At 38.6% G+C, this 51,842-nt stretch overlaps 1 protein-coding gene across 1 annotated transcript; it reads left to right on the top strand.

Annotated features, from left to right (window-relative positions):
• Positions 1–10,341: 10,341 nt before the first annotated feature.
• Positions 10,342–50,741, top strand: LOC149069244 (potassium channel subfamily K member 18-like). Its single transcript, XM_089250843.1, has 3 exons — positions 10,342–11,430; positions 47,168–47,383; positions 48,346–50,741. Exons 1-3 carry the CDS (start codon positions 11,016–11,018, stop codon positions 48,897–48,899), a joined length of 1,185 nt encoding a protein of 394 aa, XP_089106969.1. The 5' UTR covers positions 10,342–11,015; the 3' UTR covers positions 48,900–50,741.
• Positions 50,742–51,842: the final 1,101 nt, after the last annotated feature.

The raw sequence follows: 51,842 nt of genomic DNA, 5'->3' as shown, positions 1-51,842 counted from the left end.
GACGCTCAATAAATTTACGTGGTCGAAATATCAAGAACCATAACTTTATTTCCAGCGGAATGTTCCTACCAAGAATCGTTACCAGAACAGTTTGTAAAGGAATTCTTTCTTTTATAAATCTTCGAATACCGATGACCTGTAACCCCTCCGATTGCAGTTCTTCCGCAATTTCCACTACTGCAATATCACACGGAATATTTAGCAAAAATTTGGAGGTAATCGAATCCTTCAAAAGGACCGATTTAACGGGAATGTTCAAAATCATATCTATTTTTTTTATCTCTTTCGCAGTGTGAATATTTTCCGTAGAGATTAACAGCTCACTTGAGCGTGTGAATCGAATCTCCGAGATGTGTTTAGGAACAGAGATTTTTGAGCAGATATCCTTTTTCAGGCACAAAGGCCTGGATCTGGGAATAATTTCTGCACCCGAAAACTTGAAAGTTAGCAAAATGCGAGGGGACTCACCAAAACCGTCCAAGATGTCTTCATCAGATAATAAAGTATTCCAATTATGACTTGTAGACGAGACTTTGTCTGCACTGCCCGCTGGCTGTGTATCTATTTCAACAGCCATAGCTGCACATTTGAAGGAGTCAAACTAGACCCCGGAAACGGGCAGAGCCCTAACCAAGAGCCTTGATCCTTCACTTCAGGAAATTAAATAAAATTACTCCTACGAATATAATAAATAAAGAAAACTGTACTTAAAGAGGGAAACACTAGTAAAAAATTAAATAAAGGGTAAGGCACAAACGCAGAGCGAGAGGGGCGTAACACCAACCACGCAGCGCGTACATCACCACGAGTTTTCAAACTCGTAAAAAGATTATGAAATTTGTTTACTGGTTAAATGTAATGTACTGTTTGATATGGAATGTTGGCTTTGTGACTCGTGAGTGTTTACAGCCTTCAAAAAAATATTGGAAAAAAACAAAAATAAGCATATTTGTTATTTATTAATTTTATGTTCGTATTTTTTGCCATAAAACATCAATTGGTGTTCAAAAGTAGATGTTTATTTAGTTTTCTTCATGCGCATGAAAAAATAAGAAAAAAAAATGCTCGATTCTATCTCAGATTTGCCATATTTTGAAATAAAATTGCGGGACAAATGAAGATACTTGGAGATATTTTGGTGTTGGTCTCAAAATATAGATGGCAGTACCAACGTGAGCATCAGAAAATTTGATAAAATTAACTTTAAGTTTACGTAAGGTTACCAGACGTCTTCCTTTAGGGGGGACATGATGTCACATTTCAAGCGTCCTTCTCTTAGAGGAGATGGTCATGGGCGGAATTCGGGGGCCGTGCATCGCCCCCCAAGAGTCAAACGTGGAGTCGACTGATCTAATGTATATATTCATGGCCCCCACAAGGGGTGGGCTGACAAGGCTCCAGCCCTGGGGCCCGTGAGGATTTTAATAATTTTTTTGTTTTTTCACGCTATAAATTCATCATAAAGGGGGCCCCGTTAAAGATCCCAGCCTAGGGGCCCTGCTTCAGGATGTGGGGGCCATGTATATATGTACAGATGAATTGACATCATCATCATCGTGCCCTCCCCCAGCAATAATGACCTTGTCCGCCCCCGGACTTCCAAGTATCCGCCTATGGAGATGGTCCTCCTACGTTTCGCAAAATTTTCCCTTTTGTCCTCCTTTTCAGAGATTTCCGGAAATTATTCCCTTTTTTATTCTCCTGTGGATTTTTTTTTTCACTCTGAAACACACGTCTTCATTAATATGAGAGGTTTTTTTTTCACATGTTTACAAGCTTTGACCAATCTCCGTCAAAATCCCCATACTAGAAGATCGAATCCAAGTACTTCCAAGCAGGGCAGGTACAATTTATTCTAATCATGGCACAGCTTGCCCCAAAGTAATATACAGGGTGCTTCAAAAAGAATCACCCGATTTGAAATACGCATATTTCGAAAAATATTGAACATAGACACTTAAAATTAATTTTAGATTATATGGTTAATCATGAAGTTTTTTTACAAACCAAATTAAAGGTGCTCAACATGCACGGCATATGTCTATAGACATATACTTTGACTACCTTATATATACGGTAGTCAAATTCGTCCCAAATTTTTGCGAGCATGTTTGCATCCACTGCTTCCACGACTGCTGTTATGTGCATCTTCAGTTCGGCTAATGTAGCTGGAAGGGGAAGCGCATAAACGTAGTCTTTTATAAACCCCCACAAGAAGAAATCGTACAGTCTGAGGTCCGGTGATCTTGGAGGCCAATGATGTTTAACTGAATCGTCAGGTCCCGTACGGCCGATCCATCGTTTAGGAATGCGATTGTTCGAAAATTCTCGAACGTCGAAGTTCCAGTGAAGTGGTGCCCCGTCCTGCTGGAAAATGAAGTCATCCGAATCGATTTCTAACTGTGGGAAAAGCCAATCTTGACAAACACTGAAGTAGCGGCCGAAGGAAGAGCGTTAGCGCTACCTGTCGGCAACAGCCAATTCCGGGCCCTAGGCACGCACCCTGTTTACGTATGCAAGAAACAGGCCCTGCTACTACAACTACTACTTAATAATACATGCACCTCGTATACATTTCTCTGTGGAATTTCTAACGGATCAATACATATCGGAATGTGTGTTCTGAGTGTATGCGCGGTGCTCGTATTTGTGTTGGCAGATATGCGTGTTTCGTGTTCTACTGATGCTGCCATCTGGCTTCTTGACCACCTACACCAGAGTCTCGAAAGTTCGCGATTCCGGATAATTCGAAGGGTGCTGGAATTTAAATTTTTTTCTTCTAAAACCTCCTTTTTTTCCTGTATTTTGCCTAAAACGTGCTTTATTTTATTTTGTTTGGCTCTTCCAAAGAATGCGAGTAATTTCAGTTTTATGGGGTCTTGATGGTCCACCCCCCCCAAAGATCTTGAAGTGTTGCCATGAAAGATGGCAACACTATAACAAGCGTTACACAGAAACAAACTCCACGTTAGCTTAATAACACAACAAACACGCACAACTTCCAGCATTGCTTAGGTATTCGTCGACCACGTGCTTTTATCTCTTCATTGATACAGAGCGGCGAGCCATGATCTGGTTGAGGTGCCATTCTTAGGTGCAGATGGAGATGGCATTGGAAAAAGTTTGAGAACCATCGCCATAACTCACATCTACCTTTAAACTGTTAGTGAGGGAGGGAAAGGAATCTTAGCTAGCATTATCGGTGGGCCCTTTACCTGGCTCGCCACAAGGGTGAGGCTGACAGGGCATCAGCATGATGGTAGAGACGATTTTTATAATTTTTTGTTTTTTCACACTATCAATTGACCATGGAATGACCCGTGAAGAAAATCTGGCGTGGGGGGGCCCCACCAAAGATCTCAGGTCCTGCTGCCGGATGTGGGAGCTATGTCCTTTTGATCAGGTCATTCAACGGGGTTTTTCATACTGATTTTCTGCATATTCATAGGGTAGAACAATGGTGAGTAAACTTTTTGAAGCGTGACCCCTTTTTGACCAAAAAATTTATCGAGGACCCCTACATAGGCTGGCCATATGTCCCGGGTTTCCGAGGCATCTCAATTTTTTGCCAGTAAACGTGCTTTCCCGAAAGCCCTTTTCGGAACGCGTGTTTTGATTTTGATTAGACGATATTGACTTCCAAAGATATTGATTTTTTTTTCAATATCATATAAATATTTACTTTGTTTTTTGATGTACTTGTATTCCTTATGAAAGATTGAAGTGTAGCGAGGTTTATCAGCCACCTCGTTGGGCATTTTGCCTGTTGTGGCGTTGTATTTGTCTTTGTATTTGTATTTGTATGGTCCTTGATTTTCGTGTACAGGGTGATTAAGAAAGAAGCATCCGATTTCAAAATAATTCTACACTTGAAATCAACCATTAACAAAAATTGTTCGTAACACATTTCCCCCCGTATATTCACATGTTACTTATCATTCTATGTATATATGTATATAAAGTGTTTTTAATTTTTAAGAAATATGCAATGTTGAAATCGGGTGATTCTCTCTAAGTCATTCTGTAAAGGTACCAACTTGATATCGTCTGCCGCATGCCAGAAGCACGAATGTACAAATTTTCCTTTTATCAGCTGTTTGGATACCTTGTTTTGCTATCTAAGTTGTGCCTGAAACGCGAATGCAACACACGTGTATTTCAATGCATTGTTGAACTACGTGCCATTTCACTTCCATCGCGCGTTGTTGCAGGATATACTGCTCACACAGTCGCGTTTCAGCATCGATTTTTCTTAATTCTTGATGGTATTAAATAACTACTGTTGGGCCGAAGCCTAGTAACTTTAAAACCCGCCGCGGAATTTATTTTTCTGATGATTTTAATTTCGTATTTTCCTGACTTTTTTTCTTTAAATTCGGTAATACGAATTTACCTTCATTCAATTCCGTGTAGTTTTTTTTTTCAATTTGTATAACGTGCATTTTGGATTATTTCACTTGTATGTGCCTCAATGGCGCCAAGAAGGGTGCTTACACTGCTTTTTGATCCCATACGGCACGTTGTAGGTGAAATGTTGGAGGCTGGAAGATATTGGAATGGTGGTCGAGGAGAACAACTAGGAGACATTCCTAGAGCCATTTAGTAAGGGCTTGTCTTCTGACGCACCGGAGCAACACTGTCTGTAGCAGAAAGCCTCAGCGCGAAGCTCGTGACGTTGGGTACTCCTCTCTCCCCCTCCCCCCAGAAAGGGAAAGAGGCTTCAGAGAACAACAACTAAAGTCATTTACATTCTACATGCATTAGAATGTAAAATATAAAATAATATTTGATATGTGTGTATGTTTATCTGATTGCAGGACACGTCTGAGGACGATGACTCTGACTGTTGGCCCTCTCCGATTCCTGGTCTTACTTTAGGGATAACTTTGGATCACCAGACAAAGACTCGCTATCGATATGGTCATCAGCAAGGAGAAGCCCTTTCATTACTCAGTGCGTTTGATAAGACCTTGGGTGACATGAAACAATTGCCGGCTCGTTTGGACTCCGAAATGCCCGGCATATCCGTGAACCAGAACAATCGTAAGTCGAAGCTCGATACTCTCCAAGCAGTGATGGCCAAGCCAAGTGCGAAGTTACCAAGTGTACCTGATGTCAATGTATATTTAAAGCGATTTAAAGCGGAGAGCCAAAACTAGGGCTCAGTCAGCGTTAGAAACAATGCTGGTGAGTGGTCAAATTTCGATTTACAGTAAAACTTCAATTAATTTTATTTCAATGAATTATATTGGTCTTCGTGCAGTTCGGGTAGATTACTCTTCCGTACTGGAGACTTTCTTTCAAACCAAACACAATTGAAGTCTATCACCATCTATGGGCGATTTTTTACCTAGTGAGTTGTGCCGGAAGTGTAACTGTGTGTGTACCTAACAGTCTGAGTGCGTATGTAATGTTGTGTTTGATTTTTCAGTGCGTCATGACAAAAGCAAAATCATATCTATGATTATATAGCTGTCAGAATTTTACTACGTTCCTCTTTACATCTTATTTGCATATTCTCATGCACCTATGTTAGCGACTGGATGAAACGTTTTATACTCTAAAAGGCTATGCCCTATTGAAACACACGTTACAAAACATTTTAGGAAAATAACTTGCAAAGAGTAACATGGGTAGACTGAACACTCAAACGATATTTCTCACGTTCTTTTTTTTTGCAAGTAAATTGCGCATTCGTGATTCCGGCATGACGGAGCCGATATTTTTGATTATTTTACAAGTAAAATTTTTTAAAATTACATTGTCTGATACATGGTAAATAACTCAGCTGAATCAAGGCATTCTTTAGTCTTGACATATTTTTGAATAAAAATGAATTTATTTGGAAATTTTTATTTTGGAGAATCTCTCGCGACCCCGCTAGCGAGACCCACGGTTTGCGCACCACTGGTGTAAAAAATTAAAAGAAAAAATTCGGTTCGTTTTCCCGGCCTGCCTGCCCAATGCCCTGTCAGTCTCTACCTTATAGGGGGAAATGCCCTAAACATGGCAGAGATTTTATATGTAGTCACATATTTATACACATTAAAATATCCAGGGACTTCGGAAGTGTTTCGAACCTGTGGGTGCTCGTCTTTAGATTCATGTACTACTTATTTACCACACACTAACTACGTTCATATCACTATACAGCAATTTACTATCGATAGAGCTGGGTCGGAATGAAATCACCATCTATCGGCGGTCACCTCAGGTTCGTCGGGAAAGAACTTGTTATTTATGTTCTTTCCCAGGATGAACCCACGAGCGTCCTCCGTCTGATTGAGGTACGTCAACACCACCTATAGAACAAGGCCTCCGCGCGAAGCTCGTGACGTCACTGACGAAGGCCATTTCACCTATTGCCATTGGATATAGCAGGCCGACGCATGAGATACTTTACTTTTTTTGCAGTATATCCAATGGCAATAGGAGAAATGACCTTCTTTATTGACGTCACAAGCTTCGTGCAGAGGCCTTGTTTTATAGGTGGTGTTGGGTACGTTGGCTGAGGTCGATCCCTTCCACCTCTCCCATTCATATTCGCTCGTCTTGTATACTTGTTTCGTCTATCCCCTTTCGTTCATCATCTCTATATGTATCCAAACCACTACATCTTCTTTCATTCCACAGCGCGCGCTCTCCCTAAAATTAACTAAATAAACTTTACTTAAAGTTTATTAAGTTATTATTTTATTTGTTGTCTTACGGATATCTGGCTACCGTCTCTGGGAAATGTGCGGAAGATGGGTTCACTGTAAGTTCGTCCGACGAGATATTAGCCGGAGGACGTCGTCGATGAAAGCCCAAGGCCGTCTTGTGGGGCAGAGGCCCCAGGAGCATCGTCTTCGGATGGTCGCCCCTGGTGGATTGCTTCAGCAACGATGGCCGATGTTGGATGCAGATGGAGAGAGGTGGCCACGGGAAAGTCATCATGAGAGGTGGTTGCCCAGGAGCATCGTCTTCTATGATCTGGCAGGGTAGCTATGATCTGGCTCTTTGCTGACTTTTGATGACAAGGGGGAGGGGGTTTGGATGATGCTTACGTCATCAAACCGCCCTTTATGAAGATATGAAATATTCTTAATGGCATCTTACTCGGTGCGCAAAAACGAGAAAAATCTTTCGCTAGTATGTAGGCACCTGAACTAACATTTCCCCCATTGATAAGTGCCCTACAGAGCCACTTTAGTGATCTCTAAATGTTTCGCGGATCCAAGTGATCTGGCAATGTGTCCGGGCCGCTTAAGTGCTCTGGAACTGTGCCACTCATCACTCAAGTGATCCGTGATTACTCCGCAGATCACTCAAGTCAACTGGAACTGTGTCACTTAAGCGATCTAGAACCGCACTGGGATGGGGGAGGGGGGTGCGGGCGCTTAAGTGCTGTAAAACTATGCCACATGTCACTCAAGGGATCTCTAAATGTTCACGGATCGCTTAAGTGTTCTGGAACTGTGTCTCCGGTTATTTAAGTAATCTGAAAATGTGCCCCAAGGGCCGCTAAAATGTTCTCGAATTGTACCACGATCTGTGAAAATGTGTCGCTTATTTCATTTTTACAAAATTATGTTTGAGGAAAGAGAGAGAGGGCAGGAGATTAATCAGATAACCTCCAGGGCCATATTTTGTCCGCGGGCCAAGGGCCTTTATGCGATTTACCATATATGACTTAGAAGGTGGGTCGCAATGAATTTCTTAAAGATGAATTTTTTTTGAGTTCATAGCCTTCAAATAACATTGAAATTAACAGAAACTGATTATAATAACACATAAAGGTATTTTCTTCCGAAATTTCAATTAAAAAAAAATATTCTTTTGCATTAAAAAAATATTTTTTTGATCGTCGGGGGGGGGGGGGTGGTGGCACTAGCCCCTATGCCTCCCCCGTGTACGTCTCTGATCCCAACAATATGCGTTAGGATTCAGAGGGGCAGAGCTTATGACGAAATTTTGCTGACAGGGGGTTAAGGGGCCACAGTTTTGCTGACAAGGGGGGGGGTGTCAAAAATGGCTAAAAGTTTGCTGAAGTAATACTTGAACGGCCCCTAATTGGAATTTTCAAATGCGGGTTTCACCAAAATATCTGTCAAAAAAAGAAGATTCAACACAAGAACGACGGATGAGGTCATTTTGACCGCAGAGGTTACTTTGTCATGCGATTACACCTCAGGTTGTTGAAATTTCGTGACTTTTCTCATCTTGTTAAGGAGTTTGAACTCCTTGGGTATAATATTTTACGCTTCTCAATTTATTGATAAAACTAAGTTCTACCCAGAACGACGGTAATGGTGTTTTTGACTGCTATAGAGATTGTGCATTGTGTTATGTATACAAAACTTCCTAGAGTTCAAATTTTACAACCGAGGACATAAATATTGGGAAAACAGGTTTTATCATGGTGTTTGCTGATTGACAGCATAAATTCTGTACCTTTCAAAGCTGCGCGTTTGAAAAAGATCGTTGGCATACATTATTCGATCGATATGGCATATCTATGGTTTTACTGCTTCTATTGCATTGGTGTATCAAAAGTTAACCATTCTTCGTGGGACGTAAAAAAACGTTCACACATGACACAAAGAGCTTCTTCATTTTTCACGACATTGTCATTTTTTCCTGCTCTGCTCACCAATAATACTCTTTCGGGCTAATGTATTCTTTTGATTGAAAATCGCAGGTTTATTCATCAACTGATTAGAACATCAAACTTGACGGACAATTGTTGCTATGTAAGAAATGTTTAGTTATTCAGTACATGGGCAAATAATCAGGCAAAAATGAGCTAAAATTCTTGTTATCCACTGATTTTGAAACCGTGTCAGATCCCATACAGTAGGGAAGCAGAGAAAACTTACGGCTTTTGAGTATTAGGCTCATAGGAAGTGAAATCATGGACAAGGCAAATAATTATAACTCTGAAATGCAGCTCTATGCTCTATTATGCTGCCGTACATGTTTTCAAACAAATAAATTGCCAGTGTTTGCACAACGCTAGCGGCATTAAAAAGCTAACATATATACGTATACTCTATAATGTTCGGGATTTCATGGCGATTCACTATTTTTTTCCGGTCTCCAAATTTCCCACACACACAATCGTATTATAGTTTATACCTTGTCAGTGGACTGCCAAGAAAATGAAACCATGAATTGCAAGAGCTCAAAGAATCACGATCAAAACCCATTTTACGTCAACAAAACACAATATTAGTATTTGTGATAACAAACCATTTTGTCCAAATTTTCAAAATAAAATTGGTACGTGAACAAGGTGATCGACGTAAAAATAAGTCGAAGAGACTTAACAGATCACTGTTTCCCAAAGTGGGCAATATCACTCTCTGGGAAGGAGGGGGCGATGGAATAGTTCGGGGGGGGGGGGAGCGGTAGAAGCTTTTGGGGTTAATATAGGATCCTATGAGTAGGGACTTGAGTTGGGGGATGAAAAGGAAAAGAAACTGAAGAATGGGAGTGATGTAACAAAGAGTTTTGAAAACTGTAATAAATGATGTTGTTTTAAGAAGTTTTTCGTAAAGAAAAATAATTTTGTATTCAATTTTTCCTATTACGGTCGTTCTAGGTAGTTCGAAATTTCCGTCATTCTAGTGTTAAAAGAACTTCAAAATCAACGTCACTTCAATGTTTCAAAGGCCGGGATTACACTATAAAAGTTTGATAAAAGTCCTTTTATAAATCTTGAAAAAAAAACCAGCCAATGAGAGCCTATTAATTATATTTGCTCGATTTGAATCAATAAATACAACAGCATATATTTTATAGCTTTTTTTAGCTCTTAACACTTTTTTTCCTCAAATATTTAAAAATAAATTATTTTTTAAATTCATTATTTTTTTCGATAAATTACTTTTATTGAAATAGCTTTTATATTTTAATGAATTATTTATTTCCGTGAATTATTTCATCATAAATATTTCAATCGAAAAAAGAGCAATAATTTTTACATTTTTTTTCTTCGTTCTATATATTATATAATGCTTGGTAACATTTTTTCCATAAACTCTCATAACTTAATTTAAAAAATATTCACGTTCATGTCAATAATAAAAAAGTTGTTAATTTTTTATTTTTTGGTAAAAACCGCTAATTATAAAAAATGATCATATTTGGGAATTTTCACAGATCTTTGGCGACATTTTTTATCGGTCGCCATTCTTACGTAAGTGAAACTAGGTTTCGTTTCCAAATAGGAGCCAAAAAAGTGGACCAGTATGACGCCAAAAACAAAAATTCTTCAGCACAGACATCCTCAGTTTTTGGGAGAAATTCGAAGGCGCCTCTTCATCTCCTTTCGATCTTAACAGAAAGATAGAAAAGTAACAACACGTGGGTAATAAAATGCATCTGTTTCGGTAGGAAATGTATTTAGAAGAAAATGACATTTCCATGCTAAGTAGTTCTGGATTCGAATGCCTTCATAAAGAACTCTCAATCGCTCCGCTAAAAACTTTGCTAAGCTCTTGATAAACCCTCTGGGAGGAAGCGAGAGAAAAAAAAATACCGGGGGATGTTGGTGGTTTGATGAGTCTCTTCTTGGCCAAAATCCAATCACGTGCTGTATACTTTAAAAGAAAATAATTTAGGTTCTTCCCTAGTTTCTCGCATCAGCTTTGATCCAAAACTCGTTGATTTTTCTAGTGCGTGCGTGCTGTGTGCGATGATCACAACAGCCTGTGTGTGGTTTCGGGAGCGGCACCGATGCACTTGGTGCGTGTCAAAGCTATTCTAAGGGACTTTGTGTGGTGAGCAGTGCTCAGAAAAAAAAAATATATATATTTACACCTATTTAGTAGGGCGGCATCGATTGTTTTAGCGTAGTCATCCGGCCGCTAGGCTCGATCGATATCTTTGGCTGAAAATTAAAGTAAATTGAAAAAGACTAACTAATTTTGGTTTGAGTCATGCGGCCCGAATATCTGTGGAAACAATAGTGATGCCGCAGATGAAGTAGAGAAATCCATAGAAGATTCGAGATAGACACACACGCGGCAGGCATGGCTGACTCACGGGGCACGTCGAAACTGGCCAAGTGCAAGTACTACTGCAGGATTTTCCTGACTCACCTGTTCTCACACGTCGGACTCTGTGGTCTGGTGGTGGGTTACGCTATCGTGGGTGCCATAACGTTCGAGTCCCTGGAAGCACCGAACGAACTGACTCAGAGATCGACGATACAGGGCTATCGCAATAAGTGCTTGAAAGATCTCTGGAACATCACGGATACCCTGAACGTGCTTTACGAAGAGAACTGGACGCTGCTGGTCGGGGCGAGACTCAAACAGTTCGAGCAGGACGTCGTCAATGCCGTCAAGAACGAGGGTTACGACGGGAAGGAGACCGAAGACACCGACCTGCAGTGGTCTTTTTCTGGAGCGCTGCTGTACTGCATAACCGTCATAACCACGATTGGTAAGTAGGAAAACAAATAAAAATGATTTAAAAACAATATGATGTTTCATGTATTTTGAGCATATTTTCCGAAATTCTAATTACGTGATTGTTATAGTAAATCAGCTATTAGTACTCACTTAGCTTACAAGGGATTTTTGATGCAATTTTTTCATAAAAACAGACAATAGATCCAGGGCCGCCCTTACCAGACGTGGGGTCCGGTGTGTTTCACTCAACAGTTTCGGGTCACCAAAAATGTTTAGCACCCACCTTTCCCCTAGTTTTATATATTTTGTGGGGGGAGGGGAATAGGCACCTATTATTTCAGAATGCTGAGAAATATCCATAGAAAAAATGCTAAACGCAAAATTAAATGTAAAGTAACACAAAAATTTATGAAAATTCAGCATTGAAGGTAATTGTAAACTAATAAGAGAAACAAGTGAAGAAACTAATGAAAATTTTAAATTTGATCTAAAAGCAATAATTCCAGCACCAACGAAAATTCAAAATTAATAAAAGAAATAATTCCAGCACCAATGGAAATTCAGAATTAATGAAAAAATAATTTCGGGATTGATGAAAATTAAGAAAAAAAAATGAAAGAAATAATTCCATGATTTTTTGATGAAAGTTAAGAATTAATAATTCTGCCATTGTGTGATAAAAATCAAGAATGAATGAATCAAATAATTCCAGAATTGATGTAAGAAATAAATAGAGAATTGTCGAAAAGCCTCCAATAATTTACCGTGATTGCGAGTCCAAACAAAACTGGGCCCGGTGCAACCGCACCTGTCGGACACCGTTTAGGGAGGCTCTGAATAGATCCCGTTGATCATACCATGACATGAAATTTGAATTGAAACAAGTACTCTTCGTTTGCAATATACTTGTGTGCTTATCGTGTTTTTGTGTGTGTGTTCGGAGATTGATATATTTTTATTCTATAAAAAATGTTATTTGCCAGATGAAATCACCTTATTCCCGGTGGTTGCGCATTGCAATAATAACCAATTTCATTAATATTAACTGGGAATAACTTTCAAGTTCAAGAAAGAGAGAGAGAAAAAAAGATAATAGTAGTTTTTAATAGATGCTTATTATTATAAGTAATATGTAAGATTATTAAGTAATGTGTAAGATTTATGTTTTCAACACTTTCATTTACGCGCGCGCACACACATATATGTATATATCCTTCATTTAGTGAAAATAAGTAATGAATTATCATAAATACGTTAAATGATGCGATTTACATTGGTCATGAATATATCGAAAGAAATCAGCAAATCTTGATTAGCACCAAAATACACGTGAACTGACTGGCTGCTGATTCTAATTCAAATCGAAAGAAATTCGCTCGGAAAGAAGAAGTTATCGATTTCTTTTTTCGCGTAAACTTGAAATACAGGGTGCATAGCTAACAGCACGCACCGCAAATTACAGGCGGATCGTTGATCACAGAAGCATATTCCCGATTAGAAAAAGTATCCAAATAACGTGTGGACCTCAGACCAGTTATTCATATTGCAAGGGGTCATATAGCTATTAAAATACAAAAAACAATTTCTTATACTGGCACCATGTCTTCAAAAACTCAATTAGAAAGTTGTTACCCTGTCCCTAATGAGGCAAACAAAAGAAATCTCAAGTTTCAAGTGCGATATTTGTTGAGATATTTAAATTCAAAAATGTAGAAAAATTGAAGGGGGGATAAAAACCCCAGCATAAAGGGGGGGGGGAAAGAATATCCGTTAGCTTATGATGTTCAATCAATTTTCCTCTATTTTTAATTCAAATATCTCAGCGAATATTGCACTTAAAAATGTAAAATTTCTTTTGTTGGCCTCAGGATAGGCAGGGCAAAAACTTTCTGATTAGGTTTTTGAACAAAGGGTGTTCGTATCAAAGTTATTTTTTTTTCATTTTTTAATAATTATTATATATTATAACTATCTATCCGAGATCGGCACATTATTTGGATACTTTTCCTAACTGGAAGTATGCCTCTATGATTAACGTTTCGCCAGTATTTTGTGGTTCGAGGAGTTAGCTGTGCACATTGTACATAAAATAGCAGGCTTATGTCTATTGTTCTACCACTTTCGTCCTCCCCCCCCCCCCCGAATTGCCAGTTGTCTCCATCTGAAATGAATTTCTGGTTACGGCCCTTTCTTTCTTTCAAATCGAGCACAACGCCGGTATATCGACGTGGGCAATTTACTACCGATTCAATTGCGAACTGAATTTGTGTCTGACAGTCTGAGTGCGTATATAGTGTTGCGTGTGAATTTTTTAGTCGTGCCATCTATGTTATAAATTCTGAGTGAAATGTGATGTTTGAATAATTTTACTGTTACAGATAGAGGACTGTTGCTCTCTGCGGCGAGATTTCCCAAGGGGGAGATCGTCTCGCATTCGCGCCTTGACATTCTGGAACCACAGAAAACCAACTTCAGCCCTGTGGCGGCAGTGGAGTTGGAGTCGGGGTGTTCGCAATACGAGTACGTCACTCTGGCCACTCTACCTGCTGGCTACGGCCCTGCTCTATTATAACTATGTATATAAATACGCGCGTATAATTACCGTCCAGTATAAACAATATGTTGTTGTGTCCGACCAAAAATCCCTCAAAACTAATTCCACGAGATACTCTAGTACAGCGGTTCTCAACCTTTTTTGACTCGCGGAGCCCCCTTTTGATAAAAAAATTTCTATGGCGGAGCCCTGTAGGCCATTTTTGATTCGTTCATCAAAGTTACCGATACATTTTTGTTATTTAAAAATATTTGTAATTATTTTTCAAATTTACTGGGGTTTTTTTTTGTTCTCCTGGAGCGGCCGCGGAGCCCCTGGAGAGTGCACACGCCGCGGATCACCGCTTGACAGTCACTGCTCTAGTACATAGTTTCCCAACCTTTTTTTGTCCCATCTGCCCCTTCTTCAGAAATTTTTTTTTCTCCCATCACCCCACCCACAACGCAATCTAACCCATAGGATCCTATGATATACCCGTAGCTTTTACCGCCCCCCTGGAACATTCCATCGCCCCCCCCCTTTCCAGGGAGCGTTAACGCCCACGTTGGCAATCACTGCTCTAGTATGTTGTATCAAATCCGCTTTACTGACCACACATCACACCATCTCACTTCCATTTGTTTCGCTCCCAGCAAAATATCTTTGATGAAGAATAACTGGCTGAGAAGTGATGCTCTCTCTCAAAAAAAGTCACATATTTCGTGATCATATTTTGTCCCCAAACCGAATAAATTCTTAAAAACTGGAATTTTGAAATGTCCCTCAAAATAACTCAAAGGAAAATAAAATAAATATTCCTACTTTCATATTTTGAACGATGGAAATGAGTCTCAAATTTTCGTTCGTTCCCACGAAAAAATTTATAAAAACAAACGCTTGGAACTTTCGGGAAGACAACAATTCGTTAAGTGTGTGTACCTAACAGTCTGAGTGCGGTACACACACACTTACACTTCCGGCACAACTCCCTAGGTAGTAAATTGCCTATGGCGATAGACCTGAGTTGTGCTCGGTTTGAGAAAAAAAAAAAGCCTTCAAATAACGTTGAAATTAACAGAAATTGATTATAATAACATATAAAAGTATTTCCTTCCGAAATTTCAAATTTACAAAAAAATATATTATTTTTTGCATTAAAAAATAAATTTTTTAAAACGAGCCCCCCTATGCCCCCCACCCCGTGTACGTCTCTGATCCCACCAATATGCGTTAGAATTCAGAGATGCAGAGCTGATGACTGAATTTTGTTGACGGGGGTGGGGGAGAGGGAGGGCGTCAAAAATGGCTAAAAATTTGCTTACGTAATACTTGAACGTTATTTGAAGGCTTTGAACTCAAAATTTATATCTTTAATAAATTCATTGCGACCCCACCCTCTAAGCCATATAATGATAAATCGCGTAAAGGCCCTTGGCCTGCGAACCAAATATGGCCCTAGGGGTTGTCTGATGCGGCCTGCCCTCCTCAAACCTAATTTTGTAAAAATGAACTGAGCGGCAAATTTACAGATCGCATAAGCGTCCCGTGGTACAATTCCAGAGCATTTAAACGGCCCGTGGCACAATTCCAGAGCATTTAAGCGGCCCGTGGCACAATTCCAGAGCATTTAAGCGGCCCGTAGAACAATTCCAGAGCATTTAAGCGGTCCGTGGCACATTTTCAGATCACTTAAATAACCCGGGACACAGTTCCAGAACACTTAAGAGATCCGTGACACATTCAGAGATCCCTTGAGTGACATGTGACGTAGTTTTAGAGTACTTAAGTGGCCCCCAGTGTGGTTCTACATCCCTCAAGTTACCCGCGGCACATTCTCAGATTATTTAAGTGATCCGCGGCATAATGGGGGGGAGAATGTTACTTCAAGTGCCCACAAACTATCGAAAGGTTTTTCTCGTTTTCGGCGCACCGAGTAAGATGCCATTAAAAATATTTAACATTTTCATAAACGGTGGTCGATGACGTAAGCATCTTTCATCTTTCAATCCCCTCCCCCCTTGTCATCAAAAGTAAGCAAATTGGAACCCCCCCCCCATCGATGATGACGTAATACTTGAACGGCCCCTTCGCGGGGAAAAATCGAACCGTTTCTTTAGGACTTGACTTTCTTGAATGGCTTTCGTTTCTGTTTCTGAATTCTTTTAAGTAATCTTCATCAATTCGTAAATTGACACGCAGCAATTCTTTTGTGTAGCTAATATTCTTAATACAACTTGAACTTTGTTTAGAGGTGTCGCGAGTTCGATACCCGGTTTGTCCTTGCCAGAAAACTTTCCTGACACAGGGGTACAACAGAAACGGCGAACATAACTACAGAAAAGGATTACTACCGCAGGGAGTTCCACATCGAGGGGGGGGGGGTGGGGGTTAGCACACTAACCTTTCGGTGAGTATAAAAAAAACGGCTGCCGTTCGGAATCGGCAATAAATTGTAGGTAATTAACCCTCGTGTGCAGAAAATGACCGCGGTGCGACGAAAATAGGTAAAATTGAACAACGGGAGGTGGGAAGGGGGAGGAATATCTTGAAATATAGCATTCGCGAGAAGAACGCGGTGTTGGAAAGTGATATATTTTTAATAAAGGCGATTTTTTTTCATTCCGTAAATTTATTGGAATGAATTTTACCGAAACTTATTAATATGATATCAAAACCTCATTTTTTTCCGGCATGCCGGAAATTCTAAATGGAAAAACTGGTGCTCCTCAGTCTTTTGGTCACGCCGGAAAATGCGCGAAAATACGGTGTTTACAATTCCGACTTTAAAAAAAAATTTTGTCCTAATTTTTAACGAAGGTAACTTGAATTTGTAATCTTTATCACTACTTCTTAACCATACATGCAACGTGTACACATCCCTCTGCGGGATTTCTAACGAATCGGTACATGCCGGAATGGGTGTTCCAAGTGTGTGTGTCTCATGACGTATTTATTATGCTAGTATTGTTTCGTGTTCCAGCTCTGGTGCTGCCATCTGGCTTCTATTTTTTGAAGTCAAGACGGTAAACGATTGAATTTTCATCGTATGGAAGTGTCGCGCGTGTTGAATGTCTGCCTGCTTTCTGCAGAGAGACTCTTTCCAAAGGGAAAACTGACTCGCATTCAACGTCAGCCGACCATCAATGTGCCGCCAACGTTGTTCGAACTAGGATCCTCACGATGAGAGTCCAGCACGGTGCCCAAACGACCACGCAGCGGCTGTTCGCCACTGAAATGGTAGATGAAGGCAATTTTCGTAACATAAATTATGCTATGAAAATCATGAGCAAAAATAACTCAAATGCCATTTATCATGTGTTCAACGTTTCTTTTCATGAAATGCATTTCAAGCCAATTATTTTTTTTTCTGGTAAGCCCAGCAGGCGCCATCTATCATGCACATGAGGAACTAGATTCCCCTGTTTTTATTTCATATCCTTCAAGAACCGGTTTTCTTTTGGCTCAGGAAAAAGGAAAGAGATGAATATACAAGAGAAAAAACAAATATATAAATCGGAATACGTATATTAATTGAAGTGTTGAAAGCCGTTTGCGAGACGATGTCTACAGGATCTCAATCATAAGATAACGTCATTGTATACAAACTGTAGGTTTTCTTTTCTTTTTTAACGTTTCTTTTTTCAATATTTGTGAGGAACAGCAATGCATAGAGGATAGTGTTAACCCACACACACATAGGAAAAAGTGATGGATAATCTGTAGATAGTTTTATATCTTTTTCTTCTTCTTGTTGTTGTTTGTCTTCTCCCCCCTCCCCCCTCTCTTTGGCAAGCAAAGAAAGAGGAAAAGGACTTCTTTTTCTCTTTTCTTGTCGAACATAATAACTCAGGGTTGGTGCAGAATAACTTGGGAAATTTTTCTTTTCAAGGCGTTAGAAGAATCGAAAGCTACGCACACGAGTTTCTAAATGCAGGGGTGCTCTCCCCCTCCCACATTAAGGTTTTCGAACTGTTTTTAGTCGCACTAAAACGGAAGCTGACTCTATATCTTTCTATTGCATGTGCTGTGCATTTCTCTTCCGCCCCTCCGACCCGCTTATTCTCCGGCTTTTTCTGTTGATTTTGAGCATTTGCCGCCAACAACGGATGATTATGTAATATTTCTGTCATCCTTAGCACCGAGTCTGAGCCTGGGATGGCAATTAAAAGCTGCTCGTTTTGCCACGTGGATAACAAATACCCTTCTTCCGTTTGCTTTTTCCGAGTTGAGCTTCAAAGAGGACTTAATAACGCTGCTCAAAAATAACATAGAGTTTTATCGAATATATACAAGTAGCCTATTGTAAAGGCATAGGAGCTGCTATTAATACTGCTACTAAACCACTCACATGCACCTCGTCTATATTCCTGAGCGAAATTCCCCAGGGGAATGTTTAATAAATCTGTTAAGTTAAATTTCAATCGATGTCTACGTTCTTGGACATACCTCTCGTTTAATCGAATACAAGCGGTTAGGCTGACAGGCCTTAAACCCGCCAGATACAGTACTAATATCATTCCTATCCCTGCGATGTAGGCATACCAACGTGCCTAAGACATCAGATACGATTTCCAGTAAATGAAAACTAAATTAAGAAAAATTTTGCAACTTAGATTCTGTTTATAAATTCTCTCACTTTATTTGAATCATACGCCGTTTTTAGAGACGGAAAAATTCAAAATAAGAGTAAGACATCAACTTCTTCTACCTCAGATTTACTATGAAACAACACGAAATGTTTTTCCAAGGAGAAGAAGAAGACATAACTCTCCACCATATCAGTTTAAAAAAAATATATATAATAATTCCCTGAACGAATACGTATCTAATTCACAGATGACGTCCCATCTTGTCGTTTTAACCCTTTTTCAGCAGTTACTTTTCCTTTCCTCTGCACCACAGACAGATGTCGCTCACATTCCTAGAATCACGTGATCAATCTTCATTATGAAACGAATGTTTCTTTTGGCAAAACACTATCTCTCTCTCTCTCTCTCTACCTTTCTGTCCCACCCCATTCACATCGTGGAGATTTAAACTTTTCCAATCCAGAAAACAAAAGGGGGAAAAACAACAAAGGGGCAGGTGGAAAATTTTAATTCCCTCCGACCTTCGGATGGCTTTTCGATTTGTTGTTTCCATTGGCTTTGAATAGCCGCCACCGCCGTTCTTCTGTGAAGACACTATTTTAAGAGGGTTTTTCTTTTTTTGCATGTATCCCAATATAGGAAACATGGTGGGGATACGAAACATCTGCAAATGTGTCTTTTACAAAAAGCAACATTGAAGCAATTTTCATTTTTATCCATTGCCGTGGGTGATAGATAAATAATTATGGGATGTGGTGGGGCTTTTTTAAATGAAACCACGAGAAGATGTTGAAGCCCGTAGGTTTGATCCTAGAAAAATCGCTGAAAAAGTACAAAATATTTTCCTCTCAAACCTTGAACTTCGGCTGTCCTCATAAAGGATTAAGACCTTTTGACCACACGTGATTGAAAGTACACGTGAACATGAGAACACGAGCTGTATTCGTTTCATTTGGCTTAGAAATGTAGGCTTGGCTTTTACAGTGCTCTCATTCGTGCGGCCCGAAACAGATCTTTTTCCGATATGCTCAAAACGAATTTTCGTTTATTCAATGTGACCCAGAAAACACAAAAGATCGGACACCTCTGGCTTGGAGCGCGAAATTACCACACTCCAGACGGAAGCATTCTTGGACGCGTCGCGACTATTACGTTTCTTGGACAATTGTTCATCGATTAAACAAATAGTCTAACTCAAACATTTCATTGAAATTATTCACCATCTAGTCTTGGCTGTAGGAAATTCAATCACCCGAACTCGGTATCTAAGTCCGTGCGCTTAGTGAGGAGACCAAGAGGAATGGTAGTACATAATAGAAACTAGCGACGAAATTGTAGTGTTTGTTCTGCATCGCACATACTTCGCCATAGTGTTATGTCTCTCTATCCTCCTCCTCTTTTAATATATGCGGACATCTCATCCTCCTCCCTATGCATTTTTTTTTTCCTAGTCGCAATATGCTCGGACCTCTTCGTTCCAATTTAAGCACAGCCTAAGGCAGGGGTGCACGACCTCCTGTCCGCGGGGCAGATGCGGCTAACCAAGGTGTTCCATCCGGTTTGCGAAAGTTGTTCCGGTAGAAAAGTATCACTATACACAACTTACCAAAAAAAATTACCGAAAGCAAGTAATGTTACCATTTAGAAAGCGCGAAAAAAAATTATCAAAAGCAAGCAAAGCTGTATGCCAATTAAAGTAAAAAAAAATTGTCAAAGGTGAGTAAAGTTAAGAATTACAGCTAAAAAAATTGTCAAAGGCAACTTAAATTTCCAATTATTGCTAAAATTGCTGAAAAATCACCAATCGCGGTAAATTGTCAAAATGTAACTCTCCAAAAAGAAAAAGAAAACGAATGTGTTGGACAAATATGTGAGATGAATATATTTATCTGACTATAATTGATTATGGTAGTTTTAGTCATAATTATCGTAATATAATTCGCATGTCATGAAAGTAATCTCAATTCTTGATTTCGAAAATTCAAAAGCCTTGTTGGAAATGAGGAAAAAACGTGATTTTTTTTTTTTTTAAAAGTTGGAAAGGCCAAAATTACGGTAGAATTTAGTAAAATACGGGTCATGTGATGACTCGAATCTAGAAAGGGCAGCGGACTCATCGTCCTACATCTTTGAACAACAAACCAATTTTGCCGATGACGCCAAATTTTTTCCAAATGACGCCTAATCTTTAAAAAAAAGCAAGATGGGAAACAGCAATTGTCTATAACAATAGTATTGGCATGACACTTCGGTCAAAGATGGCAGATGAGTAAAACAGGGATTTCAAAGAAGGGCCAGAACTAGAGAGGGAGAAGTGGGAGCACCGGGATGCAAAATTTAGGAAGCGGCAGTTTCAAGAGGGAACATTGTTATAAAATTATCGAATTTTAAAGTTATGGGGGCGGCAAAATCATATTTTTGCCCCGGGTGGCAAAAATCTATTTTTCAAAGAGCTCAAGGTTCATCGAAGCGAAGGATCGCACATTAATAAACATACAACTCGAAAAATGACGTTACTAAAGTTTTATTTCATCCTGTTCACAAACTTCACTGCTTAACAGCAAAGTAAACCGGAGAACCCGATTGCCGTTGACGAAGGCTGGAAGTGACGATGGTCATTGGTGAAAATTCTCTCTTGAAGCGGGTTTTAAACCCGCTTTTTCTATTTCCCATGTAAACGGGGCTTATAGATTTTAACTGCATCATGGATACTGTTTGAAATTTTGATTCCATTTCCTTTTTTCGGTTGCGATCAGAACGCAAAAACCTATTTTAAACTTCGGTCGTTGTCGAGGAAAATTCCCATTTTTTTTATATTTTTGGTACTACAGTCGAATCCCGTTTTAACGAATACCGTTATAGCGAAAATCTCGTTTTAACGAAACCTTTTCTAATCCCCCCCCCAGATAATTTTGCATAGAATAATGCTAAAACCTGGGATTCATTTATGACGAAATTTCGTTATAACGAAGTGATTTCTCCGGTCTCGGAGTTCGTTATAATGGGATTCAACTAAATGTTCTTTTCGTAGGAATTTTTTTTCCATGCATGTAAAAATGCTTCAGGTATTATCTATTAGAAGGTGCTAATTTTACTCGCCGTATTTTCCTTGTTAATTTAAGAAAAGTGCGTTATCTAAAATTTGCGACGGACTGTATATGAAAAACTGAGGGTGAATTTAGTTATGATGGGTGAACCTTACAAAAATGGGATTATTATGGAAAACATAAAAACGCTATCAGAAAATTGTAATCAGTAAAAATTTCGCCTCTCTTTCTATTATACCGAAAGAAATTTGACCATATATAATTAAATGGAAAAATCCAATGAGATATATATTGGTGATAGAAGTTCTTGATTTTTGCCTATTCCTGAAAATTTTTGACTGACTTTAGAAAGCAAAAAAAATGTCGAAATCAAAATTTTCAATCATCGATATCTCAGCGAAATTTCTTTAGTTATAAAAAACAGAGAAGCAAATTCTACTAATTTATATTTTTTGATTGTGTGTGTGGTGACTATGTGAAATTTTTAGTTTTTGCATCTTCCCTCATAGTCTTTCTTACAATATTCAATTATCACAGAAAAATTATACTCACTGTGCTAATAATTTTTAATACTTCAATTTTTAAATTAACAGCATTATTTTTATATTGTCCTTTCGGACACATTTGTTGAAACATCCCGCAAACACACACATCCACATCTCAATTTAAAACTTACTCTGAAATAATTTGAGCCAAGCTTTTTTTTTTTTGGCACGTTAACTAGTGGGGTTTTTGGCCTACCAGCATTTTTATTTGGCCCATTAGTGAAGGAAAAACACTCGTGGACCTATTGTTTTCCTATCAATGATTATTGCCACATTGTTTATTGTCTCTTGGTTTAAGTGTGCCCGTTTACATTTTTTATGAAACTTAAAGCCAGGAGAGCGGCCTTTCAGTCCGCGGGTAAAAAAAAAAATTGGTATATTTAGGGTGACCATATATCCCGTATTTTACGGGACACTCCTGTAATTTTGGACGTCCTGAGTTTTTTCATAAAATGCCCCGTTTGTTTCCGTATTTTCAACGAAGCCCACTTGCATTTTGTTTTTACTAATGAAATCAAGGATTATGATTATTTTTTTTACTTAAAAACTATATTATGATGATTATGGGTAGTTAAAATTATAGTCATAATAAAATATTCATCTCACATATTTCTCATCATGTGTATGTATTTCGTCCCGTGAATTATATTTTAATCCATTGCGACAGTCACTCCCTATTCTGCCATTGCTGATTTTTCAGACGTTTTGACGATAGTTGGCAACTTTACTTAAACTACCTTTGGCAATTATTTGTATCGGTAATTTTGGCGATGTCCCGTATGGATCCCGATTTCCCATATTTTTATGGAGGAGTTTTATTGTCAGCTTAGGGATGATTATAACTTGTTATGTGTATTGATATTTTTCTACCAGAACCCCTTTCGCGATTCGGCCAGCTGGCCGGAAATTGTGCACCCCCTGCTTTTTAAAGCAATTTTCACCGTTTACACCCAACAGGGTTTCTTACAGTTGGCGATATCACTTTAGGGATCATTTTTAGAATAAATAGACCGAGACGAGATTAATGCAGGGGTTCAGTAAATGTACCCAGGAGGGTGCTAAGAATATTCTAATTCTGACAAATATTCAAGCCCTACCTTCGAAAAGCCTATGGCTGAAAATTTTCGAATCCCCCCCCCCCTCACATCCACGTACGCGAAATAATTTAACGAAGAGAGTCATAAACATTTCAGGTATCATTGAACATTAACGCAATATTCCTCTCTGGGTGTCAACAGAAATGTCCCGAATGTCGGAATCCCCCCATCACTCTGATAAATTCCGTGATCGGTTTGATTGAGTCCCGTCTACACCCATTTCGGTTTAATCAATCTATTTGATGTACCGCCGGTGACATGGGCTCATACAAACTTTCAAAGCTACCGGCGCGGCGGGTGCAACGAATGAAGTTACGAACGCTACGCAAATGTCAAAATGTAACTTATATGAAACACTTCGTGAGATAATGTTTTTCAAACAGACACAGTGAGAATAATTAGACATTTTTGGTCCCGTAAAAACACGGGATAACATCTCTTTTATTTGTATTTTTTGATGGTCGCTTTCGTGCCTAGCGTTTGAAAAAAGCGTGTCACCGAGAAGTTAAATGAGGTCGGGGTATTTTTCTTGTCTTCTCTTGACTATGATAGATCATTCCTCCAGTTTGTGTGTGTGTGTCTTTCTTCTTCTCCTTCATTTCAACTTAATTTAAAACTCACGTGTCTAAAATAAGGGCCATCGTCCTATATTTACTGTTATTTTCACTTTTAATTTCTTCAAAGGCCCTTCCGCCAGGAAAAAAACCTGTTACGGATAATTGTGAATTCCCATTACCTGTGAAATTTCAGTCGAGATCAAGAGAAGGCGAAAGAACTAACCAAGACATACATACATGGAAAATTAATTATGAATACCATTGGTACTGGCAGAGGTGGGCGTTTATGAGTTTTTGCCGGCTTTCTTCCATTCTAGTCTTTTTTGACCACTCGTTCATCAAATTTGCCGCCCTGGGACATGGCCCGCTTAGTCATCGCGCATGTAAAATACGCCTCCAAGTCGCTCTTTTGGGCACTAACATGTTTGCACACTTTTTCGTCCCTTTTTTGGTCTCTCGCCGACCTATTTCTTCGCTGTCTAGGATACAATTCTGATCTCTCTCATGCTTACAATACTAGGTCTAGGTAGGCCTTTGGGTCGATCTTTCACATACTTGCACATGCTCTAGGTTCGCGCTCTCACATACTTGCTAGAGCTCTCTTTTCGGTCACTCCCGCACTCACATACACACACTTTAAGTCACTCTTTTGGTTACTTTCATGCTTATATAGTAGGTCTAGGTCTCCAAGTCACTCTTCTAATCATTCCAATGCTTGCACACGAGCTAGGTCACTCATTTCATCACTCATCGACTTGGTACCTTGCTCTCTGGGTCACTCTTATAATCCAAGAATCCTCACTTCTAGTAGATAAAAAAATTTGTAATAAAAACATCCTTCTTACAACTTATTGTATCCTTATAAATTGGGAAATGACATTCATGAACTAGCTTCTGGTTCAAAAATCCGAAAAACTGGTTCGAAAATCCCATTTTATGTAAAGAAAGGTGCGTGTGTGTGTTTTAATTGGACGTTTTCGTGTTTAAGATATTTACAGGCTCCTGCGATCCCTGCAGATCGTTCTGCCATCTGCGGGGATTCTCTAAGAGGTTTTAGATTTATCTTTGAAAATAGGGATTTTTAACAGTTTATACAGGGATAAGCGGAGACTCTCGGTGGGTTTTTTTTAACGCATGGGACTCGCCCTTGGGCCTTATATGCATAGGAGAGTATCATGATAATTTGAGATCTGGCAGTATGACTTTCAAGAGAAAGTATGAAAACTGGTAGGTGTGACTTTCATCCAGATAGGAGCATCCGAACATCACATGCTCGGGATGCCCATAATGCTCTATAGATGCCCTTAAAGTCTATACGTTGGCACTAGGTTGAAACCCCTGTCAGCTAATAGAGGAGAAGAATATTGACCAATCGGAACTCTGATCATTATAGAGGAGGCCCACAACTATCTCAGTCCAGGGAGGACGGCTCTAGGTTGTGGAGCCCATGGGTGAGCACAGAGATACTCACGGGAAAAGCAAAAAAAAAATATTTCTACATGAAATATACCCTCTAAATTTTTTTTCCGGGTAGTGGGCGTATTATCTTATTTCACTTGCACTGACCTGTTGTTCCCTGCGCACAGAATTTTGATATCTCGATATCTGTGGGAAATGATAAAATGAAATACTACCTTGATATAGGGAATTTTTCTCTGCTCAGCAAAAAACTCTGTGCACACGGAAGCATTCTCGGACTATAAACTTCCATGCTTTGCAAACTTATTCACCATGAAAAAATGATGCCTTCCTTTGTTACTTTTGCCCATACATGACCAATAAACGGGTAAAAATAAAATAATAAAATTTTATCAGTAAAAATGTGCCTTCTAGAAAATATTGAAAATAAGTGTACAGAGAGTACATTATATATATACTGTATATACGTACAGGGTGTCCTGTAAGTCCTAATTCAACATTTACCTCATTAACCGTTCGTCGTAGAGGTATGATTCTAACATAAAAAAAATGCTCGAAATGTGTTCGAGAATCACTCTGTACCAGTTTCAAGACCTTCCGTCCTCTAACTTCCAATTAGAAAGATGTTGCCCTGTCTCTCCTGAGGCAAAAAAAAACAAAAAAAACAAAATCCATGTTATCTACAACTAGACGAAATAGGTCATCTATAGTGCACGGCAGTGTTTTAGGACCTTTCCTCCACAATTATCACATGAATGATTTTCCAGTGGCCATTAAGGGTATTACTGCGCTGTACGCAGACGATTCAATGATAATTTGTACAGATAGAAAACCACAGATGGCATTAAGTAATTTACAAGAATTAATTGATCAAGTCGAAACATGGTGCGAAAACAGCAGAGTTAAACTTAATGCAGGTAAGACGGTATTTATGTGGATGACAGGAAAATTAGATCTACCCCCAGATGCCGGAATAGAGGTTGAGGGAAAATTCATTGAACCTGTTATAAGTACTAAATACTTAGGAATAATAATTGACAAACGATTGACATTTGTGCAACAACGCAATTATGTATTACAAAGAGCTGAAGTAGCAAAACACACTTTAAAACGCATACTTGCAAGCAGATCAACATTGACAATCAAGAACAAATTAAATGTATACAAAATGGCTATCAGATCCATACTTTTATATGCTGCACCAGTGTGGCTCTACTCGAGCAATCAACACATGGTTAAATTAGAACAATATCAAAACAAAACAATAAGAGCTATGCTGGGAGCCAATTGGTTCATCAGGAATAGAAGTATAAGAAACGATATAGGAATGCCCACCATACACGCCTTTGCTCAAAAAATCTGGCTAATAATCTCTTCCAAACTCTTGAAGAGTCAGAATACCAATATCTACTTACCCAAAAGATCAGATATCAGCTTTTTTCAGACCCAAAAACTTTCTGGTTATGAAAAGACCGGAGGTACCGTGATTGTGAAAAATGTATATAAGAAACTACATTGTATATATAGTGTAAATAATTAGACCAACTGCAAAATATCAAATTTTGTAGATAACATATATTTAATAAAATAATCATAATTAACTGCATTTAATAATCGCATTTATTAATATAGGGTGATCAGCGAATAAGCCCTTATTTCAAAATTAAATATCTCTACAACAAAGATCAATAGAATTATGCGGTAAACGGTATGTTTATTAGCAAAACTATAAGAATGTTGTACAGAAATTTAGTTACAAAAACTGTTAACAGATGGAGCTCTGTGCTGAAAACTCTTTCTCTGAAAGGAGTCTGAAACAAAAAAAATAATAAAGTCGAGCAGTCTTTGCAATCAGAACACAATTTTTTCAAAATGTTCACCGTTCGTAACAATGAGGTGGCGTAAACGAACAATGAAGTTTGACATCACGCCTTGCAATGTCTCAACGGAAATGGAATCACATGCAACACCAATCAACGATTCAAGCTCATCCAGAGTAGCGGGATTGTTTCGATAGACAGTGTCTTTCAATGCACCCCACAGAAAGAAGTCACAAGGAGTCAGATCGGGAGAATATGGAGGCCAATCTATTCATGTGTCAGTAAATTTCGGATAATCTAACGCAACTACTCTATTCCCAAAGTATTCATGAAGAAAGCGAAAAACTTTATCAGTTCGATGTGGTCGAGCCCCATCTTGCATGAACCAGTCGATCCTCCAACGCTAGATGTGTGCTGACAAATTGTTCCAAAATTCTAACGTAACGTTCAGTAGTAATCGTTTCTCGCACGAAGAAGGGGCCGATAATGCCTCTGGCGCATACCGCAGCCCATGCAGTAACTTTAGGCGAATGCAGTGGTTTCTCTTCACACAAATGAGGATTTTCGGAACCCCAAAATCTCCAGTTTTGTTTATTTACGAATCCATTCACGTGAAAATGTGCTTCATCTGTGAACCAGATGCAGCCCACATCAAATCCTTCGTTGTCGATCATTGTGAGAATCTGATTCGCAAAGTCAACCCTTTGTCGAACAGCTTTCCTGATGACTTTGGATTTTGTATGGAAACATCTGTAGGCTATTTCTCAATATTTTTTGCGTGCTCGTGTACTTCAAACCAGTCTCTGATGCAATTCTTCGGATGCTTTTCCTAGGATTTTGCTGAACAATTCCAGAAACTTTGGCTGCATTTTTATAGAGAAAAATTCTCTATATTGTATAAGCTAGCATTTTATTTGTGTAAAATTTCACGCAGATATCTAAATTCTGTGCGCAGAAAAACAGCAGATCAGTGCAGGTGAAATAAAAGAGAATGTGTCCCCCATATTATGGAAAAAGAAAAGAATCCATCACCTCAATTATCATTTTTATCATACTTTCTCCGAATTGGCCCCCTCTGAACTTTTCACTCTGGGCCACAGCCCGTTAGTCCCTTGCCCCGGTAAATACTCCTATATTTACTGGTCACGAAAATATGGCTAAATCGCATGGTTTATTTTTCCAGGAGCAGCACAACCTGAAGTATGACAACGATTAGTCTAAAGTATAATTAGATGTCTCTTTTTTTTTGTTTTGGCTGTTCCCTCGTGGAGGTTCTGCTTCCTTGGTTGCTCATCTATCAATGCCAAAGTCACGCGACTTTGTGTGTCTCTGCCCTCTTATGTAACACTTATGCAAAGGAAGTCGTGCTCGTAGTAAAGAATTAACACGTATGAATTCTTGGAGAGTTTCGTGACTTCCAAAATAAAAAAAAGCTCCGTTAAAAAAATAATAATAAATTGTTAGCACAGCATCTGAAATTATCTTCGAAACGTATCAAAGAAGAATTTCTAACAGATGATTGGACAAAAATGATCAAACGAAATGAATGAAACAAAATAAGGTGTTTAATTCAAAGACTGAGCTTTCCAGTAAGTCAATAGAGTGATATATTTCATCCACCTGTGCTCAAGCAGCACCTCCTAGTGATAGAAGACCTCTGTAGTGTTTGCCATAAACGTCATTCAGACTACCCAGCAAGTTTGCCACATTTTGAAACACACCATCCTATTTCGTTTCTTCTTAATTTGGTGTAGAATCTTTCTGATTGGCTCACAAATACCGCATAGTGATTGGACGTGGGGAATAGAAATCGCCAATTCTGAGTCCGATCATTTCTTTTCCTCACAACGATGATACTGGCAAGAGCAGCGGATTTTTCCCCCCTGTATATTCTGAGGGAAAATGGTCTACTTACTGACGTCACAAGCAGACTGCGGAGGCCTTCTATCTGCAGGAGGTGCTGGCTCAAGGCATGGTTAAGAGCTGCACAACCTTTATCCCGCGGAAGGTGTTTCGGCAGGAAAGTGAAATACACGTAACACGAATCCTGCTGACCTTATTTCCTTAGAAAGAAACATGATTCCCCTACGGGGAAATACGGGGCACCGCCAATTAATTCAAAAAATGTTTTAAAAACTAAGCAAACTTGCCATTAATTACTGAAAAGTCGCCAATGGCGGGAAATGAACCACGTCCGTAAATCGCAGTGGATTAAATTGTGATTCACGCAAGAAAAAAAAATGTGAGATGAATATTTATTTGACTATTGATTAATTATGACAATTATAATTGCAATTAGCATATTATAACTAAAAACGTATGAAAATAATCTCAATCCTTGGTTTCGGTAAAAAAATAAAAATTTGAATTTTCTGCAAATTTCATTGGAAATACGGGACATTTTTATTTAAAAAAAGTTACCGGACCAGTTTATGTCTCGTGGGCGATAGCAATATCGTATATTTGACCGTGAACTAAAAAAAGTTGTGCACCCATAGGTCAAGAGGGTCTGGCCCGGAAGCCCGGGATTGTTACTATCACTGTGTAGGTCTCTACTTACTTTTTTTAATCCTATAAATCAGTTTTCTTCAACCCATTTACAACTGCGGACCGGTGGGCGGAGTTGAACAACTGACAGGCGGAAATTGAAGAAAGACTTGCTGACGGCCCAAAATAGCCTAATAGTTTGAGGAACGGCAAAAAATAAATACCGTAAATAAGAAAAATGATGTGATAGACTGGATAGGCTCCCATAATCACGAGGCTTCTCCTGTGGTCCCGTCTTGGATCTTGTCTATGCGATAAGACGATTCTGTCAATTTTACCTCTACCGGGTAACCCAGAACTCTACTGTTAAAATCATGGTTCCCGAAAAAGAGTAGAGCTGACACGGCTCGAGCCGCAGGCCCGAGACGATTTTCTTGTGGTGTTTTTTTTATTTTTTTTTTATGCTTTTTTACTCTATAAACTCATTATACTGGGCCTCCGTAGAAACTCTCACCTGGGTGCCTGTCAGAGATCCTAGTCTACAGGCCTTGCTTTGAGAGGGGGGGGGGGGAGAGGAAATGGATTATAGTATACCTCAAAACAAATGAATTTTGCAATGCAACGAGGGTCGCAATATACTTATTCGAGGGATACGTACATTACCCAACTTCAACCCTGGGTTTCAATTGCGAAAAATTGTTTGTCTTGATGTATACCGTCACCCCTCTCATTTTAGCATTAACGTTCTGGAGCATCCTGTGTGAGTACAATTATTTTATTATAAAGTCAACGCCGAATGATATATATATATCATTCGGGTATTTTTATCACTTTTGCAAAGAACGGAACAGAAAATATCCTAACATTTGAAAGAAAAAATTCATTTTAGTTATAGGGACTTCGAAACAGCGCCGTATAATGCATGTTCCTACCCGGGCAAAGACCGGAGGCCTCAGGAGAAGAGGAGCCTCACAAAAACGAGAACTGGGTGAAATTTTCGAGAATTTTCTAGGTAAGAGCCTCAAAAAAAATCACTTGGCCTGGGGGGGGGGGATCCATGATGCTCTTAAGACGACTCTCTTCGGATAATGTTATCTTTTTCTCCCGTCGAAATTTTTTTTGCGCATTCTGAAGCTAATGTTTAACCAAACTTAATTTTTTTCATGTAAGTTATCGTTATCAGGCAGCAAGACTATATAGGAGACTAAAAGGTGTCTCTCGTCTTCCTTGTTGAAAAACATTTCCGTATTTAATGTCATAACCAGTCCGTTGTATTCGTTGTGATTCAAGTACGTGTGGAGCTGCTTTTACAATGATCTTCCTACAGTAAAGACAAATGTATTAGAGAAGGGGGGAAAAAATCGTTTTCCATCAGTTCTTGATCAGTTTCTTTCAATTGACCACATTAAAATTTCTTTTTCCGAGAGTCTTTCTCAAGGGATCTATGAAACATTGTGTACTCTCTGAAAAAAAATATAAAAATTCGCAGTTAGGCAGTTCAATTCTAATGCTTCACAATGGCTGAATAACAAAAAATGCAGGATTTCAGCTCAAAGAGAGAAGAAATTGCTGTTTTAGAAGAGGGGGAAAAATGGAATGATTGAACAATTTTTGCAACCAATTATAAGAGAAAGGAAAACAGAGTTGTCTCGTTTTACCACACTTCCCGTTCGACCAGACGGGATGTATGGTCAACGTACTTGCAAACGGGACTTATTTCAGATATAGTTATCATTCGGTTATTGTTATCAGAACTCTCTCTCTCTCTCCCCCCCCCCCCGGAGTTCCGATGTAATCACACTGAGCGGCGTGGACTGTATTATTTTTTTTGTCTCCCACGTTGTTTCTATGGGTCGGGGGCGATTCTCCGCGCCTTAAAGTGGCTGTACTGTGGATCACGGTCGTAGTAGATTTTTTTTTAACCCGCATATATATGAATTTCTTGATTTTCACTATGTGTTTGTGTTATTGTATGTTTTTTTATGTGTTTCTCTCGAAACACTTGAAAGAGGTTATTTTTGTGTTGCCCAAGATAAATAATCTCGCGTTAGTAGCTGCTTTCTCCACTTCAAAGCCATTTCGAATTTACGAGTTCATAAACGAATTCGGGTAAAAGCTGTAAAACTATTTCCATATCGATGTGTTTTGACTATGTCTTCCAATGGCTTTCAAAATATTTATCTGTGTGTTTGATAGCTCAAAGCAAAACTATAATTATTCAAATTTAAATTTTTGACTAATTTTTCTTTGCTCCTTCGATCAAAATTTATGGAAGAGCCCATACACTATCCACTTACTGAATTGATTTTCGAAATGATGGAAAACTATCTGTTTTTAACATGGTGACCATATGTCCCGTGTTTCTCGGAACATTCTCGTATTTTCACGTGATTTTGGCCACACCGATTATTAAAAATTTATCATGAAAATGTCCTGTATTTTCACCGAAGCCATCTTGAATTTTTATTATTAATTAAATTATTTATTATTTATTAAGATTGAAACGATCTTCCCAATTCATAAGTTATAATATGAAAATGATGTGACTATAAGTAGCATATTGATCTCACATATTTCACATGTTAAACGTTTCATTTCGTAAAATTCATTTTAATTCACTGCGATTTTCAGTAGTGCTTCGTTCCCCCACCATTGGAAATTTTTCAGTCGTTTTAGCAGTAGTTGGCAACTTTGCTTTCTTTTGATATCATTTTCAGCGATAAATGGCGATGTCCCCCCATTTTCGCGCGTTAGGAATCCAAATATCCCGTATTTTTCTCTGGGGAAAATAGTCAGCCTAGTTTTTATAAATGTGTAGAGAAATTACATGATTTTTTTTTCCATGCCGGGAATCAAACCGAGGAGCGAGAAACAGTGCCGTCTTAACACATAGGCTCACCCGGGCACGGCCCGTGGGCCTCAAGAGCAGAGGGGCCTCACAGAAATTAGAACCGCCTGAAATTTTCGAAAATATCTCAGATAGGGTCTCAGGAAAATTACTTGGCCCGGGGCCCCCATGATGCTCTTAAGACGGCCCTGGCGACAAATATCCCAATCACATCGGGTGTCATTTGTCGTAATCCAAACCGGGCATAAATTGAGAAACAAAAATTTACTCTTTCGCCGGGAGCCAGGATCCATATTATCAACCCTCTCCCAGTAATTTTAACGGAAAAAAGTAAACTCAGTGCCCTTCCTGGTCTAGCGCCCGATCACCACCCCGAGCCACCAGACCCCTTCCTCCAAGTGTTTCGGCCCTGGATTCAAAAAATCATAAGTGAGAAGAATGACCGTAAATCCTCGAGAAAAATACAGGAAATCGGGACCGAAAAAACACGATCAGCGGGCTATGTTCGGAGGACTAAAAATACCGAAAAGTATGAAAAAATCATCAATTGATGATAAAAATGATGCCAAAGGTAAGAAAACTTGCCAAAAAAATTTGTAATCACGAAATTCTGTTCTGTTCAAAATCGAAAGGCTAGTGCAAATATATAACAATGGATTAAAAGGAATTTTCCCAAATAAAACGTTCAAAAAATGGCAAATATGTGAGATGAATGTTCATATTTATTCTCTTAATTATTAAATATACAGGGTGTCCTGTAAGTACTAGCACGGCTTTTATTTCATGAACCATCCGGGCATATAATTGCCCTTTATTTCCCACCGCCAGCTCCATGGTTAATTGATAATTTTGTCGATATTGTATTTATGGCATGAATGTCGGGTATTAATGTTTGGGAAAAATCTATTCTCGCAAATTATCTATCGTATGATTCCAGTTTAAAAAAAAAATGCTCAACAGGTGTTCAAAAATTACCCTTTAAGTTTTCGGATTGAAAATACAGTGTGTAACAAAATAAAAAAAATCTAAATTTTTATATTGTTCCCCCTGTGCTCTAACAGTTAGAAAGTCCTGAACTGAAAGTTGTTGCGCTGTCTCTCCTGATGCGCGAACAAAAAAATTCCATGTTTCCAAGTGAAATATTTACAGAGATATTCGAATTCGAAAAACGGGGAAAAAACAGCTTGAAAAATGCGGGTAAAACGTTTTTTTCGCATTTAACGCTGTTTTTCCCCCAAATTTCCTCCGTTTTTCGAATTCAAATATCTCAATGAATATTGCATTTAAAAACATAAAATTTTTTTTGTTGGCATCAGGAGAGACAGGGCAACAACTTTCTATCTGGCTTTTGAGGCACACGCGGACAGGATAAAAAGTTATTATTATTTTTTTTTTCAATAACTATACAACCTTTTGAAACATTAATGACATATCTGAGTACTACACGTTAATTGGAAACTTTTTCGAACTGGAAGTATGCCTCTAGGATCAACGGTTTGCCAATAAAATGCCATACCTCTTGTTTGCTATATGCACCCTGTATATAATAAATTCGCCTCTGTCGGGATGAGGAGCACTCTCCTAAAGGGCTCGTCTCCAAGACGTAATTTGACCTTTTCCACACAGTCAAGATATCTCTCTGAAAGTAAAGTGACCGTGAATTCACTAGTTGATTGTCAGAGGGGGAAAGTGATTCGTCGCTTCAATTTGTCTCAGACAGCGCTGGGATAGGCTATCTGTTCCCGGATGGTGACAGCCCGTGGAAAAAATTTCCAGCGATTAGCTCAACAACGTCGCAAGTACATTCCAAAAACTGTGGCCAATCCAAAAGATCCTGCCCGTGATAAGGTGAAACAGCTCGAAGAAGCTGTGTTGTGATAATTTGGGGCATTCGGGGTGGGGGGTATTGTGATGTATAAAGAGTTGTGTGCATTCTTTCTGAATCATCAAGGTCTATGTTATTCGATGCACATTATTTGTCCGCTCAAATAAATGGTAGGGGAGGGGGGAAGAGGGGTAAATGTAAATGAAGATGAAAAAAATTTCTGGTGAAGTAAATTTAGAATCAGCGTCACACTTAGTCTTGGCGCGTTTCAAAAAGTTTTAAGATGTTTCTAAACTATCGGCAATATAATTCCCACACTATGCACCCCCCAGCTGTATGTGACTTGACTAGATTGATCATGTTAAAGAAAAATACGTTAAAAATTCCATGCAGCCAATTTTTTGTCACCAAAAAGATGTCAATTGTGGAGAATAATGTGATTTGGTTTTATCTTTTTTTTTTTTTGTATTAAGCTGCATTGCAATGCTGCAGTTTTTCCCTGAATCGTATAATGTTTGTTACGTTTGTAAGCCTCGTAGCATACTCTGTGGTACCCGAGGAGTTGTGTTTCCATGGATCCAAAAAAGAAGAAAAAAATTTTGGAGCATTCACTAAAACTAAGCAACCGTTGTTGAAAGGCTTGGAATCAGTGTTTTACCAATACGAAAAAATCTCACGCATCGAAATTCAAATTTATTCCTTCATATTTCGTTGAGGTGTGAAAATACTCCTTCAAAATTTAGGTAATTTTTTTTAATAACTATGTCTGACTGATTAAAAAAAATTTATATATACCCCCCCCTCTTTTAGCAAAGAATACCCCTTAAAATTTTGAAGAGAAGTGAAAAATTACTATTCAAAATTATATTTTCGGATAACATTGCTTGGAATGCTTTGTGAATACGTAACTGATTTCATTATATGTAGAAGTTGTCAATGACGTTTTATAAGATGAATTTTTCGCTCTTTTCAATAACAAAATTATTTATTAGGTTGTTTTTTTTTAATTAAAAGAAAACAATATTTTTTAGATATTGTTGGGACGTAGCTGTGGCCACCACTAGTTCCTTCTAAAGCCGCATGTCACCCGCGGGCAGCGAGCGAGTTAGAAAAATTCTGAACTTCCGTGAAGTCTTGAATTAGTCAAACAAGCAAAATTACTGAGCAAATCTGCGTGAATCAGAAATTTTAGGGATGTATTGTACACTCACGCCGAGTTGGCCTCTGGCTACGTCATAAAACGTCACACACAATGGGTGATTCCATTTATCTTCTTTCGGTAAAAAGGTCGCAGGTTGGTATTTTCCGTTCGCGTCTTTTTGCGATATTTTAGCGATTTTTTCCCCCTTTTCCCCCGTTTCCCTTCCTTGGAAAATGAACACTCCCTTCACACGTCAAGGTCAGAGGCCAACTCAGTTATGGGCATACAATACTTCTTTCCTGAGCTGTCTATAGCCGGGTTTCTTGAGCTATAAACCACGTCCCAAATCTAATTCGCAGGAACTTGTCGCTCGGTCTATAGACCGAGATTCCTCGTATAGATCCACTTACAAATCCTGTTATGTGTGCATTTATTGCGTCACCAGTTTCACTAATTTCGAAAAATAAACATTTCCATGTGTCGCGAAGCTTATCTTGTTGTTGATCTTGGGTGGCAGCTGAAAAGGTTTTAAGAACCCCTGATCTAAAGCCTTAACTACTCATCAGAAAACTATGGAGCTTTAGGAATGTCGTGACCATATTCTTTAGTGAAGAAATGAGAATGGAAATAGTACTTCTGAAGATGTTTAGACACCCTGCTATGACATCTAGTTGGCTTACCTATCTAGCTTGAATTCCTTGGTCTCATCTTTGCAAAAAAAAAACCAAAAAACATGCTCACTTCAATTTCTGAAGAAAACACAATATAGTGATGAATGCCGGAACTTATTTATTTTGCACTAATTTTTTTTCCAAAGTTTCGTAGTTTTCTGACAAAGAACTACGGGTGTAGACGTCAGAACAGAGAACTTCAATTATGTACACCCTGTATTAAATTTTAAAAAAGTTAAATACTGTATCTCTATTTTAAATGTAGAGTTGCCACAATATACTACGATACATAGTACATGCGATACGGATTATGCATCTATATCCACGATTCAAGTTACAAATTCGAATAAATTTCTTTTAAAAAAACGGGAAATTTTTTTTACGAAAAATGTGTAGGATGATCGAAAAGTCCCGTAAAACCAGACCAGCTTTTAGGGGGGTGGTATGTGACAAGTGTGGTCGCATCGGGCCACCGCTCTCACAGTAATACAGTATATAAGAAATGAAAAAATACATCACAAATACATTTTTTTTGTAGCAAAAAAGGTGTCTGAGCACTCCAACTGATTTGATTCCGGAATTTTCATCAATTCTGGTATTTTTTCTTTCATTATTTCTGAACTTTCGTCCATTCTGAGATTTCCTTTTCTCTCATTAATTCAGAATTTTCATTGGTGTGCCAGAACTATATTTTTCAATTATTTCTCATTTTGATTCATCAATTTTTAATTAGCATTAGTTCTCAGCTAATTAGGCCTTAATGTTCATTAGCTTTGAAATTATTTCTTTCGTCTGTTTAAAAAAATTTCAGTTCTGAATTTCCGTCCATTCAAAATTTTTATTAATTTTTTGTGTTAATTTACATTTAATTGTGTCTACATTTTTTGTAGGTATTTTTCAGCATTCCCGTACATTTTGTGATGTTGCGAGAATCTTTGGATGCCGATTCACAAAATATATGAAATCGAATTGGAGCTAAAAAGCCCCCGAAATTCTTTTTTGCAACCGGCCTCCAGCGTAAAACACGTCATATTGTCACCCTACTTATGACCGATCTCGAGCAAAGAAAATGTACGCGTATTCCATGTTACGTTTTGTAACACATGGTCCAGAGTAAACATTGCGTATATTTCGACGTAGTATAGCTTTTTATAACCTTTAGCGTAGTCTTTTTTTAAATTTTATTTTGACGTCAAAAAGAGTACCTTGCCATCTGCTTGCTAAACTCCGCTTCACCACAATTTGCACTTTACCGCGTGGTACGCGCTTATCTTAGGGAAAACCTTGGTTCCACGGCAGCCATATTTCATAAAACTACGATAAATGTCAGGACTTATGTCCCCCATACATTGTCTTTTATGCTTCCATCCACTCAAACTGTTGCTGCTGCTGCTTTGAACTCTATCTTTTTAATAGTGTCCGCGTTATTGAGTTACGAGCGTGAGATTTCTTCAATAGGGTGGCACGCAAAGGCTATATATATACAGTTTGAGAGAAAGAGATTTCATAGATATCGAGCGTATCCTCAAAATAGTTTCTGAAAATAGGAATCACGACACTTCCTTCTAATTAAAATCGCGTCATATATACACCAAAGGAATATAAATACCAAAAGTAGGGTTCTTGTCGGTAAGCATCATAGCATGTGGGCTCTAAATTAAGGGAAATTCAGAAAGAGAACTACGAGAAATTTAGAAAGAAAATTGAGGGAAATTTAGAAAGAAATACACGTAAATGGAGAGAATGTTAAAAGAAATATTTATATAAAAAAGTTTTAAATGAAAATTATAAGTAACATTTAGAAAGAAAACTGAAAGAAATTCATAAAGAAAACTGAAAGAAATTAATGCATAAAGAAAACTGAAAGAAATTCATAAAGAAAACTGAAAGAAATTCATAAAGAAAACTGAAAGAAATTCATAAAGAAAACTGAAATTAATTCATAAAGAAAACTGAAAGAAATTAATTTATAAAGAAAACTGAAAGAACTTAATTCATAAAGAAAACTGAAAGAACTTAATTCATAAAGAAAACTGAAAGAAATTAATTCATAAAGAAAACTGAAATTAATTCATAAAGAAAACTGAAAGAAATTCATAAAGAAAACTGAAAGAAATTCATAAAGAAAACTGAAAGAAATTCATAAAGAAAACTGAAAGAAATTCATAAAGAAAACTGAAAGAAATTCATAAAGAAAACTGAAATTAATTCATAAAGAAAACTGAAATTAATTCATTAAGAAAACTGAAAGAAATTCATAAAGAAAACTGAAATTAATTCATTAAGAAAACTGAAAGAAATTCATAAAGAAAACTGAAAGAAATTCATAAAGAAAACTGAAAGAAATTCATAAAGAAAACTGAAAGAAATTCATAAAGAAAACTGAAAGAAATTCATAAAGAAAACTGAAAGAAATTCATAAAGAAAACTGAAAGAAATTAATTTATAAAGAAAACTGAAAGAACTTAATTCATAAAGGAAACTGAAAGAACTTAATTCATAAAGGAAACTGAAAGAAATTAATTTATAAAGAAAACTGAAAGAACTTAATTCATAAAGAAAACTGAAAGAACTTAATTCATAAAGAAAACTGAAAGAACTTAATTCATAAAGAAAACTGAAAGAAATTAATTCATAAAGAAAACTGAAATTAATTCATAAAGAAAACTGAAAGAAATTCATAAAGAAAACTGAAAGAAATTCATTAAGAAAACTGAAAGAAATTCATAAAGAAAACTGAAAGAAATTCATAAAGAAAACTGAAATTAATTCATAAAGAAAACTGAAATTAATTCATTAAGAAAACTGAAAGAAATTCATAAAGAAAACTGAAAGAAATTCATAAAGAAAACTGAAAGAAATTCATAAAGAAAACTGAAAGAAATTCATAAAGAAAACTGAAAGAAATTAATTTATAAAGAAAACTGAAAGAACTTAATTCATAAAGGAAACTGAAAGAACTTAATTCATAAAGGAAACTGAAAGAAATTAATTCATAAAGAAAACTGAAATTAATTCATAAAGAAAACTGAAATTAATTCATAAAGAAAACTGAAAGAAATTCATAAAGAAAACTGAAAGAAATTCATAAATAAAACTGAAAGAAATTGATTCATAAAGAAAACTGAAAGAAATTGATTCATAAAGAAAACTGAAATTAATTCATAAAGAAAACTGAAATTAATTCATAAAGAAAACTGAAATTAATTCATAAATAAAACTGAAAGAAATTCATAAAGAAAACTGAAAGAAATTCATAAAGAAAACTGAAAGAAATTCATAAAGAAAACTGAAATTAATTCATAAAGAAAACTGAAATTAATTCATTAAGAAAACTGAAAGAAATTCATAAAGAAAATTGAAAGAAATTCATAAAGAAAACTGATAGAAATTTATAAAGCAAACTGAAAGAAATTCAGAAAGAAAATTAAGGTGAATTCAGAAAGAAAATTAAGGTAAATTCAGAAAGAAAATTAAGGTAAATTCAGAAAGAAAATTAAGGTAAATTCAGAAAGAAAACTAAAATAAATTTACAGAAAGAAAACTAAAATAAATTTACAGAAAGAAAACTAAAACGAATTTAAAAAAAAGGTAAAAGAAATATTGGGAAAGAAAATTAAAAGAGATATTTGGAAGAGAATATTAAAAGAGATATTTAGAAAGAAAATTAAAATAAATTCAGAAAGAAAATTCTGTAATTAAAAACTAAATTCAGAAAGAAAATTAAAAACTAAATTTATATAAAGAAACAAAATTTTATAGAAGACAGAAAAAATATTAATATAAATTTATGTAGAAAATGAAAGGAAACATTTTGAAAAAAATAAAATAAATTTACTGAATTTTGTGGAAAACTCGAAAAAAAATGAAATTGAAAGAGACCTGTGTGTGAAATTGGGAAGTTCGATTATTCCAGTGTTAATAGATCGCAAATATTTTTTAATGACGTCATATTTAAAGAAATCCAAATCATATTTACGGAAGTAACGTTCTTTTCTTTGTTTTAATGTTATCAGTATAGTTGATCGCTGATATTTTTTGGTGCGAGTCATGGAAAATGTATGAAAGTGGATGTCAATCCGTCTCTATCGAGGACAACTCCTGCATTAACCAAATGAATTGTGTCATTCACATTGACATCGTCATGTCACATCTTTTTTTTTTGTCTTCTATTTGTCTTGGGAGAGTTCGTTCTCCTTATCTCTCTCTCTCTATTTTTGCTCTTCGATTTCTATTTCGGTCCACGATCTCTTTCTCGAACGTTCGACACTAAATGCACTTTCTAAGATAAAATATCATTAGTTGAACCCACTCGCAAAAATCTAACTCTTGTTGGACAATACTTTTAATTTCTGGAATGCTGCTATATGGGAAAGTTGTCATACATGTAATTACAGTCGAATCCTGTTATAACGAACTCCAAGAGACCGGAGAAATCACTTCGTTATAGTGAAATTTCGTTATAAAGGAATTCCATTTTGCTTCAATTTTTTAAATCTTCAACAGTGGTGGGATTCGCGAATTATTCCCTCATCCGTTTATTTAATCCGGTGTTTCTCCAAACTTTCTGAAAATAAGGACCAGTAAAATGACTGGTCACCAGAGTCGTGCGGTGGTGAGATGGTCGTCTTCCACCGTGAAAGTTAGCGTCAAGGTCCACAGGTTTGAATCCGGGCAAGAACATTAGAAACAAGTTATTTACCTTCCGAGCCTGGGGTGACTACCGTTAGATAGCACCTCCATTCCCCTCCCCTTCCCCCAACCGCACTGGCTGGAAATTGCCGTATGCCGATGTATGACCGGAATTAGTACTACTGCTAAACCATATATGTACCTCGTTCATATTCCTCTGGGGAACTTCTAAAGAATTGGTGCATTGCATGGTGGAACGTGCGTGTCCGTGTTGTGGACATAACATTTAAAGCAATAAATTGCAATTTTTGGCAAAATTTAGTGATATCCCGTATTTAGGATCGCAAATTTCCTGCATTTTTCTCGATGATGTGAGGTGAGCTTAAGTACGATTTATTTATTCCAACCCGTAAGGACATCAGTAGTATCAATTACAACGTTTGAATAATTTTATCAAATCTGCCTGCGGACCAACTCTGGTCCACGGACCATCATAGGTTGAGAAACGTTGATTTAATTTATGTACTCTTCATTTTAAAATGCTATGTAAGAGTAAATAAACTCTGCGCCGGCAAAAAATACTCAGAAATCACCAACGAAAAAGGAAAATACAAGGAAAAATACGAAATTCCTTATGCATTTCGACACATTATGGGTGCCATCTTTAGAGTTGTAATATAACCACTATCACGCTAATTGGGATCCCACTTGGGGTTGCTACTAAATCTTAAATCCCGGTTGCTCGGTGGAAAGAAACGCTCTGTTCATGTCAAACTTTGGGGTCGGAATGAAGCTAAGAGTCTGCATTTTATCAGTGATTTCAGTTACAAATAGCAGTTTTGCTTGCCTTTGGCATAATTTATGACGACAATTTCGTGATTTCCTGTATTTGAGAGGAGGAAATATGGTCAGCGTAGAAAATACGAATGTTTATTCCGGAAATGTACTGGACTTCATCAATTGTCACCAAAAAATTGGCCAGTTGCGGCTAGAATTGCTAAGGAAAAACTGCTGTTGGCGGGAAATGAAGGGTTACTGTAAATTGCAGTGAATTAAATTGTATTTCATGGAAAAAAAAAATTAAATACGACAAATATATGAGATGAATAACTAAAATTACTGCCAAATTTATCGTAATTGGTCGTATATAAGTGAGAAAAATCATCTTCATCCACAATTTGAGTTGAGTTTACAGATTTAAGTATACTCCGTTGAAAAGGCTGGACAATCTGACACAAAAAGGTCGGAATAACCAAAAATACGTGTTATCACGTGGAATGTCACGTTAAACATGAGTAATATGATTGCCTTGACGCTCAGTGACGTATTTATGGAGGGGGGGGGGGAAAGGTTAGCTGGCTATAGTTCAATGCGGAAAGTTCGGAGGGAAGGAAAATTTCAGGAATGAATGAGTGGCCAAGAAAATTAATACATTATGGGAGAAAAGCGGCAAAATTTTATAACCATGAATCCGCCTCTGTCCGGAAAGTCAGAGACTACGCCAGTGATTGACCTAAAGAGTTTGCAAGCATTTGAGTAAACAAAAGAGTGCGTACGCTCGTGAGTGAGCAAAAGAGTGACCTAGAGCGTGCGAAAGCATGTGAAACAAAAACAGTGAAATAACCTAGAGCTATATGCAAGCATTTAAATGACTAAAAAAGTGACGCAAAGAGTGTGCAAGCATGTGAATGACCGAAACAGTGATTCAAAGCGTGTGTAAACATGTGAATCTCTGAAAAAGTGATTCAAAGCGTGTGTAAGCATTTGAATGGCTGAAAGAGTGACCTAGAGCATGCGCAAGCACTTGAATGACCAAAACAGTGTGAAAAAATGGGAATGACCAAAATAGTGTGCAAGCATGTGAATGGTTGGAAGAGTGGCCTACACCCTGTTCAAGCATGTGAATAACCAAAACAGTGTGGAAGCATGTGAATAACCAAAGCAGTGTGGAAGCATGTGAATAACCAAAACAGTGTGGAAGCATGTGAATAACCAAAACAGTGTGGAAGCATGTGAATAACCAAAACAGTGTGGAAGCATGTGAATAACCAAAACAGTGTGGAAGCATGTGAATAACCAAAACAGTGTGGAAGCATGTGAATAACCAAAACAGTGTGGAAGCATGTGAATAACCAAAACATTGTGGAAGCATGTGAATAACCAAAACAGTATGGAAGCATGTGTGAAAGCAAGGCCAAAAAAAAAGTGACCCATGCATTGTATGTGAACATGAGAGTGACCAAAAGATTATGCAAGCATGTGATTGACCAAAAGAAGGATTTGGCGACACGCATTTTTACGGGCGGGGGGGGGGGGGAGCCAAACAGGTTATAGCACAGGGAGGCGAATTCGAAGAGTGAGTGGTCAAGAAAATTAGACTAGAATGAGAGAAGGGCGAAAACATTCATGTAGCGCACAGGCGGCAAAACCATAAATACGCCTCTGTTAATGCCATAGTACCATATAATCTTGGAAAAACATTTTCAGACGATTTCACGACCAACATTTCCATCTCTTAGAATTGAGGTTCACGACCGTTCAAATGCAATTAAGTTATCCTCTCTCTCACTCTCCAGAATATAGCTGCAATTCCAGGGACAAGTTACATTCACTTATGCAATTGCCGCCACCGTTTCGGGGACGAGTTTCCTATTGAGCTTGAAGATATTTTTATGCTTTTAACTGTGAGCGGTGGAAAAAAAAAGAAGTGTCATCGCACAACAGCGTCAACCATCAAGAGCGAGCAACAACGTTACGCTGTAAGAAAAGGTGAGGGGTTGATGCTGTTGTCGTAACGCCCGTTTGAATTCGCTGCCGTTGCCAACAATAGCTTTCTTCTTCTTTCTGTGGGCCGTGACACTGGGATTGAATTTTGAGCGAGACATCACAAAACACAATGGGCGCGTACATCTGGTTGTTTCTTATCTATGATTTTTTTCTTTTCCTTGAGGTTTTTTTTACCATGTATTTTTTGCTTAAACCCCCCGAAGCCACTCTCACGTGTACTTTAATTTTGTCTTCTCTCTTTTTTTAATATCAGTAGAAACTCGTCATTTCCGTCTTGGAGAGAACAGTTTTGCCCCTCAATTATTGTCTATTCTTCGGCGTAAAATATTGCATTATCAAGAGAAGCGAATGTTCGCGATAAAGACCCCCCCCCCACTTGAGAAAAAAAGGTCGAGTAACGACCTTACTAATTTGAGACGATGAAATGGAAGACGCTCTGGAATAAATTTATTCTGTCCCGTTTCAACCATGATGTACGATCGAAACCCACGTCTATAAACTAGGCAGTTGGAATGTAAGTATATGAGGTTCTGCCAGTCTATTTCAGACCTGTCCCCCACCCCACTCCTGCAGCAGGATCCAAGGTCACGAATGGAAGGGGGCGGCAGGCGGGTCTGGTGCCCGGGTACCAAACCGGGGGCGGGGGGGGGGATTGCGAATTTCTCCTTTAACCTCTCCTTCAACATTACAAGGAGAGTGCCATAATGAGTGCTTGCCCCAGCTGACCAAGGATCTAGTTACGGCCCTGCCAGGACCCCTAGGCTGCGATCTTTGCCGTGCCCCTAGTCAGATTTGTCAGCCGCTGTGGTGATCGAGTGGTCATAGTGACGGGCTCACATTGCGAGAATTCGGATTCGGAACCCGCCGGTGCCACAGTGGGGGTCAGCTGAAGTTGGTTTTCGGTGGTTCCTAACTTGGAGGCGTGAATACGAACCGATCTACGGGTTAAGTCTCGCCGCAGAGAGCAACAGGCCTACAACGATACAAATATTCAATCATTACACTTCATTCTTACTTCAGAAATTGAACAGATGACAGCACTATAACAAGCACTACACAAAAGTAAATTTCGCGTTATGTTTATAACACCTACACACACTTTTCTAGCTTGGCCAAGGTCTTTGACAACTAGCTTATATCTCTCTTCCTTGAGACATGGCAGCGGGACATGATCTGGTAAGGAGGACGAGAGTGTGAATAGACATGAAAATGATAAGAATCGCCACAAGGCCTCGGGGCTGGAGTTCTGTAAGCCCCCATCACCTTTGTGATTAGGTGGTGGTGGTGGGGGGGGGGTGATTTCAGTAGTTCTCAAACTTTTTCGTCACGGAGCAGTAATTTTGAAAATACTTAAACGATCCTGATACATTAAAGTGCCACAGAATAAAGGATAAACACCAATATGCATATCTTCTAGAATCATTTCACCTGCATTTGGAAATATGTCCACCCCTTTAGATACAGGCTTTTTGTAATAAATTTGAACGATATAATAGTTGGAGTACCAGCGATAGATCTATGAAACCAGTGTCTTTATTTCGTGGCCCAACCGTACGGGGTAATGTGCTTATATGATGGAACAGAGCCTGGGCCACGTCTGGCTGTACGGTGTTTTTATTCAACACTTAGGAAATCAAGGTACAAAATGTGACAAGGGCTGGTTTTCCATTGCCTTCCCGACCACCTATTAGGTAATGCAGTTGAATCCCATTTTAACGAATACCGTTATACAGTGAAAACCTCGTTTTAACGAACTCTTTTCTGATCCCCCAGATAAGTTTACATAGGAACAAGGCAAAAAACCTGAAATTCCTTTATAATGAAATTCCGCTATAACGAAGTGATTTCACCGGTCTCTTGGAGTTCCTTAAAACGGGATTTAACTTGTACTACATATTCTTTTTATTCTTACAACCGTAGCGAGGAAGAAAAGAATGCCGAGTAAAGATGAAAAAAATCCATTTCCCCCCATAGGTAGGGTTGCCAATAAAGCGTCTGGGTGAGGGGAAAATAATAGAGAAGGAGCTCGAATGTATTTCGACCATCTACTCTAGGCTACTTTACCGCACACCAACTCCTGTCATATATTGCCATACAGCAATTTCCAACCAGTGGAGTTGGGTGGGAAATAAGGACTCCATCCACACACATTGGTGGTCGCCTCAGGCTCGGTAGGTAAAGAACTTGCTTCTAACGTTCTATGCCCGGATTCAAACCCATGGACCTTGATAGTAACCTTCATAGTGGAAGACGAGCACCTTATCATTGCGCCACTCGGGCGCTCTCTCTATGCTCTATTCTAGGCTGAGATATGTCGCTCTTGTACGGAAAGAGGTTTAGAGATTGTTCAAAAGTAATAAAATTCTACAGAGCATTTCAAAGTTACACAGGGGAAAACTGTGAACTTTAGTTCAGTTGTAATAGTCTTACCGCTTTAAAACTACAATTTGAATAAACGTGAAAAGTCAGTGTAAACAATCTGATTAAGGTTTGTATATTATCAGCTCACTGAATAGAATTTCACAAATTTAAGCTGTAGTTTTGCTCAAAGCCCGTTGATTTGTGAAGACAAGGTGAAAAAAGTTCAAGAACATTCCACCAGGTGGCATTTTGATTGTTACTATCGTGTAGTGCCTGTCCGATTTAGTACAACCAGACACTTCTTCCATCGCTCTACGTTCATTCATTTAAAAGTTATAACTACTCGAAGATTTTGTATATAGTGACATATGCGCAGCCTCTCCAATCATAATCACCTCTAAGAATCATTTTGGGATGCCCGGGAGGAAAAAAAGATAAACCATTGAGAGAAATGAGAAACATTGGAAATTTCACATAATCTTTAATATCTCCTGAAATATGACAGATAGAATCATGAAAGTAACGTAAGTGGTACAAAAATACGAGTACGCATCAGATGATAAGGAAGATTTGAACGCACACCTGGTGGGAAATTCAGGAACTTTTATACTATCTTGAAATCTAAGCAAGAAAGACCTAAATTCGAAAAACCAGGTCGTAGAAAGACATTCGGTAAATGCATATTTGGTTATGAAAAATGTATATGAAGAAATTGAAACAAAGATAGTGTACCTAAAGGGTATGAACATTATGAACATAGTGTGGATGCTAGTTTCCGATTCTACGAGTCGGTGCCTTACGGATGGTGTGTTCCTTTGTACTAAAACAAATCAGTTTTATCCTAGGGTCCCCTAGTATCCTACTATAAAGTTGTCGTTATTTATGGGCACCACACGCTGCTTTGAATCCGGGTGGCAGGTAGGCTCGAGCCACCCTTGCTGTGAAATAATATCCTCTATTTTTTTAAGCTACTTTCTGTCATTTATTTGAAAAATGAATGAAAATGAGATAGAGACGCGCACGGGTGTAGCTGAAACGAGGGAGGCAAAGGAGACATTTGCCCTTGTGGTTTCGATTATCTGTTACCTACCCGATGAAGCCTAGTGGTCATGAGATTTATTTGATGCGTCATGTAAATGCTTAAGGCCCTCCTCACACTGAGATACGGCTATTGCCAAGATATCGGAAGACTCGGTATGGTTTTGCATTATGCGAGCAATTTTCACGAACAAGTTAAATTTGTAATTCAAGGCAAAACTAAGTATATAAGCTTACATCGATTGCGGGCTCCAACAGATGCCTGTATGAATGCTCAAAAACTCTAAATGACACCTAGGTATCCTATCTATATACAGTATTGTTGAAAAATAATAATAATTGATGGATGAAATGCTTTGTACTATTTACAGGTTACGGTAACATAGCCCCTAAGACAAACGTCGGGAAAGTGGTGACGATATTCTACGCTCTACTCGGCATTCCTTTGATGCTGCTCTGCCTCACGAACATCGGCGACCTCTTAGCAAGATCTTTCAAGTTCACGTATTCGCATTTCTGCGTCCTCTTCAACAACCCAAGGAGGCATCACTCGCAGAGGCAACAGAAGATCGTCGAACACAACAGAAGTAAGTGCCTCACAACAATGTTCTTACTTGCTAAACGGTACTCTTTGTATTTGAGAAGCACGCAGTGGTCCATGCAATAGCCCGATCTTCTTTCGAGTCCCAGGTGGGCCCCATACGTTAAGACGGTACTGAGTACAATAATTTAGTATTAATACAAGGAAATTTTGAGAACGGCTTTGAGGGTAAACGGCAGTGGCGTATTTAAAGGACGGGTGGGGGGGTTAGCGGACTGTAGATCTGGTTAGCAAGTTTAGAGGGAGCGGCAAATTTGAGGTATGAGTAGCCAAGAAAGTTAGTAGAATGGAAGAAGAGCGGCAAAATTTATATAAACTTCAATAAATCCATGTCTGCCCAGTCAGCAAGGAACTAGGTCAGTGAGTGACCTGCACAATTTGAATGCTCGTGAGTGAGCAACTTAGAGCGTGAGCAAACATTCGAATGACCAGAAGAGTGACCTACAGAGTGAGAGACCAAGTCAGTGAGTGACCTAGAGCATGTGCAAGCATGTGAATAGCAAAAGAATGACCTAGAGCGTGTGTAAACGTGTAAATAATCAAAAGAGTGACCTATAAAATAAAGAATCATGTCAGTGAATGACCTATAGCGTGTACAAGCATGTGTGACCGAAACAGTGACTTTGAGACACAGATGTACTTGCAAGAGGGGTGGGAGCCAAGCAGGTTATAGCACAGGGTGGCGAATTCGAGGAAAGAGTAGTCAAGAAAATTAGGGATTTATGACGAATGGCGACAAAATTCGTGTAGCCCACGGGTGTCAAAACCATAAATATTCGTCTCGTTAACGACAGACCTAAGAGCAGCTACAGCGCCCTCTGCATCTCAAAGCAACATTTCAGACCTATATTCCTTTTGTGCCCCTCTAATCTCTAACATCTTTTGAAATTTTCCTATTTATTTTCGATAAACCTTGTACATCATTCACGTTTTTTTTTTGTTTTGCAGTGATGGAGAAAGTAGCCGAGGCAGTTTCGCTGGATGCCTGTCCCAACGAGGAGAAGAAGAGCATCAGCGACGGGTCTTCGCCGACTTCTTCGCCCTCGGTCAAATCAGCCATCGCCAACAACAACACCACCGCTGGTACGGTGGTCGTCCACGAGCCGAATTCCGTGGTCATCGAGCACGTGTACTCTGTCCGGGAGAACGACGACAACGAGGAGAGAGTTCCCATGTACATGGTGCTGCTGCTAGTCACGGCCTACATCTGCGGCGGGGCCGTGCTCTTCTCGCTGTGGGAGAAGTGGTCTTTCCTGAACGGAGCTTATTTCTGTTTCATCACCCTCAGCACGATCGGCTTCGGCGATCTCGTGCCCGGGTCGGACATCCTCGACCCGGAAGGAGGCCAAGCCAAACTCATTATCTGCTGTATCTATCTTATTTTGGGACTAGCAATCATCGCGATGTCCTTCAACCTAGTGCAAGAAGAGGTCGTCATCAAGTGCAAAAATTTAGCGAGGAATCTAGGATTCTTGAGTTCGGAGCACGATGACGATGACTGAATCCGGCAATGATGTCGAAAAAAAAAAAAATGGTTTTCTTAGAAATCCATGTGAACAAATTTTTTTTTAGTGTAAGCGAATGGACAGCGGTGCAGAATGTGTGTGTGCATTGATACCCGTCAGAGACGCCGACATGAGGGGGCTGAAAGTTGCTGGTCATCCCGTATATACGGGACTCGAGCACGTACTCAGTGGAGGGAGGGTGTATTGAAGAAATTATTGGGAGGGGGAGCTCAAATTTTCTAGAGCCCTAGACTCCGGCGCCTATGATGCCCGTAACTGATGAGAATAAACGTCGATTTCAACTTCCGTGTGAGAGTGTAGTAATGGTGTTGATACCGTAGTGTTCAACAACTACCAATCAATCTGTACGGTCGAAAATTTTACGATTTTTTTTTTCAACGTCAAGAACGGAGGAATGTATTATTGCAGTGGTTTTTCAAACTTTTGTCATCAGCGGCGCCCAAAATAGTTTGGCAGATATTTTCCCATATGAAAGAAACATGAATAGGCACACAAATTAATACCTCCAGCTCGCCGCGACGCCCCTTAGAGCTGCGACGCACACATTGAGAAACATTATTGTATTGGTATGAAACTGATTCGGTCATCGTGATCTTTCTTTCCTGATAAGAGCTTTCATAATACAGTCGAATTCCGTTATAATGAACTCCAAGAAACCAGAGAAATCACTTCGTTATAACGAAATTTCGGGACAAAAGGAATTCCAGGTTTTTGCATTGTTCTTATGTCAACCTATCTGGGAATAAGAAAAGTATTCGTTAAAACGAGATTTTCGCTATAGCAGTATTCGTTAAAACGGAATTCGACTGTAGTGCGTTGATATAAGGAAAAATTGTTTATTGGCAATCAAAACGTATGTACAGGGCATCCCATCAATTCATAAATAGTTTAAATGGTATAAAAATTGAAGGAACTGGGGATTTCGAATGTGCGGTTTGGGAAGAAAATTCCCACGAAGGGAAATTTTTGTGGTAAAGAAAAAAAAAATTAGTTCACATTTTTTGTCGATAGAGGGAGCTGCACGGAATTTCGGCAGGAATGATTGGACCTGAATCCTTCTTCAATCTCTTCTGTGTCCAAAACGTTTGTAAAGCTTCAGTGATTTGTGGCTGAGGTAAACAAAGTCACCAATAGCTTTAGCCACTAGTGCCAACATCACAATGGAAACCGGTAACAGGAAAATTCAGCTGTTAATCGTACTCCCTGCGTTTTATAAGACTGATTTGCATGTTTCCAGTGATTTGTTTTCGTGCCCGAGTGGTATGGTGGTAAGATACTCGTCTACAATCGTTAAGGTTATTGTCAGGGTCCCGGGTTCGAACCCAAGGGAGGATATAGATAAGATGTTTTCCCTGACGAACTCGAGGCGACCACCGATAGACGCCTTCGCTTCCAACCCATTTCACTAATGGCAGTATATAGCGATATGACCAGAGTTGGTGTTTGGTGAAGTAGTGATTTGCTTTCGTTCAGCACGCTCTACCGACAGAAATTGAACTTTTTTTCTGTACCAAAAAAAAACCACCCTTCTCGAAAATAAATTTTTCGCAAACCACATTCAAATACGTCAATTCCTTCGATTTTTATGAATTTTTTAACTATTTACGAATTTACGGAGCACCCTGTATTTGAATTGACCATGTGTTGAATTTTTCCTTCTGGAATGCTAAGTTTCATTTGAAGCACTTTTTGACTCTTTTATAATTAGAGAGATCAGGGCCGCAACAAGGGGAGAGCAGGAGTATCTGGTGTCCCGGGCGCTGGACCAGGAAGAACGCCGAGTTTACTATTTTCTCCTTTCGTTCAAAATAACGGGGGGGGGGGGGGAGTCATGGCCCCCACAAATGGGAGGGGCTGACAAGGCTCTGGTCCTGGGGCCCGGGACAATTCTAATCATTTTTTTTTACTTTTTCACGCTATAAATTAACTATAGAAGGGCCCGTGAAAAGTTTGACCGGGGGGCCCTGCTCTAACATGTGGGGGCCATGGGGGGAGTGCCAAAATGGGTATGAGCACCGGGCGTCATAGTGAAATATCGTTTCCAGTTGCGACAGTAAAAGAGATCGTTTGAAATACAGTCGAATACCGTTATAACGAACTCCAAGAGACCGAAGAAATCACTTCGTTATAAAGGAATTCCAGTTTTTTTTGCATTGTTCCTTCGTAAACTTATTTTTGGGGATTAGAAACGTGTTCGTTAAAACGAGATTGTCGCTATATATCGGTATTCGTTAAAACCGGATTCGACTGTATCATTGGCGGAGAAAATTTTTTGAGGTAGTTACACTAACTTCTTCCCGCGCAAGAGTGTAGTTCTTCGTCCCATAGTAGATGGGAAAAAAATGCATTCGAGAGCTTCCCCTCTGTTCTTTCCTTTACCGAGATGATTTGTTGGTAACCCAATGGATGCTATTTTCCTTTCCACCCTCGCTACGGTTTGATGAGTAAAAACCAATATAGTATTACATGGAGCTCTGTTAAACTCCAGGCTCTGACATCTTTGAGCGAAGTGTGATGTCAGTATTATCTGTACAGTCTGTGCGTGCGTGCGTGTGTGTGTTCCCTATCCTGCTTCTTCTCTTTTTTAACGATTAGACGTTACCTGGGGAGGCAAAACCGGTTCCTTCTTCAATGAGCCCAACTGGACCTTAGACCTCGATTGGTGCGAGACAGAGTTTCACTGCGAAATAGTAACTCAGCACCCCGTCGTCAAATAACTTCTGATTGCACGAGCAGTATGAGCCCAACTCCCCTTTGTGTCGATCGTCATTTCGCAACATACACTATATTATTTAGTGGGCGAATAAAAAACATAAATATAACTGCCGCTGTGGTGGTCGAGTGGTTATAGTGACGGACTCGTGATGCGAGTATCCGGGTTCGAACCCCACAGTGGTGGTCGGCTGAAGTTGGTTTTCT

The sequence above is a fragment of the Pholcus phalangioides genome, unplaced genomic scaffold (assembly GCF_987345545.1).
Source record: "Pholcus phalangioides strain wild (caught in Gottingen) unplaced genomic scaffold, Ppha-v1.0 ptg000024l_1, whole genome shotgun sequence".
Taxonomy (NCBI): Eukaryota; Metazoa; Arthropoda; class Arachnida; order Araneae; family Pholcidae; genus Pholcus; species Pholcus phalangioides.
The sequence above is the reverse complement of the archived record's forward strand: the minus strand, read 5'-3'. Positions and strand labels throughout refer to the sequence as shown.

Excerpts from the sequence above, each read along its gene's own strand:
- LOC149069244 (XM_089250843.1), top strand. The coding sequence starts at position 11,016 with ATGGCTGACTCACGGGGCACGTCGAAACTGGCCAAGTGCAAGTACTAC. Across the intron at positions 11,431-47,167 it reads AACCGTCATAACCACGATTG|GTTACGGTAACATAGCCCCT; the intron begins GTAAGTAGGAAA and ends TACTATTTACAG. Across the intron at positions 47,384-48,345 it reads GATCGTCGAACACAACAGAA|TGATGGAGAAAGTAGCCGAG; the intron begins GTAAGTGCCTCA and ends TTTGTTTTGCAG.